General features: G+C 47.2%; 2 protein-coding genes across 3 annotated transcripts; one reads left to right on the top strand and one right to left on the bottom strand.

The window, feature by feature from the left end:
• Positions 1 to 30,357: 30,357 nt before the first annotated feature.
• LOC103647379 (uncharacterized) lies at positions 30,358 to 34,670 on the bottom strand. Of its 2 annotated transcripts, XR_004856385.1 has the most exons (7): positions 34,247 to 34,670; positions 34,066 to 34,135; positions 32,363 to 32,518; positions 31,915 to 32,120; positions 31,622 to 31,711; positions 30,590 to 31,061; positions 30,358 to 30,492 (listed from the first exon to the last, which is right to left on the bottom strand). XR_004856385.1 is itself a non-coding variant. In XM_020548495.2 (6 exons), the coding sequence occupies exons 1-5, from the start codon at positions 34,409 to 34,411 to the stop codon at positions 32,077 to 32,079; spliced, it is 369 nt and encodes a 122-aa protein (XP_020404084.1). In that variant the 5' UTR covers positions 34,412 to 34,655; the 3' UTR covers positions 30,709 to 31,061; positions 31,622 to 32,076. The 2 variants fall into 2 exon arrangements, 1 of the variants encoding a protein (XP_020404084.1); XM_020548495.2 differs by lacking the exon at positions 30,358 to 30,492 and having other exon boundaries at positions 30,709 to 31,061; positions 31,622 to 32,120; positions 34,247 to 34,326; positions 34,393 to 34,655.
• Positions 34,671 to 47,194: 12,524 nt separating this feature from the next.
• LOC100279395 (uncharacterized) lies at positions 47,195 to 54,485 on the top strand. Its single transcript, NM_001360969.1, has 5 exons — positions 47,195 to 47,857; positions 50,299 to 51,162; positions 51,501 to 51,944; positions 52,780 to 52,969; positions 53,058 to 54,485. The coding sequence occupies exons 1-5, from the start codon at positions 47,333 to 47,335 to the stop codon at positions 53,981 to 53,983; spliced, it is 2,949 nt and encodes a 982-aa protein (NP_001347898.1). The 5' UTR covers positions 47,195 to 47,332; the 3' UTR covers positions 53,984 to 54,485.
• The last annotated feature ends 16,995 nt before the right edge of the window (positions 54,486 to 71,480 follow it).

Genomic DNA, 71,480 nt, shown 5'->3' with positions numbered 1-71,480 from the left:
GGGTTTTGGGAGATAGGGTTTAAGAGAGGTCTAGGGTTCTTCTCCCCTCTTATCCATGGTAGTAAGTGAGCAAGGATTAGAGTAATGCTTCTTAGGTCATTGGCAACTTGATTAGCACATGACCTCCAAAGTTCTTATGTGTTGCCCTAAGCCTTTACCCCATATAATTCACAGTCCTTAGTGCCAAGATGTGCTCTAGCCATGGTAACACCTGGGGTGTTACAACCCTCCCCCCTTAAAGGAATCTCGTCCCGAGATTTTAGGTAGAGTCCTTTGGAGGGTGCTTGAAGGTGTGCTGGTGTTATTTTTCCTTTATACTTAAGTTTCCCTTATTAACTGCTCTTCGAATGTCATCCTCTTTGCAACTTCAGAAGGAAGCCCTTCTTAAGTTAAATTCTCAACTTAGACTATCCTTGTTATCTAAGTTTTTCTTATAATTGAATTCAAAGGGCAGGTGGGGGTGGGGTTTTGGGGTTACGTACCGACTCCTTTGGGCAGAAAGTCAGGGAAGCGAGAGCGTAGAAAATCCTCAGTCTCCCATGTAGCTTCTTCTGCTGAATGGTGACTCCACTGAACTTTATACATTCTGACCGACCTTGCCCGAGTTGATCTTTCCTTTTGATCTAATACCTTGACGGGGTGCTCTTGGTAGGACAAATCTGGTTCTAGCACAAGGTCTGGTTCCGGTAGCACTTCAGTGGGTAGACGAACACATTTCCGCAGCTGAGATACATGGAACACATTATGCACTGCTGACATGTGAGGTGGTAATTCCAATTGGTAGGCTACGGGTCCACAACTTGCCTTGATCTCATAGGGTCCAATGTAGTGAGGAGCTAACTTGCCCTTGATCCCGAATCTCTGGACACCCTTGGTGGGTGATACCTTAAGATAGACATGATCTCCCACCTCAAACTGTAGAGGCTTTCGCCTCTTATCATGATAGCTCCTTTGCCTGGCCTGAGCAGCTTCCAAGTTCTTGGTAATAACCCTGACCTTTGCCTCTGCCTCGAGTACCAAGTCTGGCCCAAAAATTTCCCTTTCTCCTGCTTGAGACCAATTTAGTGGGGTCCTACACCTTCTCCCATATAATGCCTCAAAAGGTGCCATCTTCAGACTGGACTGATAGCTGTTATTGTAAGAAAACTCTGCCAAAGATAGACACTTGTCCCATTCCTTTCCATAGTGTAGTACACATGCTCGCAACATGTCTTCCAAAATCTGATTTATCCTTTCTGTCTGGCCATCTGTTTGGGGGTGGTATGCTGAGCTTCGGATGATATGGGTCCCAAGTGATTCTTGCAATTGTTCCCAAAATCGTGCCACGAATGGTGCTCCTCTGTCCGAGACTATAGTCTTAGGTATCCCATGCATACGAATTATTTGATCAATGTAGATCTCTGCATATTTCTCTGTCCTGTGGTTGGTGTGCACTGGCAAGAAATGCGCAGTCTTTGTCAACCTGTCCACGATAACCCAAATAGAATCATGGTGTCTGGAGGTATTGGGTAATCCCACTATGAAGTCCATGCAAATGTCCTCCCATTTCCAAGAGGGTATGGGAAGGGGTTGCAAGGGGTCTGCTGCCTTCAAATGACTAGCTTTGATTTTCTGGCAGGTGTCGCACTCGGATATGTACTTGGCAATTTCCCTTTTCATTCTAGTCCACCAATATAAAGATCTGAGATCATGGTACATCTTGTTGCTTCCAGGGTGCATGGAGAATTTGGAGAGGTGAGCTTCATCTAGTATCTTCTTTCTGAGCTTAGGGTCCTTGGGAACAACCAATCGATCTCCAAACCATAGAATTCCCTTGCTGTCCTGTCGGAAACACTTGTATTTTTCTGCCTTTTGCTTGATCATATCTTTGATAACCTGAACACCCTTATCCTCAACCTGTGCCCTGACTATCTATTCTTGCAATGTGGGTTCTACCGAGATATAGCTTAAGTCACCCGAAGAAACAACTTCCAGGTTCAGCTTGCACAACTCATCGCACAGGGTGGTGACTCTTGCATCCATGCTCATACAATTGCACTGAGCCTTTCTGCTTAAGGCATCTGCCACAACATTTGCCTTGCCCGGATGGTAATGCACTTCCAAATCGTAGTCCTTGATTAGCTCCAACCATCTCCTTTGCCTCATGTTTAGATCTGCCTGAGTGAAGATGTATTTGAGACTCTTGTGATCAGTGTAGATGTTACAGTGAGCTCCCATCAAGTAGTGTCTCCATATCTTAAGAGCATGGACTACAACTGCCAATTCTAGATCATGTGTAGGGTAGTTCTGTTCATGGGGCCTGAGTGCTCGGGAAGCATAGGCAATGACTCTGCTCTCTTGCATCAAGACACACCCCAATCCTGTACCAGAAGCATCACAATAAACTTCAAATGGCTTGGTGTTATCTGGTTGAGCCAGCACTGGGGCCATTGTCAAATGCTGTCTCAAAGTGTGAAAGGCATCTTCACACTTTTGGCTCCACTCAAATTTGACTCCCTTCTTCAACAGTTCAGTCATTGGTTTGGCAATCCTGGAGAAATCCGGAATAAATCGTCGATAATACGCTGCCAAACCCAGAAAACTTCGAATCTGCCTCACTGTAGTCGGGGGTTTCCAATCCATTACCTCCTGCACTTTTTCAAGATCAACTGATATCCCATCCTGAGAAATTGTGTGACCCAAGAATTTGATTTCCATCAGCCAGAACTCACACTTAGACAACTTAGCATACAACTGATGGTCACGCAGTCTCTGAAGTACAGTATGCAAATGTTTAGTGTGCTCAGCTTCATTCTTGGAATAAAACAGAATGTCAGCAATGAAAACGACCACAAACTTGTCTAACTCTGGCATGAATACTGAGTTCATCAAGTACATGAAATAAGCCGGGGCATTGGTCAGCCCGAAAGACATCACCAAAAACTCATACAGCCCATATCTGGTAGAAAAGGCCGTCTTGGGAATATCACTGGCACAGATCTTGATTTGATGGTAACCTGAGCGAAGGTCTATCTTGGAGAATACCTTGGCTCCTACCAACTGATCAAACAGAACATCAATACGGGGCAGTGGATATTTGTTCTTGATAGTCACCGCATTGAGAGGGCGGTAGTCAACACACATCCTCAAACTCTCATCCTTTTTCTTTACAAATAAAGCTGGACATCCCCATGGTGAAGTACTTGGACGAATAAACCCCTTGTCCAACAACTCTTGCAATTGCTTCTTCAATTCTGCCAATTCCGCGGGAGGTATCCTATAGGGTCTTTTGGAGATAGGAGCAGTCCCGGGTTGCAACTCAATTGCGAACTCAATGTCTCGGTCAGGTGGCATCCCTGGCAATTCATCTGGGAAAACATCTGGGTAGTGACAGACCGCTGGGATCTTTTCCACTGGGGATTCTAACATAACAAAGGCACAAGATCGGGTACAACCCTGGTCAGGCAAATATAGTGTGGTTTCACCACAAGTTGGTGAGTGCACCTCAATGGCTCTAGCTGCAATATCCATCACAGCCTGATTTCTGGTCAACCAGTCAGTTCCCAATATAATATCCACACTCTCCAAACCCAAAATGAGGAGGTTGGTTTTAATTATCAGACTACCGAACTTTATAGGCACATTCTTGTTAATTTGATAAGTGGCAACCCTGCCTCCTGGTGTTGAAATTGTGATACCCCCATCGGTGTGGTGAAAAGGTAATTGGCACTTGGCACTAAATTTGGCACTGATAAAACTATGTGAAGCACCGGAATCAAAAAGAACAATAGCGGGATAATTTAAAACTGTAAAGATACCAGTCATGATGGGTGCTCCCTCTAGAATATCAGCCATGGTGGTGAAGTTCAGCCTGCCCTGCCTCACTTGCACCTTTTGCCTCTTCCCTTGGTTCTGATTATCATTCTGCCCCTGCCTCTGCTGGTTCCGGGGGCAATTCTTGGCATAGTGTCCGGTGTTGCCACATGTGAAGCACCTGTTGTCATTTGCCTGGCGGTACTGCTGCTGCTGCTGATTGCTCCTCTGGGCTGGAAACTGGGTGCGGTTGGGTGCCTGCTGCTGCTGCGGTCGGATCACCCATCTCCCCTGCTGCTGCTGAGGTCCCCTGTTCTGAGTGTCGGACACAATCCTGAAGCGCTGTGGCTGAGCTGAAGGTCCTGCCACAGGGGTCTTCCTCTTCTTCTCCGCCTGTCGAGCCGTAATGCAATCCTCTTGGGATATAGCCATGTTGACCAACTCATTGTAACTGTTGGCCCTGACGGTGTTGAGACGGTCACGGAGCTTAGTGCTGAGCCCCCTCCTGAACCTGTCTCTCTTCTTCTCATCTGTATCCGCATGATATCCCGCATACTGGCACAAGTCATTAAAAGCCTGGGCATACTGCAACACTGTCCTGTTGCCCTGAGTGAGTGCCAAAAACTCATTGAGCTTCCGGTCCATAATCCCGGCTGGTATATGGTGTCCCCTGAAAGCTGCCTTGAACTCCCTCCACTCCACCTCTCGGTCCTCTGGCTGCATAGCAAGAAAATGACCCCACCAAGTCCTTGCAGGTCCGCGAAGCTGCTGGGTGGCGAACCTGACTTTGGTGACCTCTGAGCAAGCTCCATGGAGTAGTGGGAATTTGGATTCCACCACTCGCAACCATACATCTGCATCAAGTGGGTCCTCTGCCCTTGTGAACAGTGGTGGCTGGGTGCTAAGGAATTCCTGATATGTAGCCGCCGCGGGGTGACGCTGATGGTCTCCACCACCATAGTGCTGAGGTGCTGGTTGACGTTGAGCAAGCTGCCTCAGGATCTCATTCTGCTGAGCCATTAGCTCCTGCAGAGTGGGAGGTGGTGGCGGCGGTGGAGGAACACGCTCATTCTGGCCACGACGCTGCCTCCCGGCCATCTGAAAAACCACATACATGCTTAACACCATATCTCCAAGTTCAATATTTTATCGCGGTGAAAAAGTTAAAATCAACATGATAGACTCCAACTTCAACATAAGGATTTTAAAAAGACATAAATTCCTCTTTCCAAATTTAAACTGATAATAGCATCCATCAAACAGGCTTCCAAGAGAGTTTAACACGATTACATCGATTTGTCCCAAAATGACTCAACTCTATCTAGCCTAGTACCCCAAGGGCGCAAAAGCTAAGCTAGCTGCGAGGAGTCCTACCATCACCAACGTCTAACTCTACTCTGGACATCTAGTGAGCGAATGAGGCCACACTCGACTCGGGGGAAGGTGGTCTTCTCGAGCCAGCAGTGTCCACACTGGAGGCAGGCTCATCTCCTCCCTCGATGTCGACGTCCTCGTTGGCCTCCAGGTCCTGGATCTCCTGGTGATGCATATCCAGGTGCTCGTTAGCCTCAGCAAGCTGCTGCTGAGTATTAATGAGCTGATCCTCAAGAACCTCAATGGTGTTCTCCCTGGTGCCCACTAGCTCCTCCAACTCTTGGATATCAGTGGATAGCTGCTCCACCTGCAAGTCTTTCTCCACCATCTCTTGGGACAAGTCAACCACGAGTTCCTCTCTGTTGTCCAAGGTGATCTTGGTAGCCTCCAATAATGCCATCAGGTGGGACATCGCCTCACTGCGCATTACTTGCAGACGGTACAGCGCATTCATGCACCGTACGGTCAAGTGCGCAGTCTGTCCTGGGTAGATGGCCCAGATATCCTTGGCATGCTCCACCCGATCCTTCCACATTGGGTCGTCCTCCCTCTCAGCGGGGAACAAACCAATGGGGTGGGTGGCCAACTCCAAAGGATGGAACCCGCAGAAAGTAGTCAATCCATGCAGGGCAATCGCCTCGAGTGTGTCCTCTGCTCGGTATCCGAAAGACTCGGAGTCCAAGGAGCGCCAGCCTGGCTGCAGGGGATGAGGCTCCAGGGTCATCCTCACCCTACAGCGGGGCACTCGGTGCTTCTCGAACTGCTGCACCGCGTACTGAGGAGGCGTCGTGTATCCGGCCCCCTGAAGTACCTCCCACAAAATGCGGGGAAAGCCCTCTCGTGCAAGTCTGTCAGTGTGGGTCAGTGCATTTCCGTCATCGAAGGATCCGTGGGAAGTCATCTGTGTACGGTTAAGCGTAAGTAAAAGAAAAAGAATTACAAAAAAGAACAAGGAAAATAAAACTCAGCCTGTCTCTAGTTAAAAGAAAATGGCACTGGGTTGTTATCTGGTTTTTAAGTCTTTACTTAGTTATCCATTTGCTTAATTAAGAATGCATGCATGCTCGTCCTGAACGACCTCACAACAAGATAAAAGGAATAGGGAAGAGCTCCCATCCTGTAAATGTGGCCTGTAGGGCCTAGTTACTTAGCCACCTAGCTACCCTCTATCATCCTAAGGCTTCACATCCTAGGTCTATCCTGCTCGTCCTACTATCTATCCAACATTGTTTCTATCAAGTTTTACTTTAGAAAAGGATGACATTCATGTTTTATCGATTCCTCTGTGGTGGTACAAGCTCCGATACCAGCTGTGGCGGAACTGCCCAAATTATTCCGACTTAAGTGCCTAAGCCCCGCCTTAGAGGCTAGACCACACTTAAATGGGAATAACCCGTCAATCCCTCGGATCTAGTCCGACACGGCCACTGACAGGATCAAGTACCACACTCTCACTCGATGGTGAGTCACAGAGCAAATATAATAAAGCATGAAACCATACATGTCAGAGTATTAAATTATTACATCACCATCATCATCATCGGAGTTTTTGCAAAAGTAACCATCATTGTTTGAAGTGCAGCGGAAATAAACTAACGGTAAATAAGTAGAGAGATGGGGAAGCCTGTCCCATCACTCCTCATGCTCCTCCTCAGCCGAGGCAGGGTCCCACTCGACAGTCTAACCCGGTGGCAAGATGGACGACCAAGTCACTCCAGCAACCATTTCCTCCAGAGAACCTGTAAAAATTATGCCACAAGCAAGGCTGAGTATACTAATAATCAGCTAGACTTACCCGGTGCGAGGAGTCTACTCCTCTACCTCTAGACATGCAGCTGTTTGGCTGTGGGGTTTGGTTGCCAAAAGCACTAGCTGAGTTTCTCAATCAAGATTTTAACTTTGTCAAAATTAAGTATGACTCTCTTAAGGCTAAAAGTGTATTATCTACTCATACATAGTAGCAAGCATTTTTAGCAATCAACATCTTGTATCATCTCAACACAGTTCCACTTGTTACTCAATGTAGCAGCATGGATCAAGCAGTCTCATTAGCTGCGAGAAGCAGACGATTCGAATCGAGTTTTAAACCTTGCAAGGTAAACCTAAACACACGACATGCAGGGGCACTCCGTCCCCACACACACCAACCGTCCCCATCGATTCCCTGGCAACAGATCAGGGCTCACCGCCTTGGCGTACAATGCCTCACTGACCCTGACTGGCCGTCGTGCAGTGACCGCACTTGTACCCACCATAACCGGAATGGGAGACCTCGTCTCAGGTCGCGTGAGGGGATATGTCTGCGGGCAGGTTCACTCAGGTACTAGGCTTACCGATTTACCATATTTCTCGGTATGTGTTTAGTACATTCAAACGCTTGACACACGGTACCACACCTTAATCCTTATTCCCATTTTTATTCCGTGAACAACCAATCCCCATGGATGGTTGCCCACACCCAACATCCGTACGATATGAAAGTGGGTACAATCAATGTCCTGACCTCGCGCGAGTGCTAGAAAAATCACTCGTCTTCTACCGAGATCCTACTTAATAAAGCAGCTACTTGACCTAGCATACTAGTATTCATCTCAACAGGGTTCCTGAGATCATGCAACTAAGGTTCCAAACAATTCCTACACCTATGTGCACAATCAATCCTACAATCATTAAGTGAAGTAAAATAGCATAATTAACAGGTTATGCATAAAACCGGGGCTTGCCTTCCAAAGCAGTGGCAGGCAGGTCCTCTGGTGCAGACTCTGGTGCTGGATCTGGGACTACCTCCTGAGCAGCTCCTTGCTCCGGCACGAGGATGTACTCTCCGTCAGCGAGGTTACAGTCTATCGAATGTAATGAACATGTATGCCATGATTATGCAGGATTTAATAACATTATGCTAAAAAGAAACTAAGTCAAGAAGTAACTTAAGGTTTATTGGTGAGGTGGGGCCTCTAATGGGTTAGACTTATCACCTTTAAGCTTAGGTTTTTGCTGAGAATAAACATAGGTAATTTGTATTGCCCTTGTATCCTTCAGTGGATAAGATATAAGGGATTTTAAGATGGCACATCTTTCTATTACTCATTTTTCCCTTTTCTCTTATTTCCTACTTATGGTTTCTAAGGTAGGGTTGAACTATGACAGGGGTTTAATATTTTCCAAAAATTCTATAAAAAGTACAGTGGGTTGTTAATTGCTATTCTAGCCTGTTTTAAGAATTTGAGGCTCAACATATAAAGACTATGCTTAAGACAAAAAGAATAAAAGTTGGGTAAATGAGCTACTTTGTACTGCAACTCTTAATTAGAGGTGGGTGCTGTCCTAAAGGTTATTTTTGCTGGCATCCATTAATAATAATAGGCTTCTGTGCTAACAATTACAGAAAACTAAGGGGTGGTTAATTAGTTATGATTTTCTTAAGTTTAGTGTCAAAAAGGCACTTTCTACTACATTACTATTTGAAAAATGTCAAACAGCAGATTTATATTTTTCCTAAGTTCTCATTAATAAAACATTAGTTATCCCAAGGGTGGGGGTGTTTTTACCTTGGGGTTATTTGTGGTAGGGTTTTTCTAAGTTATCCCTATTTTATTAATTTAAAAGGTATCCTACTTATTTTATACTAAACCAGGGTATGATATATTTTTCCACTGAACTACATTAAATAAGTATCCTAACAAAAATAGGGGTGCTCTCTGGTTCATGGTTTAAATTACATTTTCTAATTTTCTTATCTTTAAGCATATTATGGAATAAGGGGTAAAAACTAACTTAATAGAGTGGACAGAGAGGTTCAACATTTTTAAACAGGTCAGTAGGTAAATATAAGCTTCTCCAAATTTTCCTAACCCTAGTCAATTAGCACAACTATTTTTCTTTCTATTATTGAGCTTTTGGCCAAAACTAACATTAAATCAGAGCTTTAAAATCTTCCTTAGTACCAAGGGGTTTTATATTTTTCTTAAATAGGTTACATTAATTAGAGTCTGGCAAAATTGGTTTGACCAAATTTGGATGAACTAAACATAAGTTATGAATTTTTAAAGTCTCTGTTCAATTTTAAAATAGATTTTAAAAGAGTTTCCTGGAAAAACAGTTTACACCGGGGTCCCTGGGTTTAAACCAAATCAACCCTCGCAAATCTACCCTCGTGCCACTGTTCCCCTGTGTCTCTGACATTTCACAAAACCCCCCGACCTTCTCTCCCTCTCACCCGCAGTCCTTCCCCCAACTGAAACAGTAATCGCGGGAAAGAAAAGGGTGGCGCGGCTTACCGGCGGCGAGGGAGGTCCGGTGAAGGGTGGGGTTGGCTCGGGGAGACTCTAGCGGTCACGTCGAGGTACGGCTTGACGTCGGGGATGGCCGGAATCGCCCGGTCCACGAGCGCAGGCGGGTGTGCTCGTCGGCGGCGAGTGTACCGGCCAAACTACGGCGAACTGGTTCAATCCAAGGGCACGGTGAGCTTCACGGTGTAACGTAGCGACTGTGTGCACAAGGAATCGAAGGATGGTTGAGTGGTTTACCCGGTCCACGTACTCTGGCGGGGTTGAGAGCTCCGGCGAGCGTGGGCTGGCCTCTCCGGCGAAGCAAACTCCGATTCCTCGCTCGGGGAGCTTCACGGAGGGGCGCACAGTCTTCTCTGAGGGCTGGACGGGGTTGGGAATGGCTCTATTGGCCGGTCTACGGTGACAGAGGGATTGGGCGGCCGCGGACTCGCTGCGCACGGGCAAACGGCGGCGAGCTAGACTCCGGTGAGGTTTTGAGGGTGCGCGGAAGAGTGTAGCCGAAGCCTGGGAGGGCTTTATAAGCTCGGGCGCGGGCCACGGCGCTGGTTTGGCTCGGGCGCGGCGCTGGGCATGCGGGGGCGCGCGCGGGCGTGCTCTGGTGCGGGCAGAAGGCGTCGAACACGTGGAGGTGAGTTTCTTCCATTGTTCAAACGTCTCCAGAGATCGCAAACGTGCGAATCTTGCCATGAATCCGGCGCAGACCTCCTCCTGGCACCTAGGGCTATCTCACATGTGTGAGTTCCAAAGGAGGATACGCCCTAGATCAGGAGATAGACGGGCGCCAAATCTGGCTTGTCTTACTGCCCACACTGCGACAAAACTGATGTCAAGAGCTGTCAAACGTCAGGGTCTCGGTGTCCACTTTTTCCAGGGGGTGCCTTAAGTGGTATACCACATTTTTGGTATAGAACCCAAGTGGTTTTGGTGCCATCTTCAAGGTGAACACGGTTGATCCTTAAACTAGGGTTAAAATGGACTTAGAGAGAAATAGAGGGCTCTAGCTCTCTCTCCACTTGGAGATTTGAAATGGGGTTTCTCCAGGGGTCTTTTTGCAATATTCCCCCCCTAATTGATGGTTATATAGTTAGTTAAGGTTTGGGTAAAAATTACTCATGCTTTGCACACTTGTTCACTCTCTTTCCCCTCTTACCTAGGGTTTTGGGAGATAGGGTTTAAGAGAGGTCTAGGGTTCTTCTCCCCTCTTATCCATGGTAGTAAGTGAGCAAGGATTAGAGTAATGCTTCTTAGGTCATTGGCAACTTGATTAGCACATGATCTCCAAAGTTCTTATGTGTTGCCCTAAGCCTTTACCCCATATAATTCACAGTCCTTAGTGCCAAGATGTGCTCTAGCCATGGTAACACCTGGGGTGTTACACGTACCGACACGCGTACGAATGTGACGTGGAGTGCGTGGAGTACGCCGAGGCCCTCGCCGAATCCGAGGCCCTCATCGCCGACCTGGAGAGCCTCTCCAAGGAGGCGCCAGACGTGAAGCGCCATGCCGGCAACTTCGAGCCAGCGGAGACGGTTAAGTCCGTCCCTCTCGACCCCAGCAACGACACCTCCAAGCAGATCCGGATCGGCTCCGAGCTCGATCCCAAATAGGAAGCAGTGCTCGTCGACTTTCTCCGCGCAAACGCTGACGTTTTCGCGTGGAGTCCCTCGGACATGCCCGACATACCGAGGGATGTCGCCGAGCACTCGCTGGATATCCGAGTTGGGGCCCGACCCGTGAAGCAGCCTCTGCGCCGATTCGACGAAGAAAAGCGCAGAGCCATAGGCGAGGAGATCCACAAGCTAATGGCGGCAAGGTTCATCAAAGAGGTATTCCATCCCGAATGGCTTGCCAACCCTGTGCTTGTGAGAAAGAAAGGAGGGAAATGGCGGATGTGTGTAGACTACACTGGTCTAAACAAAGCATGTCCAAAAGTTCCCTACCCTCTGCCTCGCATCGATCAAATTGTGGATTCCACTGCTGGGTGCGAAACCCTGTCTTTCCTCGATGCCTACTCAGGGTATCACCAAATCAGGATGAAAGAGTCCGACCAGCTCGCGACTTCTTTCATCACACCTTTCGGCATGTACTGCTATGTTACCATGCCGTTTGGTTTGAGGAATGCGGGTGCGACATACCAAAGGTGCATGAACCACGTGTTCGGCGAACACATTGGTCGAACGGTCGAGGCCTACGTCGATGACATTGTAGTCAAGACGAGGAAAGCCTCCGACCTCCTTTCCGACCTTGAAACGACATTCCGGTGTCTCAAGGCGAAAGGCGTAAAGCTCAATCCCGAGAAGTGCGTCTTCGGGGTCCCCCGAGGCATGCTCTTGGGGTTCATCGTCTCCGAGCGGGGCATCGAGGCCAACCTAGAGAAAATCACGGTCATCACCAACATGGGGCCCATCAAGGACTTGAAAGGCGTACAGAGGGTCACGGGATGCCTTGCGGCTCTGAGCCGTTTCATCTCGCGCCTCGGCGAAAGAGGCCTGCCTCTGTACCGCCTCTTAAGAAAGGCCGAGTGCTTCACTTGGACCCCTGAGGCCGAGGAAGCCCTCGGGAACTTGAAGGCGCTCCTCACGAACGCGCCCATCTTGGTTCCCCCTGCTGCCGGAGAAGCCCTCTTGATCTACGTCGCCGCTACCACTCAGGTGGTCAGCGCCACGATCGTGGTTGAGAGATGAGAAGAAGGGCATGCATTGCCCGTCCAGAGGCCAGTCTACTTCATCAGTGAGGTACTATCCGAGACCAAGATCCGCTGCCCACAAATTCAGAAGCTGCTGTATGCGGTGATCCTAACGCGGCGGAAGTTGCGACACTACTTCGAGTCTCATCCGGTAACTGTGGTGTCATCCTTCCCCCTGGGGGAGATCATCCAGTGCCGAGAAGCCTCGGGTAGGATTGCAAAGTGGGCAGTGGAAATCATGGGCGAGACAATCTCGTTTGCCCCTCGGAAGGCCATCAAGTCCCAAGTCTTGGCGGACTTTGTGGCTGAATGGGTCGATACCCAGCTCCCAACAACTCCGATCCAACCGGAACTCTGGACCATGTTTTTCGATGGGTCGCTGATGAAGACAGGGACAGGCGCGGGCCTGCTCTTCATCTCGCCCCTCGGGAAGCACCTACGCTACGTGTTGCGCCTCCATTTCTCGGCGTCCAACAATGTGGCCGAGTACGAGGCTCTGGTCAACGGGTTGCGCATCGCCATCGAGCTAGGGGTCTGACGCCTCGATGCTCGCGGTGACTCGCAGCTCGTCATTGACCAAGTCATGAAGAACTCCCATTGCCGCGACCCGAAGATGGAAGCCTACTGCGATGAGGTTCGGCGCTTGGAGGACAAGTTCTACGGGCTCGAGCTCAACCACATCGCTCGACGGTACAACGAGACTGCGGACGAGCTGGCTAAGATAGCCTCGGGGCGGACAACGGTTCCCCCGGACGTCTTCTCCCGAGACCTGCATCAACCCTCCGTCAAGACCGACGACGCGCTCGAGCCCGAGAAGGCCTCGGCTCAGCCCGAGGCACCCTTAGCTCAGCCCGAGGCACCCTCGGCCCCCGAGGGTGAGGCACTGCGCGTCGAGGAGGAGCGGAGCGGGGTCATGCCTAATCGAAACTGGCAGACCCCGTACCTACAATATCTCCACCGAGGAGAGCTACCCCTCGACCGAGCCGAAGCTCGACGGTTGGCGCAGCGCGCCAAGTCGTTCGTCTTGCTGGGGGACGGGAAGGAGCTCTACCACCGCAGCCCCTCAGGCATCCTCCAGCGATGCATATCCATCGCCGAAGGCCAGGAGCTCTTACAAGAAATACACTTGGGGGCTTGCGGTCATCACGCAGCGCCTCGAGCCCTTGTTGGAAACGCCTTCCGACAAGGTTTCTACTGGCCAACCGCGGTGGCCGACGCCACTAGAATTGTCCGCACCTGCCAAGGGTGTCAGTTCTATGCGAGGCAGACACACTTGCCCGCTCAGGCCCTGCAGACGATACCCATCACCTGGCCGTTTGCTGTGTGGGGGCTGGACCTCGTTGGCCCCTTGCAGAAGGCACCCGGGGGCTACATGCACCTTCTGGTCGCCATCGACAAAATTCTCCAAGTGGATCAAGGTCCGACCCCTAAACAGCATCAGGTCCGAACAGGCGGTGGCGTTCTTCACCAACATCATCCATCGCTTTGGGGTCCCGAACTCCATCATCACCGACAACAGCACCCAGTTCACCGGCAGGAAGTTCCTGGACTTCTGCGAGGATCACCACATCCGGGTGGACTGGGCCGCCGTGGCTCACCCCATGACGAATGGGCAAGTAGAGCGTGCCAACGGCATGATTCTGCAAGGGCTCAAGCCGCGGATCTACGACGAGCTCAACAAGTTCGGCAAGCGATGGATGAAGGAGCTCCCCTCGGTGGTCTGGAGTCTGAGGACAACACCGAGCCGAGCCACGGGCTTCACACCGTTCTTTCTAGTCTATGGGGGCCGAGGCCATCTTGCCCACAGACTTAGAATACGGTTCCCCGAGGACGAGGGCCTACGATGACCAAAGCAATCGAGCTAACCGAGAAGACTCACTGGACCAGCTGGAAGAGGCTCGGGACATGGCCTTACTACACTCGGCGTGGTACCAGCAGTCCCTGCGATGCTACCATGCCCGAGGGGTTCGGTCCCGAGACCTCCAGGTGGGCGACTTGGTGCTTCAGCTGCGGCAAGACGCCCGAGGGCGACACAAGCTCACGCCTCCCTGGGAAGGGCCGTTCGTCATCGCCAAGGTTCTGAAGCCCGGGACGTACAAGCTGGCCAACAGTCAAGGCGAGGTCTACAGCAACGCCTTGAACATCCGACAGCTACGTCGCTTCTACCCTTAAGATGCTTTCAAGTCGTTCGTACACCTCGTTCACACACAAAGTCTAACCATCAAGGAAGGGTCAGCCTTGCCTCGGCAAAGCCCGACCCTCCCTCGGGGGCTAGAAGGGGGGAACCCCCTCCGCGTCTGTTGGGGACTTGTTCTCAAATGCTATGAATTAAGAACAAGGCAACATAAAATGTTAAATAATAATGTCCTTCGTCCGCTGAAGCATTATTTCCCCAAGGATTTAATGAACTTCGGACGAAGGTTATGATGACACAATTACGAAGGTTGTATTTTCGTAATTAAACTCTCAGAGATAAAACAGAACAAGACATAAAGTATTAAAGACAAGTAAGTTAGAAGTAAACAACATCATTTACATATTGTATAAACTTGATGTATTCAAATATAATGTTTAGATACATTTATACCTCTACCTTGACAGGGATTAATTTCCGAGTGATGTGATTGCAATTATAGGAATCCGTGAACAGTAAAGGAATACTGTTCACTATTTATAGGCACAGGACACAACCTGTGAGCAATTACAATCATACCCCTCATGAAAGTTTACAACAACGACTCAAACTCTTATGGACTAAAAGGTCATTCTATCTTTAAGTCGGTTTGTAATTCCGAAGCTTCATGAACGGCACCCTTCGGCATCACGTACAGACAGCTTCAGCCGAAGTTGTTTCTTCCTGCAGGACCTTCGGCGACGAAGCATGGTCCCAACAGTAGCCCCTTCGCGGTGCTAGATCGTTTTTCGTAACGAGCTTGATCCGTGAAAAAAGTCTCTTAGGCTTCAGGAAGCCGAAGGTCCGAAAAACACCTTCCCTGAGCTCGTTGTCGAGAAACGATACAGTTTCCGAGCGCGTAGCGGTCCCACCATGCAGGTTCACTATTTTGGTCTTTGTGGCCCACCACGCAGCGGGTGCGAGCAGCTGTTTGCCTGGTGTAAAAATCCTGACGATTCACCTTCTTACCTGCAGCACTATATAAACAGACAGGTAGGTGTGAAGTTACCACAGCATTCATTGCTATTGCACTGTTTTGCTGCCAAAAATTTTAACCATAGCCGAAGCTTGACTCTCGCATTCAGACGAAGCTGCAGTTTGGTGCCTACTTCGTCAGAAGAAAAACTTCGGGAGAAACGGTTATTTAATTCCCAAGAAATCTTTCAAGAAGTTCAAAATTAAATGGCCAGAGTGCGCTCTACTGCTAGAGTTGAGCGTGAGGGAGACGAAGCCGAAGGTGCGGAGACTGTTCCTATCTCCGAAGCAATGCAGCGATCCGGATTGGTGACCTCAGAAAGAATCCCCACTACCGAAACAGAACAAGTTGCTGCCGAAACGGAACAAGAAGATATTGAGGAAGCTGATTCTGACGGTGATTACCATATCGCAGTACCGAGCAAGCCTAGCCATTTGGACTTCGGAAAGTCGACTATCTCCAAGGCTGATTTTTCCAAAATGGTGAAGTCGGGCTATTTCAGTGAAGATGAGAAGAAGCTGATCCGCTTCGGGGGAGAGGAAACTACCCCGAAGCCAGAAAAGGATGAAATAGTTATTTTCAAGAGTTTTCTAAAAGTTGGGTTGAGATTTCCTTTAAATAGAATGATTTCTGATGTGCTGCAAAAGTTTGGGATTTATTTTCACCAGCTGACTCCTAACGCCATTGTCAGGCTTAGCGTTTATATCTGGGCTCTCCGAAGCCAGGCGGTTGAGCCGTTTGCCGACAGCTTCTGTCGAGTACATGAACTGCATTACCAGACTAAGGCCAGAAAGGATGGGTTGCATGAAAATTTTGGTTGTTATAATTTTGCCTATCGGAAAACCACAAAATTTCCTGTGATTAGCTACCGAAGCAAATGGCCGGCAGGCTGGAAGTCAGAATGGTTTTATGTCAAAGTTGACGATGACAAAGAGAAGCTGGTACAGAACCCTCTTGAACTGATCTTCGGAGAAACCAGACCCTGATGCAATATGAAAGCAGAAGGTCCAACTTGTACCGCACTGGCTGAATTCAAAATTATTGCAGAACACATTGGCACTAGAGATTTAGTGCAGGAATTTCTGGCCTTCAGAGTATTTCCAACTATGAAGGAGTGGACTATGCCGAAGCTTAAAGGAGAAAAGAAAGAGGGGGAACTTGTCCGACTGCCCTATTATTATAAGTTTAAGAAATATTTTAAAGCACCCTGCCAAGAATGGCTCGATACAATCGAAGTAATGAGTAATGAAATTCTTGGAAATTACTCTAAAAAAGAGGACCAGCTGATGACAGCAGCCTTCGGCACTCGGCCGAAGCGAAGGCTGAACAGGGTGCTTGATGCTATAGGATTTGAATATGCTGATTATGGTCGACTGAGCGGGGATGCTGGAGGCCCGAAGCGAAAAAGAATTGCCAGCGCTGCTGACGAAGAGGTCGTCAAGGTAGCCAAAAAGAAAAGGGAAGATTCTGAAAAACTTAGCCCTGAAAAATTGAACCCTGAGCCGAAGGTGGCCACTGCAAGAAAGAGGAAAACTGCAACTCCAGAACCAAAAACGTTGGTGCAAGAAGAAGATACTCCTGCAACGCCTTCTGCTGTTGAAGTAGAAGAGATCATGAAGGTAATGACTGAACCCTTGCATGTCAAGCTAAGTCCGCTGGCGCTGGAACTGACGAAGTTTTTTCAGAAGGACAAGGCAGCTTCGGCAGAAGAAGGTCCTGTACTGCCGAAAAAACGAAGGATCATTCAAATAGCAGATGTAATCCATGGGACACCGTCACCGACACCGGCATCAAGAATTGCTATTGACCAGACTGCCGAAATCGCCGAAGCTAAAGGCGCCGCAGCCGAAGCCACCAGAGCGGAAACCTTCAAAGCTGAAACTGGCGCAACCGAAGCTGCCGGGGCTGAAACCGGGGCCACAGAAGATCCGAACCTGGAAGAAACACTTGAAGTTATTGATAACATACTCCTAAAAATGACTGAGGAAGAATCTGTTGTGGCCGCGGCGAGCACAGCTACTGAAAAGGGGAAAAAGCAAGCTGAAGACATTTTGGAGGAAGAAAATTTTGAATTTCAAGATTTACTTGGGCAAGGACTGACAGACGCTGAAAAAGCAGAGCTTAAAAAATGTGTCATAGCCTGCGGATATAATCCAGGGGCTACACTATTCGGTGGGGTCAACGAAGGAAAGCTGAGGTGCCTTCGAAACCGCAGCGAAGCTAAAATTGTTAGAACTCTCTGCAAAAACATTGGCTTGCCGAAGCTAGAAACGGACCTCTGCCGTTGCCAACGACACCATATCGCCGGAAGCTTGCTTTATGCGAACTTCAAGGTAACAAATATTTTTGTTATTTTATTACTATTATTATTATCTTTTAGGTCGTTTTCTAACGAAGATCGTTTCGACAGAGCATATTATTAAGTAAGGTTCTAAAAATGCAACAAGATCTCGAAGAAGAGAAGAACAAAGCCGTCATCCAAGATTTGGCTGAAAAAGTTGAAAATTACGAAGCTAATCTGAAAAAGAAAGACTTCACCATCCAGGACCTTGAAATCATGGTTAAAGAGCACAAGGGTGCATTAGAAAAGAAAGAGTTTGTTATTCAGACTATGGAGGGTTCTTTGGCTGAAACCCAAACTGAGAACAACAGCTTAAAGAATGAATTGCTCCAACAATCAGAAAAATTTGAGCAAGAAAAGAAATATCTTGAAGCAAGCCTGAAAATTGAGGTGGATAAAAATTCAAATTTGCAGAAATCCTTTAAAGAACTTCAAGAGAAATGCCTAAGTTTCGGCAGCCGATGCGTGCAGCGGCTGAAGGATGTGTTTCATTCTGTCAGAGCCAGCTCTGCAAAATTTACACCTTCAGCTGAAAATCTGCCCAGCACATTAGAATATATTGAAGGCGAGGTTGATGCCCTTGACGAAGTTATTGGTGGGCACGCCGACTTCTGCGCCCTGGTAGCTTCTCGGGGCACAGCCACTGCTTTTCTGAAGGCTGGCTGCACGCATGGAAATATTGTGAACAGACCAAACTTCAGCTTGTCAGCATCAGATCTGATAGATATCCCAAGCCTAGCCCGAAGCATTGGAAATAGATTCATGACCCAGATCTGGGTAAGTGGCGGGCGAAAAATGGCAGGTGACGAAGCTCGAAGTCATCTTAAGCCGGTAAGAAACTTATGTTTGTTACTTTTACCTTCTCCTTGAAATTTGCACTTTTCTTATTCTGCTGCTTGATATGTGTAGGATGACGAAGCTAAAGAATGACGAAGCTAAAGTTTGACGAAGCCTGGCCTGAAGCTTGATAGTTGCTTACAATATACTTTCCTGCAAAAATTCTGGAGAAACTCTTGTAATATATTTATGGATCAACTCATGTAAATTTGTACATACCTTGTAATATATTTTGTTTCTGCTATCTGTGTACAATCTGCTTTGCTGTGGATGAAACTTCTCTTTTGAGCCGAAGGCGAAAAAACACCTTCCCTTCTTTTCGTACACAACGAACAATAAAAAATTTTACCTTCGAAGTTTTTCCTCATTGCCGAAGCATCTGTGTTTTTTGTGCGGTATAATGATGATTCTATGTATGTCTAAATGTATGTTTATGAATGCAAATGACATGATGAGATGTATTGTGCAAATGAATATCAAAACACATATTCAAAAAACCATAATCATAGCCCTTCAGCGTTGACTTTTCGCTGTAAGCCTCCCTTAGGAGCTTCTTCGCCTTTTACTTTCGGCGGAATCAGCGCTTATTTTTCGCTGTAAGCCTCCCTTAGGAGCTTCTTCGCCTTTTACTTTCGGCGGAATCAGCGCTTATTTTTCGCTGTAAGCCTCCCTTGGGAGCTTCTTCGCCTTTTACTTTCGACGGAACCAGCGCTTATTTTTCGCTGTAAGCTCTGCATTCCCTTAGGAACGACTTTTAAGCTTCTCCCTGTTTCCTTTTCTTTTTTCCTTTGCATTTACATTTACATTTTTTGGGGGATATCACTCTCATAGAATTGAAATAAGGAAAATTACATGTTGTGGCCCCATTAAAAACCTTTCTCCCCCTTTGGAAAGGAAAAAGGTGCCACAAAAAAGAATATATAAAAAATTACATCAAACTAAACATAATATCGCCGAAGCTCATCCGCATTCCATGATCTAGGAATGTCGTTGCCGTCCATATCCTTCAATCTGTAGGAACCGGGTCTTGACGAAGATACTACCAAAAAGGGACCTTCCCACTTCAGCTGTAATTTGCCTACTGTCTCAGGGTTGGCTACTCTTCGAAGTACCAAGTGTCCTGGTTCAATGTTCTTCAGCTTGACCTTTCTGTCACGCCATTTTATTGTTTCAGCTTGATATTTATTGATGTTTTACACAGCTTGAAGTCTGATCCCTTCAATAGCATCTTTTTCTACAGAGCAATCAGCTTCGTCTTCGCCTTCTGCCGAAGCTACTGTCCTTATTGATCCTGCTTTGGCCTCTTCTAGGGTTATTGCTTCGTCACCGAACAATAGTTTAAAGGGCGTAAAGCCTGTTGACCTTGACATGGTTGTGTTATGGCTCCACACCACTTTGATTAACTCGTCTGGCCACTTTCCCCTGGGCTGATTGAAGATTGACTTCATTATTCCTGTCATTATGATCCCATTAGCTCTTTCTACAAGTCCATTTGACTCTGGGTGTCGGACTGATGCAAAATGGATCTTCGTGCCAATTTGATCACAAAATTCTCTGAAGACTTCAGAATCAAACTGTGTCCCATTATCCACAGTAATAGCCTTCGGCACTCCGAAGCGACAAACAATGTTTTGCCAGAAAAACTTTTGAATAGTAAATGAAGTTATTGTGGCCAAGGGCTTTGCCTCAATCCACTTGGAAAAGTATTCCACTGCCACTACTACATATCTTAGGTTCCCCTGTGCTGGTGGTAATGGGCCTAGTAAATCGAGGCCTCACCTTTGCAACGGCCAAGTGGGTTGTATTAATTGGGTTAAAGACGAAGGTTGTTTTTGATCTTTTGCACATTTCTGACAACCTTCGCACTTTTGGACCAGATCTGCTGCATCCGAAGCTGCCTTTGGCCAATAAAATCCTTGGCGAAAAACTTTCCCAAGCAAGGGCCTAGATCCAATGTGAGATCCACACAGGCCTGCATGTATTTCCTTCATTAATTCTATACCTTCGGATCTGGATAAACACTTGAGCAATGGGGAACAGACCCCACGCTTGTATAACTCCCCTTCTATTATGACATATGGTCGAGCTCTTGCTTCTATTCTCCTGTTATAAGCTTCGTCGTCTGAAAGAAAATTACCCTGAAGGAAAGAGATGATCTCAATTCTCCAATCTTCGCTATAAACAGGGGATATGTTAAGGATTGCTCTTTCAAGAAGCTCGACCGAAGGTGCTTTTATTGTTTCGAAAAATACTTCTGAAGGTATAGGCAGCCCCTGGGCTGCTGACTTGGCCAACAGATCAGCATATTCATTTTCTCCACGAGGAATGTTTTTGACAGAGAAACCTTCGAAGTAAGCCTCAATCCTTCGGACTGTATCTAGATATTTTTCAAGCTTCGGGTCTCTTGCTTTATAGCTCTTGTCAACATGACCAGAAATAACTTGAGAATCAGTTTTAAGAATGGCCTTTCTGATTCCCATTGCCTTTAGCTTTCGAAGACCCAAGAGCAGAGCTTCATACTCAGCGATATTATTTGTGCAACTAAAATCAAGTCTTGCCGCATAACAAGTTTTAACTTTGGATGGTGAAACCAACACAGCAGTCGCTCCTGCTCCGAAGGTTCCCCAAGACCCATCACAAAACACTGTCCATGCTTCGGCATCTTTATTCGTTTCTTCCTCCTGAGCCCCTGGCGTCCAGTCAGCAATGAAGTCTGCCAACGCTTGGGAATGAATCGAAGACCTATGGACATAATCAATACAAATTTCATTGAGCTCTGCAGCCCATTTTCCAATCCTTCCAGTAGCTTCTCGGTTTCTCATAATGTCCTTCAGAGGTTGCGAAGAAGGAACAATTATGTTGTAAGCTTGAAAATAATGTCGAAGCTTCCTGGAGGCCATCAAAATAGCATACAGTACCTTCTCCAATTCTGTATAATTTTTCTTTGATAAACTAAGGACCTCGGATACGAAATATATTGGAGCCTGCCTCTTAACTTGGCCTTCAAGCTTCTCCTGAACAAGTGCTGCACTTACCGCTGAGTGCGAAGCTGCCACATATAATAACAAAGGAGCCCCTGGCGTTGGTGGAGTTAATGTTGTTAGATCTATCAAATATAGCTTCAGCTCTTCGAAGGCTTTCTGCTGGATTGGTCCCCATTGAAAGACTTCGGTTGACTTCAGCACTTCGAAGAATGGTAAGTTTCTCTCCGCTGAACTGGATATGAATCTGTTGAGAGATGACAGCCTTCCTGTCAATCTTTGAGCCCCCTTTTTTGTACTTGGTGGTTCCATTCGAAGTATAGCTTCGATTTTGCTTGGATTAGCCTCAATTCCCTTTGTTGAAACTAGGCAACCAAGAAATTTCCCCTTCTTTACTCCGAAGACACATTTTTCTGGATTCAGCTTTAGACCAGCCTGTCTAAAATTAGCGAAGGTCTCCTGTAAATCAGCAATGTGGTTATCTTGCTTCGTGCTTTTTACAATGATATCATCAACATAAGTTAGCACATTCCTGCCTATCTGAGAATGGAGGACCTTCGCTGTCATTCTGCTGAAACTTCCTCCGGCATTCTTAAGCCCCTCAGGCATCCGGAGGTAACAATATGTTCCACTAGGGGTTATGAAGCTGGTTTTCGGTTCATCCTCCTTCTTCATCCAGATTTGATTATAGCCTGAATAGCAATCCAGCAGACTCATAAGCTCTGATAAAGCTGCTGCATCGACTAAGGAATCTATCCTTGGCAATGGAAACTCGTCCTTCGGACAGGCCTTATTGAGATCAGTAAAATCGACACACATTCTCCATTTACCATTTTCCTTCTTCACCATAACAGTGTTAGCCAACCATTCTGGGTATTTTACCTCTCTAATAACTCTGGCACTGAGGAGTCTTTTCACTTCATTCCGAGCACCTTTGGCCTTGTCATCAGACATCTTCCGAAGCCTCTGCTTTCTGGGTCTGAAGGATGGATCAACATTGAGCGAGTGCTCAATAACATCCCTGTTAACTCCACAAAGATCATTAGCTGACCAAGCAAAAACATCTTTATTGTTGAACAAAAACCTTATCAAGGTTTTCTCCTGCTCTTCAGACAATTGAGATCCCAATAGCACCTTCTGCCCTGCTATATCTTCACATAAGAGCATGGGCTTCGGCTGATCAGCCGAAGCAGCCTTTTCCCTTCTGAACTTGTATTGCTCACAAGCTTCGGTTCCATCTATATTATGGATTGCTTTTGAGTCTGTCCAATTTCCTTCGGCCCTTCTGGCAGCTTCCTGACTTCCATGAATAGAAATGGGCCCTTGGTCCGAAGGTATCTTCATGCAAAGATAAGCTGGATGAAGAATTGCTTCGAAGGCATTGAGAGTACCACGACCAATGATTGCATTGTAAGGGTATTCCATGTCAACAATATCAAACACAACTTGTTCAGTCCTTGTGTTGTTGATAAATCCGAAGGTTATTGGCATTGAGATTTTGCCGAGTGCTACAATCTGCCTTCTTCCGAAGCCGCAAAGGGGATGTGTGGCATCAAAAATTTTATCTTCGGGCTCTTGCATCTGTCTGAAGGCCTTAGCAAATATGATATCAGCTGCACTGCCTGTATCAACCAAAACATTGTGGACCAGAAATCCTTTGATAACACAAGAGATAACCATAGCATCATTGTGTGGGTAATCCTTGAGTTGAAGATCCTCTTGGGAGAAGGTAATAGGAATGTGAGACCATCTTGACTTGATGAAGGGTCCTTGCACCCCGACGTGCTGTACCCTTCTCTGCGCCTCCTTCTTCTGCTTCTTGTTGGCTGGCTCTGAGCATGAACTGCCTGTTATCGGGAGTACCAGCTTCGGAGCCGAAGCAGCTCCAGCTTGAATGTTGAACGAAGCCATCAGCTCAGAAAAGTGGAAGTGAATTCACCGGCGGTGGGCGCCAATGTTGGGGACTTGTTCTCAAATGCTATGAATTAAGAACAAGGCAACATAAAATGTTAAATAATAATGTCCTTCGTCCGCTGAAGCATTATTTCCCCAACGATTTAATGAACTTCGGACGAAGGTTATGATGACACAATTACGAAGGTTGTATTTTCGTAATTAAACTCTCAGAGATAAAATAGAACAAGACATAAAGTATTAAAGACAAGTAAGTTAGAAGTAAACAACATCATTTACATATTATATAAACTTGATGTATTCAAATATAATGTTTGGATACATTTATACCTCTGTCTTGATAGGGATTAATTTCCGAGTGATGTGATTGCAATTATAGGAATCCGTGAACTGTAAAGGAATACTGTTCACTATTTATAGGCACAGGACACAGCCTGTGAGCAATTACAATCATACCCCTCATGAAAGTTTACAACAACGACTCAAACTCTTATGGACTAAAAGGTCATTCTATCTTTAAGTCGGTTTGTAATTCCGAAGCTTCATGAACGGCACCCTTCGGCATCACGTACAGACAGCTTCAGCCGAAGCTGTTTCTTCCTGCAGGACCTTCGGCGACGAAGCATGGTCCCAACAGCGTCAAAATTTTCCTCGGAAAAGATCTTTTCTGCCAGAACGTCTTTCGTGCTTTTTGACTACTTCGAAAGTGGGATCCTGAAAACGATGGAGTACACGTAAGCAGCCAAGGCTGACCGAGCCGAGGGACTCCTACGCCTCCGGGATACGGATACCTCACTCATCACCTTCTGCGATAAGTAACTCACGCTCGGATAAGTGATTCCGCGGACCGAACAAGTCTTCACGCTCGAAAACTCTTCTGCCGAAACGATTTTTCGGGCCTTCTCGACTATATCGATAGCAGAATCCTACGGACGAGTAAGAGTACACGTAAGCGGTCATGCCGATCGAGCCGAGGGACTCCTACGCCTCCGGGATACGGATACCTCACTCATCACCTTCCGTGAAAAGTAACTCTCGCTCGGACAAACAATTCTGTTACCGACAAATAAGTCCAGATACTCGAAACAAGAGGAAAAGAAACGCGGCTTTACAACACGACGACAGTATGTTTGGGCATCGGCGGCCGCAGGAAACATACGCACACTACAAGATAAACTGATCCTGCAGGCTTGGACCTCGACGGAGGGGGAGCAGCAGCACCCTCGGCGTCAACTACACCTTCGGCGAAGTCCGACCTAGCATCAGACGGCAACGCGGTCGGAGGATCTCCACTCCGAAGGACGACATCAGCACCGCGCCCGGGCCATCGCCGCTAGGGTCTTCTCCAGGAATCCAGCTCGAGCAGACAGCTCGGCCGGCCACCCCGAAGCCTCAGCCAGCTGTCCCCCGAGGACATCAGCCCGGCTCGTGGCCTCGGCAACTCGACTCCGGCATCGGTCCCGCCAGTGGACGACCCGGCCAGGCTCCGGCTGACGAAGTCTTCTTTTCGAGCCAACTCCGCCTCTGTCCGTGCTGACACCGCTGCCTCCGGCTTCGGCTCATCGAAGAGCGGCCGAGGGATCATTTAACCAACCAAGAGAAGCCTCGGGCGGCAAGGCCGACCGAGCCGAGGGACTCCTACGCCTCCGGGATACGGATACCTCACTCGTCACCTTCGCACGAGGCAACTCACACTTGGTTAAGCGGTTCAGTTAGCCGACAGGCGAGTCCTAGTGCTCGAAATGAGGAAAAAACACGGCTCCATGCCGAAAATACATACATGTTCAGGCCCCGACAGCCACAATGAACAAGACATCGGCACTCAAGGTGTCATTACAAACGGAACTCCGGTTCCACCTCCGCGGGTACGAAAAACCCCCCACATTGGAGGGCCCGCGGGGCGATAAGGCTCCAGGTCGCTCACCGCCGCCCGCTCCAGCAGCAGCGACAATGACCTCCGCTCCGGGTGGCCGAACTGCAGCAGCGATGGCCTCAGGGCAGACGCCGCTGCAACAATGCCCTCGCCCACGTCTCCGCTCGAGGGGCGAGGACAAGCTATCAAAGCCAAAGAGCCGGAGGCCCGGAGCACGGATGGTGGCGGTGATCCCGTCGGCGACGAGGACTTCTTCAGCCGCCACCACCTCAGCACCGACGACGGAAGCCATCTGCCCACCGGCAGATCCCCACTCGGATCCTCCCGAACGAGCGGAGCACCGACCTCCGCGCAGAGGCGCCGTACCGGGGCAAAGGCAGGACAGCCCCAGAACACGAACGCCGCCCTAGCAGCGCGCGACGTCTTGGGCGGTCCTCCGGTGCGCGCGGCGCGACAACCGCTCTTGCGGCGGGAGGGGGCACTGGGAGCCAAGCCAAAGCCAGCTGAGCCAGCGAGCCCAACGCGCTGAAGCTGACGACGCTCACCGCCGACCAGCCCCGCGTTGTCGAAGTCCAACCCTCCCGCTAGGCCGGTGAGCGCCCTCTCCCTTGAATGCTGAGGGAGAAGGTGACCCACGAACCCACGCGGGAGGTAGAGCTCCGGCTCAGCCCGGCCCCCACCCCAGCCAGGATGATGAAGATCCTTGAAGCTGAGGGCGGGACCAAGATCACAGCCCGGCTTGCTTCTCCCCACCATTGAACTGATGGTCACCGTCTTGGGTGACCACCGGCGAGGGGATGCGGCCAGGCTGCCTGATGAAAATCCTTGAAGCCGAACGATGGCTGAAAGGTACCAACTTCCGCGAAGTTGCGTTCCTCCAACGACAAGGCGAAAGAACTGCGAGTGTCCCCCATCCGGGGGCTCGGAAGGTGGAAAGACGCGATGCATAAGGGGAGTGCGAAGACATGGTTACCTTTAAAGGGTTAACCCCCCTTTTAAAGGCAACTCTCCCCACTTGCGTCCTCAGCCATCGCGGGCTGAGTCTTCTCCAACACGCTCCAAGGTCCTCCCCCCACGACACGGGGGTTGGGTCCCACGCGTCATGCAAGCTGGCCCAGGGCAGAAGAAGCCAAACCGCCGCGCGCGGTGCGCGCGACTGCCCAGCGGTTACGAGCATTTCTCCACTTTCGCCCAGACCAGCGGGTGAAAGGGCGGACCGCCATGCAGGCGGCATGCAACCGCACCAAGTGGGTGCACCCTTTCGACTCCAATGCGTCCAACATGGGGGCATAGGTCCACACGTCATGAAACTGGCGCGCCGGTTGCTACGTGCAAGAAACTGCGCCGCCACTCGCGCCACTACCGAGCCTCCTCGACTGCGGAACCAGTACCGCGACTCGAGGCAACCCTGCGTATGACCCAACAGTGCCAACCAGGCACGTCGGTCACGGGTCAGTCAGCCGCGGGAGAAGGTGCGACGGTCGATACGGCCAGAAATGGGCCGGCAGTAATGGCGGTAGCAGGCGGGCGGAAGCAGCAGTCAAGTCGTCAGCCAAGCTCACGTCCCCTCCAGGGACAGCGAGAGAACCCTCTCCCACGGCGTGAAGACGGCGCGCCCATGTTCTGTTCCTCGAACGGCTCGCGCACGCGCAACGGCCGCCCCGTGAATCACTCGTCCCGTCGCATTAACTCTGCGGCAGGACGGGCGGCACCTTTGGCGGGCGAAGCAAGCGACGCTTCGCTTCCGCCATAATGACCGCGTCAAAAAAGGTGCGCCACATCATTCAATTTCATATCCTTTTCCTCTTCCTCTTTCTCTCTCTTACAACAGGGACCGGGAAAGGGGATACCTCGAAAGGGATCCTTCTCCGCGAAGGAAACGGGCCCCGAGCCCCCTACTGATCAGAGGTTCGAAGGCTGGCCCCTCGGAGGGGTTCAACAGCCGCCTCAGAGCGCTCGGGCTCCGCGCCCACTACTGGTCAGAGGTTCGAAGGCCGGCCCCTCGGAAGGGTTCAACGGCCGCCTCAGGCCACTCGGGCTCCACGCCCACTACTGATCAGGGGTTCGTAGGCTGGCCCTCTAAAGGGTTCGACAGCCGCCTCAGACGCAGAGCGAGGGATGACCCTGGGTACGTTCGATACATAACCAAGGCTCGGGCTATGCTCCCGAGGTACCCTAGGACATTTCCGAGACCAGCGGGAACGATTTTTGTAACGGAATCCCATCAGAGGGAGGCATCGAGCCCTCGGACCCCGTCAAAAGGGGACCGGGTCCGGCAAATCACCTGCAGGTACTTTTGGAGCGCGCCTCCGGGCTACTAGCCGACCCCTAACAAATGGGGCACGGGCGTCCACTCGGATTACCCGTTAGCAGCTCACTGGAAACACCATGTTCGGTGCCCTCCGAGGGCAACATGGCGCTTCTCCCCCCCTCCTTGCGGAAAGGCGACGCAGGGGCGTATGTAAAAAAGTCGAGTCTGTCCTTGACCGTCCTCTCGCTCCGTGCGGAGGCTCGGGGGCTGCTCTCGCAAACTCGGCTCCGGCCAAACCATTGACAGCGTCAACATACCAGCCCGAGAACTTGAAACTCGATTGAGCACCCGGGCTACGGCCAGCTCGCATGAGGGAACAATCAGACCGGCCAAAGCATCACGAAACACATTAAGACCTCGAAGGAATCAAACCACTCCTCCGAGGCCTCGGGGGCTACACCCGGCGGGTGCGCTCGCGCGCACCCACCGTAACAAAACGCAACCGAGAAAGGCCGGTCCCCTTGCAAAAAAGTGCGACAAAAGCCTCCAAGCGAGTAATAACACTCCCTTCGAGGTTCGGGGGCTACTGTCGGGGACCATAATTAGGGGTACCCCCAAGACTCCTAATCTCAGCTGGTAACCCCCATCAGCACAAAGCTGCAAAGGCCTAATGGGTGCGATTAAGTCAAGGCTCGTCCACTCAAGGGACACGATCTCGCCTCGCCCGAGCCTAGCCTCGGGCAAGGGCAGCCGACCCCGGAGGATTTACGTCTCGCCCGAGGGCCCCCTCAAGCAACGGACACACCTTCGGCTCGCCCGAGGCCCGGTCTTCGCCAAGAAGCAACCTTGGCCAAATCGCCATGACGACCGACCATATCGCAGGAGCATTTAATGAAAAGATGGCCTGACACCTTATCCTGACGCGCGCCCTTCAGTCGACAGAGCCGAAGTGACCGCAGTCACTTCGCCGCTCCACTGACCGGCCTGACAAGAGGACAGCGCCACCTGCGCCGCTCCGACTGCTGTGCCACTCGACAGAGTGAGGCTGACAGCAGCCAAGTCCGGCCTCGGGCGCCATAGGGAGCTCCGCCTCGCCCGACCCTAGGGCTCGGACTCGGCCTCAGCCCCGGAAGACGACGAACTCCGCCTCGCCCGACCCCAGGGCTCAGACTCGGCCTCGGCCCCGGAAGACGACGAACTCCGCCTCGCCCGACCCCAGGGCTCGGACTCAGCCTTGGCATCAGCCGACGGTCTCCGCCTCGCCCGACCCAGGGGCTCGGACTCGACCTCGACCTCGGAAGACAGACTCGACCTCGACCTCGGAGGAGCCTCCGCTTCGCCCAACCCAGGGCTCGGACCGACCACGCCACAGGAGGGGCCATCATTACCCTACCCCTAGCTAGCTTTGGCTACGGGGGACAAGACCGGCGTCCTATCTGGCTCGCCCCGGTAAAACAAGTAATGATGGCGCCCCGCGTGCTCCATGACGACGGTGGCTCTCAGCCCCCTTACGGAAGCAAGGAGACGTCAGCAAGGACTCGACAGCCCCGACAGTTGTCCTTCCGCAAGGCTCCAGCGCTCCTCCGACGGCCACGACATTACACGAACAGGGTGCCAAAACCTCTCCGGCTGCCACGACGGCATGTACTTAGGGCACTAGCTCCTCTCTGCTAGACACGTTAGCACACTGCTACATCTCCCATTGTACACCTGGACCCTCTCCTTACGCCTATAAAAGAAAGGTCCAGGGCCCTCTTACAGAAGGTGGGCCACGCGGGGAGGACGGGACAGCGCGCGCGTAAGCCTCTCGCTCCCTCCCACGCGGACGCTTGTAACCCCCTACTGCAAGCGCACCCGGCCTGGGCGCGGGACAAACACGAAGGCCACGGGTTTCCCCTTTCACGCCTGTCTCCCTCTGGCTTTCCCCCCTTCGCGCTCCGTCTCGCGCCGACCCATCTGGGCTGGGGCACGCGGCGACAATTTACCCGTCGGTCCAGGGACCCCCCGGGGTCGAAACGGCGACAGGTAGGCACAAAGAAGATATGTCATGCCCAATATATTATTTCTGTAGTAATAAAAAATGAAACTCTACCAGCAAATGAAACTCAAGCTTTTGTTTCTTCCTTCCAAGTGAGATTACTGAAAGGATTCAATGTCTATATGCATTCCATATTCAACAACTTTCATATAACGGTTCCACAAGATTACACTGAATGTTAGCAGTGTGCACGGTTTGACATTTCACTTTTAATTGAGTGACTGGTCGTCTATGCATGGCTTCCTTGGTCATATTACTTTGTACTCTTCTTCTTTAATGAAATGAAATGGCACTAACTCTGAGTGCCTTTGAAATTCTGGTCGTCTATGCAGTACCATTTAGTAAATGAAATGGCACAAATTCTAGTCTTCTATGCAGTACCATTTAGTAAATGAAATTCTGGATGGATGACAACAAATAAGAAAATCAGTAGCCAGAATTTGTGTTCCTAGGATGAAGAAACATTGTGTGCCTTTGGCAAAGACCCTAGCTGCTTTTAAGCCAATAATACTAACATGTTTGACATCCCTACAAATATTTAATCAATAACAACTGATGAAATCGTTAAGTGAAGATATAATGGCGAATTGTATTGATAAAATATTTTTGTTCACTCTGAGTCAAAACTTATTGTTACCTTTCAAGCCTTCTAATTTCATTCATTGTTGCATGAGACAGTAATCAGATGTTACACTTTATAGAGTGATTTTTCAGGCATGAGACAGTAATCAGATGTGTTTTGTCGAGGTTATATTTATATATTGATATTGCTATCCTCATAACAATAAGAGGAAATAGAAAAAGGCAAAGTTGTGTCCATACCTCTTGGTGATGTGATGAAAAATTAGAATAAAATTATTTGCAATCGATGAGCAATATATTACTGCTGTCCACACCAACGCTGGGGCAGTTACAACATGCTCCTTATTATATTACTGCTGCTAAACTTGATAGTTCTGGTTTCTCCCTTCAATAAAGTTTAGCAAGCTATAAGAAGGCATGTACTGTTAATTGGTAAAGGCTATTACAGTCAAAAGTAATATTGACACCCTCAAAAGCAATACCTAGAGCAAAATGGCATGGAAGGTTCCTCACTAACTTTGGCTAGTCAGCTCTGCATTGGTAAGGGTCGAACGCATTCCAGTCGAAAGAACTCTGTATGGTATATTATAACCAAGGATTATTTGAGGCAGCAAGTCAACATCCATTGGTAAAATACCCGTTCCCACCAATCCACAAAATGAGGACCTAGCTCATCATTATCTAATTGAACTCCAACCCTTCCTCATTCATGTGCTTAATATTCTACACATTCAATAGGGACACAGTTGCATGTTTTGCAGACAAATATATCCCTTGAATATCATTCTCAACGGCATTCGAGGCATTTGGGATGAACAATGCACCAAATTCGCCTTTAACCGATGATGAGGCACCATTTAGAGCTTGAGATTTTAGAGGCCTTTTGTAAATGCTCCCTCGGTAAACCACCATTACACTTCCAGGCCTCCACATGATCAATTCGCCTGTGCGTCGCTGATCAATGCACACAAAATTTGTGTTAGGAATCCATTTCCAAAAGAATCAATGACGCCAAGACAGACTCAAATTCACCATATTTAATTGAGAAATACAATGCATGTTGAATTGACATCGGCAACAAAACTCTAAAGAAAAAGACCTGCTGCAAATCTAACTACACGACCAAAAGGGAGCATAAAAACCCGGGGAAACCTCCCGAAAAAGGTACTATAGAGAATAATCCATTCCTGGACAAGGCCAAGACAGCATATGTCTAACGAAAACAGTGTCAACACTCAATAAGGATACATAGAAACTTTTGCTGATTAGTTGATTTTTACAGGTAAGTAGCATCATTTGGAAGACTATAATAGCACTTATTTCTTCAGAATCCCTACTACAAGACTCATTGGCATATCTTCACATGCCTCAAAATTTGCTACTAAAGAGAAAGAAGAAATGGGAAAGAGGCAAATGAGGTGTACCCACCGGCGCTCGCACCAGTAAAAAATATTCCTACTGATCAAACAAGTTTGAAATATAATAGGAAGAGTAATAAATGAAACAAAACGAACCTTCAAATTATTTGTCCTCAGAAATTGCTGAGTGATATCAGGACCCCAAAGCAATCCAATGTCTTGATCTTTATTCGGAGAAAGACCCATCTGCAAGGAAGGGTCAGACCACATCACATCCCTAGGGATCAAATTTGAGCCTTCCCAAGGAGGGTCAAGAACAGTTATCATTGCTTTTAATAACTCATCCAATGATCCAAGTTTCATGGAAGTCAAATCATTAGTAAAATTCGCCTTGTATTTGTGACCCTTTCCCCCCTTTTTTGAATTATGTGATGGCATTACAATTGTACCATGGAACTAGTGAAGACACCTCCACGTGCAGTGTACACACATCCTGCTATTATTGCCGCTAGAGGAAGGTCCCCAAAACATCTTTAAAACTTTCGATAAAGTTAAGGGCCTTGATCTTTGTATTTAGTCATTATCTCCTTCTCGAAACCATATTAAAGGATTCATGGTTTCCCCGGAGAAGGAACACACAATTTGGGAGTAGCACCTGAAAGAAAGAAAGAACACCATTAATTAGCAACCATTTATGTTTCACACTGTTTGATGGTTGAATTAAAATTTCTATAGAATGTCAAAGGAGGATTCACATCTTGTGCGAGTTAACAATCAAATGTCTAAATATATATCACACATGACACTAAATAGCGATCGTAGCGACCTCCTACAGCTACAGCTTATTTGATCATATCAAAAGAAAAGAGGAGAAAGATAAATATAAGTTATATGTACCTCCAGATAGTAGAAAATCATAACCATAAAAGTTGATGCCAAGGAATATCATCCGTGAATGTGAATTGCTATGAGAGGAATCTTTTGCTGAAAGAACTGCTGCTAAAGAATGATGTATCCACTTTAGAGGTGCACTGGGACCAGGATCCTGAGGTCCTGAGAAGTCGTATGTCATAAGAGAAAACCCATCTACAGTGTCAGCCAGATGCATGAGATCTTTGGGTCCAAAGTCCTAATTATTGAGCTTTTGCATTCTTGGAGCCGGAATAACATAAATTAATTCCAAATTGTGGCTAGTTGATTTGGAATTGACTGAATGCAAAGCCTCTCCTAGCTGCTTAACAAATTCAAGTGCCTATCAAAAACCACAACATGATCATGAGGTGTAATCGCCAGAGATAGAAACAACTGATAATGTTTCAATGCTCTGAGCCTCCGAAAAATCTTTCTATTATTTTAACGATCGGTTTGATATCCTCTACTTTCAATGTACTGTTCTAAAATATTTGCAATGACAGTATCATTAACATGCAAAAAAACCATGATCATCGTGTGCTTTATGCCAAAATTAACTTGTTTGCTAAAAGATCTCCAACCAGGATTATGTTTTTGTCATTTTAATCTTTCTTTCTAAACATGCAAGAGTCTTGTACTAATAAAAAGTATGGTGTCTGTTCAGATCTGTCATGGATATCTAAACAAAGGTGTATATTTCATTTTCCACTTTCATTTGGAGTTCACGAATTGTCTGGCATGGATTGAAGAATACAACAACTGCTTGCCAAGTGTTATTTCTTTGTGGTGTATGATTCACAAAAAAATCATCTGCTTTGTTAGACTTCTCTATAGTTTGGAGGGGCTATTGGTGCAATCAACTACTAATTCAGAAAGGCAATATGATAATGAAAAGAATGCAAATCTTATATATGACAAAGACTACACAAGTGCACAAGTTGCCATATCTGGTACTGGTAGTTCAGACATGATCATGTAAATTCATTTGTTAAAATAAAAGTGGCAAGAAAGGTGAATTATTCCATTAGTATCGTTGGATATTAGGAATATTTCGTTCCATTCTTATCCTTTGTTCTTGTAGGTCTTTGTGTGAAGTTCTATAGCAACTCATGAATAAATTGGAAAGAAAAAATACTGACAACACTAATGTTTGGTGTTTAAGTAGTAACTGAAAGATCATATGGTAAATCCTCTAGAATGGTGATCAGAAGAAACATAAGAGAACAATACTTAATGCATATATTCCTAATTTATAGTAACATTTCTGTAAGCATCTTTAATATGAATAGTATTGTGCTACAGTAATCTATTGTGAGCACGTTCCTAAAGTAAGGTGATCGGCAATATAATATGATCTTTCAGTTATAACTTGGCTTGTCCAATTGCCTTACAGTAAACATCTCCATCACTATTTCTATAAACAAAGCTTCGTTAACTTCATCTGATCTGTCTGTGACCTGAAAATTTATTCAGAAATTTAACTATATAATGCATTTCAGGAAAACTAAGATCTGGTTAAATTGCTTAGTCGTGCTTGTGGCAAGTTATTAAATCTTAATTTGCAGTTCTAGGAATTCTTATATTTTGCGCTGATTTGAAGTTCTTAGCTGCGTAATACATGTTTCGGAATTAAAAATGCAATTCCAACTACCATCCTAATTCAAGTAGTCTGCTCAAGTTTAACATACCATATAAACATACGGATCCAGGGCACCACCATTGCCTGCATGCCGCAAGTCGCCCTCCTGCTTCAACAGCCTGCAAGTTTTGCATGAGCAGAAGCACACAGATACGCAGGTCATGCAGAAGTAATCAGGTAACCATTGCAAAACCTTTTCAAATGGAAGTTGGAGGCAGAGTCAAGCTCACTATCGTATCGCTTTGCTCATGCCGGAGTTGTCGCCGATGGCGGCACGAATGTCGTTCTCCGTCGCTGGCCCAGCTTGCATCTGCAAAAACCACAGAATTATCACCTCCGCCCACCTCGGCCCCTTACCACCAGCAGCACAACCCACCCACGGAGCCCAACAGCATCTCCTCGACGTGGCTGTGGAGCCCGCAGACGCGGCGGCCGTGACTGTGCTCCCCTCGCTGGCCACGGCGCTGCTCCTCTCGCTCTAGCCGTCGTCTCCACCGCTGTCAATCTCGATCCACACGCCCTTCCACTTATTCTCTGCGTCGGTATGGAACAACGCGCTTGTGGCCTCGGCTAGCACCTGGAGCCAAGGAGCAGAGCCATCAGTGTGTAATCGCAGAAGAGATATTCTCGCAACCGCGGTCGTGGGAATGAGCGGAGTGGAGGATGTCGACGGACTTCGTCGACACCTTCTACAACCTCGTGACCGACATCTACGAGTGGGGGTGGGCCCGTGCGTTGCGACGACATATAAAATATTCAGTAAAATATAATTGCACAACATATTCAGACAAAAATAATGTCACGATGACATTCAGTGATGAAACTAAGATTTACTCAAGCCAAGGCCAGATTGTGACATAGTTATGACAAAATTATGAAAAACTACAAGTAATCATTGCTCCCTCTATTTCCTTGCGAGTTGCAACTTGATGAAATTAGACCTAATTTATCAAGCTATAGGCAAGCAATGAAGAAGATATTCTCATTTAAAGTCGACTTAGCAAAAGTGCACTAAATAAACCTATTGCTCCGTTTCTTTTGAAAATACTTTGATGGGATGTTGAACAAAGGGTGTTACGTACCTCTCAATCTGCTTGCTAACACAGTGCGTTGCGTATTGGAACAATTGAAAGTTAATTCTCCCAATGTGCTCTGCAAGTGATACTTTTTGGACCTTCTCTACTCTGCTGGTGCCTAGCAACACCAGTGTACCACACCACACGCCAACACTGGCGCCGCAAACCATCGAGCCGTCGAGCAGCGGGCAAACAGCACCAGCGAGGGCCTAAGGCGAGCCCCTCGCTGCCCACGTCCACGAGCAGCGAGCACCACGTGCACCTGCTCGCGTACGCACCCGTCAGTGTGCATGGGTTGTGTCGCTGCCTCGCTGCCACTGCGCGAGAAGTACCCCATCGCTGCAGAGCCCCGTGAGTGCCCTGATCGCACAACCTCGATCGCTCACCTGCTTTGCCATCACGCACAGCCTTGGATGCTCGCTAGCTGTGAATATGAATGTGCCGAGAATAACAGAATAGGATATGACAATGTTGAGGAGTCAACTACACCAAATGAAAGGAAGGGATATAGATATACATAAATCGTCGTTGGAAATAAATACTTATTTGTTATGTTTTACGACCTGAATTTATTTACTATCTAGTAGAAGTTATGAAACCTAGTATATGTCCAATTTAATCAGATCATATTAGTATTGTTAATATATAAGGATAGCTTTACCATTTGTAGCACATACCTTCATAGTAGCACTTGCGGAGTAGGGCACTGACTAGATGACAAGTAGTCATCATTCTCCACCAGCAAGACTCTTAGGGTCTTCACGGGTAGGAACATCTCCCAGTGAATGCTTTGTCTTGTTGCTCATGCTCATCAACCTGTTGCACGCCATGTGGTGCACTGTGCCTATTGATCAAGTCCTCTTCCTTTTCCCTCCATTCATTTGCATTAGCTCCAGCCACATGGTGGTCATTCTCTAAGGTGGCATTCCCTATCCCTAACACATTCTTGCGAGAAAACTCGTTTGTGCCAGCTTGGCAAGTGCTACTCATTAACCTGATTCAAAGAGAGAGACAAAGAAAGCATTGTCATGGTTTGTGCTACTACAGGAAGCTCAAAGATGGTGGAGCACATCCTATGTCAGCATAAATAATGTATACGTTGAATACAACTACAAATCAGCAGGGAAAACATACAGGAATCAAACACCAATCTGTCATGAGCACAACAGATGCTCAGAAATAAGCTAGTTCATTCTTCAGTATTGGTCAGGGTTAGAGAACACTACTTGCAGCCTAGCACAGAAAACCAACACCAGAGATTTGAAGCAGTATGAAAATAAAGGATTTGGTATGAGTTGAGAACGGAAGTCAGAAACCACCGTCTCCCTTCAAATTCACATTAATTCGCAATCCGAACTAAATATAGAACAGATAGATAATTAAACCTTGTCGGAGCAAAAAAATTATAAGGAAAAATCTGTGAAACAAACAGCGCACCTCCAACTTGCCTTCCCTCAAGGTAACATCAACACCTCCGAAAGGGTCCACTCTTGGAACGGACTTCTCGAGATCCATTGGAGGAGAACTCTGCCACATGAAAAAACAAAAAATAGCTAAATGGTAGCATAGTCCTGACCCACATTGCCTAGAACATAATGCAGTGTCAAGGATTAGTGGGCCTGAGCATCAAACTTGTTCTGAATCAAAACTATTAATTAAAAGCATCAAGAGAAGCTCGAGATGCCACAAAGTTTTACAAATATATGTAACAATGTAGGGACAAAGAAGATAAGTCATGCCCAATATATTATTTCTGTAGTAATAAAAAATGAAACTCTACCAGCAAATGAAACTCAAGCTTTTCTTTCTTTCTTCCAGGTGAGATTACTGAAAGGATTCAATGTCTATATGCATTCCATATTCAGCAACTTTCATATAACGGTTCCACAAGATTACACTGAATGTTAGCAGTGTGCACGGTCTGACATTTCACTTTTAATTGAGTGACTGGTTGTCTATGCATGGCTTCCTTGGTCATATAACTTTGTACTCTTCTTCTTTAATGAAATGAAATGGCAATAACTCTCGTGCATCGTTCGAGAAGGAAAAAAGTGACTGGTTTTCCCAGCTGACTGCACATATACATTGGTTGAACTTGGGACAACAGAAAATGGATTGAGTACGTAAGCCTTTTGGCTTCCTGGAAACAGTTGAACTGAAAGAGAGATTGATCATGGCTATTGCATGACCTGGAGATTGACTACTTTGTATAATTATACCTCGAAGTATTCATGTCTCTAGATTAGCCCAGCAAAGGATGGTAAGCCAAAAGATAGATTTGTCTTGTCACCAGATTTGTCTTGTCGGCGGCGGGCGCGATCCCTGCATTGCTTGCACGGACGGAGAATGATGTCGTGCCGCCGCCAAGGCTGGGGCTCTAGGCCGGTGCCGCCATGGCCGGGTCTCCCGCACCCGCGCCGTGGCCGGGGCCGGGGACGCCGCGCCGGCCGTGCCTACGCGCCCGCGCGCTAGGGCCACCACGGATGCGCCCGCGCCGTCGTGGGGGTTGGCCGGAGCTGGCCGCCTTGGCCTGGGCAGACGCGAAACAGGGCGGGGGCAGCCAGGATGGATCTCCATCGAGATCTCGAGGGGCAGCCGCGGTTGGTGTAGAGAAGTGGGTGGGGCGATGGTGGTCGCGTGACTGGTAAGGCGAGGCGAGGTTGTCCGCCAAGGGGGAGGCCACCGGCGGGTGAGGAGCGACCGATGGGGCGGTGGAGGCTTACCGGCGGAGGGGAGTGGAGGCTCGCCGACGGGGATGAGGCCACCGCGCGGTGAAAACTGCCTGCGGGTATGAGGCCGCCGCGCGGTGAAGACTGCATGTGTGAAGTCTCTAGGGTTTTTCATAGATGGGCCTTATAGAATTTAATTGATAGATGGGCCTCATACGGTAACCAAATAACTCAGCCCACGCAGGCTACCGCGACGCAAATATAATGTACCATATTGGCCAGCCAAAGGTTGCGGTAGCAACTTATAAACTTTCCTGCTACAGAGGAAACAGTCAGATTGTGTAATCAGCTCTTGATATTGTCAACTTGTGTCGATTTTTTGCGCGAAGCGAGCACGTGGACCCAGCACGCGGATGGGGCGGGGTGAGGGCGCGGCTAGCAGATTAATGTGGCGATGGACGATCCAGATTGAATAACAGGGATGGACGATCCAGATTGAACAAAGGCAGAACGGCAGGCTACCCTTATAGCCTTAATAAGTAGCAGAGATTCATTCAATAATTGATGTATATGTTTTGTATATGTGTCTAGATTCATTCTTATTTGTTTGAATATAGATATAAAGATGAAAACTAAAATGACTACTAATTTAGTACATAGAGAGTATCATTTAATTTGACACCTGAGGGCACTGAGCTTAGGGATGGCAATGGGTTGGGTTCGGATCGGGTAGAGTAAATACCCGCCCGCGACTATGCCCGCGGGGATTATCCATATCCGTCCATGACTATACCCACGGGTAAAATTTTGTACCCGTGCCCGTACCCATCGGGTATCGGGCGGATATCGGGTATCCGTCGGGTATAGCAGCTTGGTGCATTCTCCCTAAATGAAGTCTAGTGCAGTTCTGAGCGTCGCACATCGCCTGATCACCGGAGGCACATAATGTTGTTGCACAGTGCAGTCGTGTAGATGTAGCCCTGAACATGTGTTGCTAATGTTTTTTTGTTAATAAACTTCCAACTCGTCAAAATCGGAGAGTAGCTAGCATAGATGTCTGCTGTATTAACACTCTCTTAGCTCAAGTACTTGTACTAGATAGCACTGGTACTACGTACTGGCACTTTATCAAACGTACTGTCACTAGTACTAGAACTAGATCAGAAGCATCAGCAGACATGGATGGCAGTAGGATGAGCTGTCGAGGATGGACGGCTAGCTAGTGTACTAGTAGGTTGAAAATATAAAATCACTATTTTCGGATATCCGTCGGGTACCCACGGGTAAGAAATCAAATCCGTACCCGACCCATAATAAAATCGGGCCGGGTACGGGTAAGACCCACGGGTCAAAATTTGTGCCCGAACCCGTACCCGACGGATCGGATATCCGACGGATATCCGAACCCGCGGGTAAAATTGTCATCCCTAACTGAGCTCATCACCCACATACCGAGACACGTGGGCCTGGATCACCACGCTGGTTTGACATCTCGTCGACTTGTTTCCCTTTGATTTTTTTTCTTAATAAATGGACGACAACTCAGTCCAACACATGCGCATATACTGTATGAGAATCGCGAATGCATCAGTATACTCCGTTATACACAGTGCAGAGTGCACGTACCTATCTGCCTGCTTGATCAACTCCATTATACACAGTGCACGCTGCGGCAAGCCTACCTCATACCTGTGTGAAAGCGATGGCTCTCGCTCCCCCAATAATCACCGGTATGTGTGTCCTACTTAAACTCTCAGCTTTTGCTCGTTCTTTTTTAAGTATCATGTTTTAGTTTAAAAATGAACAAACCAGCGACAAATATTTGAGAACTGAAGTAATACTTGTTTAGCATTTCCTTTTTCTTTTCTCCCCGTCACTTCCAACCGTGTGAGTGAGGGAGGGACATCAACTTCCAATTCTCCGCTACGACAAGCATCCACCCACCACCCACCGTTTCTGCAACTATAGACGGCCGAAGGACACCGATCGACGAGCACAACCTATGGTGTGATAATTTGGCGATACAGCCTGGCCTAAAGACCACTCTCTTGGTATGGGTTTTGCTAGAGGTCCACCCCTATCTATATCCGTAGCATACGCGACACTATTATTAGACTCTCCAACTATTCCCCCTCACAAAACCTTATTCGAGCTTTCTAATATATTTTACTATATATATGCAAAAACATTTCCCCTACATATAGTTTGTCTTCAACTTATATAATTGGCACCTATTTATCGCTTTTTAAAATTTAAAAACATACAATATTTGTAGTGTCATAATACACATTATTAGCATGTTATAAGGCTTAATTAGAGCTAAAAAGATATAATTAACCTGTATGGGGAGTATAGTGCTCTCCCTATATATACAAGGAGATTCCTTCTTTCAATACATACATGTAACATTTACCGTGAACCGTTGGGGGATACAGTCCCCTTACATCCGGTTAGGGGACCTATAGTCTATATCGGGTGTTGGTCACTTGTTTTTTTCCTGTAAGATATTAAAAATAAGATAACACAAGAGTATCGATTTTTAAGCTCTATCCTTTAATTAACTCCTTATTTAGAGATTAATTAAAGGAAGAAGATGAGAGCCCAAAATATGTTTTACATAAACGAATTGTGAAAAGTGAAAAACGATGTAGATTACTCAAATAATTATGTGATAACATTGTTTCGTTTATTACATTATACTGAATGATTATAAATATACATTCGTCTTTACAAACGATTAAATGAAATGAAAGGAAAAATACTACTTTGTAGGTAGAGCGTAGCAGATCTCTCTGATCTCAAGAAGTCGTCCCTATATATGACATTGTACTCCTATTTATAGTCGTAAGGTGAAACTTCGGCTAAAATTACAAGATTAATCAGGGGTATTTTTGTCTCTTCTCGTCGTTGTCTTGCTGAACAAGTCTCGAGGGTTTACACCGTGCTCTGGAAGGCTTTGGGATTGCATGTGCATACCATCCAGACGAAGGTCGTGGCTTTGTTTTACGTCGTCCTGTCTGAAGGCGATCTTTGTCACTTCGCTCTGTTAAACTGGATAGGTTTATGAGTGATTGATGGGAAAATGCTTTTTGAGGACCTTCCACTAATAAGGATCCTAACACCAGGAATCGTTGGAGCCAACCTTAACTCATTCTCTTTCATGCAAGATCCAATGCAAGTGGTCTTTCAACTATCGACCACACTAACACTAACGACTACGCTATCTACTATCGTCAGCCTTTATCTACCATAACGTTTCAATGTATAACCTTTATCATCAGCCTATAGTGATCCCAACGCCACATCAAGTTTTTATTTACATATTTGTATTGCAAATAAAACACGACATTTTATTAGAAACATCAGACACATAAATAAACCAATAAAAAGTACATGTTTCATAAAAAAATTTAAAAACATTACTTAAAATAAAGATTACATAATTTATAAAACAAATTTAAATACATTACTTGAAAAAAATAAAATCACATAATTCCTAAAAATAAAATATAATTCATGTGGTACAGATCTCAAATATGCTCTATTTGATTATTTTGGAGTTGACCATGCAACCACACTAGTACGGATTGTGGCTCATGTTGAAGGTTGGTTGCAAAGTACATCATTGCTTCGGAGGTGATAGTTGGTGCTGCGATGGCATAAGATCCTCCACGCTCAGCCTCAATAATCATGTTTTGTGCGAAATGATACATATATGCATGATCATACTCTTGGTGAGAAAAGGAACAATTAAGTTGTTCGGCTGCACAAGCTGTTCGGCCGACTACAAACCGCATCAAGGTTTAGCTGCTTCCATATAATATAGCTTGGTCTGGAAATGCCACAGCTACAGTAGCTTTCAGCTAAGCAAACATCATGAATATGACCTAGTGAGAAAATAGAAGCGAGCCTTGAGGACCCTAAATGCTCTCTCTACGTCATTCCATACACCCTTCTAGCATGCAACAAATATCCACTGCTTCAGAGTATATGAGAGGGGAATGATCTTCACAAACATTGGACACCAAAGGTAGATGCCATCAGCAAGATAGTATCCTTTGTACTCGTGACCATTCACCGTGAAGTTCATATTTGGTGCTTCTCATTGAGCACATCAGTGAACAACAACTGGTTAAGTACACTAATGTCATTGTTTGCCCCGCTACCTTAAAAAGCATGCTAAATCCACATGTCAAACAAAACAACCACCTTGCAAACTACCCTCACCATTCAATGGGGGCAGTTCCTGCACTTCTAATGCATGCAATTTATGTTAGAAATATGACCTAAAGATGATCATAGAGATGGCTATATTTCTTTGTATCCATGATAAATTGCTTAATTGAATATCTATGAAAGGCACCTTGTATTGATTATCAATTATGTGAATTGTTTGTGAGATTCTTTACTTGTATGGTTATTCTAAAAGATGTCCCTAGTTAGAGTCGATGATTAGCACATGTATTAGTTGATGACTATGTTTCACAAGTCATGGACATAGAGATATCAAACTAATAATGTGAGCACATGTATGACATGAGGCTGAACCTACCCAATGTGAGATTTCGTAACATAGTTCTCTTTTTTGCAACATGTACACCGTGTCCTTAGACCTAAGATTGTCGCATGTTCTTAAGATGTGAATTTACCTACTTAGGGACTATCAAATGTTACTCCATAATGTGCTAGTTATAAAGTTAATTTTGGATTTGTTAGGAAGCATGTTTTGAAGCATGGTCAGTCAAGATAGAATTTGTCCCTCTCCACTTGAGAGGGATATCTCTTGGCCCTCGAGTGATTGGATTAAGAAATGCATGACCGTGCTTGGGTTAAGTGTTGGATTCCAAATCAAAGTATTGAGAAAAAAGAGGTCTGCTTAAAACTAGACCAAATATCGTGAGACAAGAGGAACAACATGTACATAATGTTGTGATGGTTCATCTGATACGATCTTTACGTGTGCATAGAAGTTGACTTGTCTTGCTAGAGGTCCCTGTCAATTATTGGGATAAGTAAGAGTATTTAGACCATGTCTATATATGTGTGAACCTATAGGATCACACACTAGAGGGGAAGGAAGCCTAATTCAGATAGGATCTGAATTAGACTGGGCTTAGGGTTGTTGATGGGACTTAGAGTCAGAAGCCCACCAAAACGCATATGTAATGAAGGATTGGGGCGGTTAGGGTTAACCCAATTCGCCCACCAGCAAACCAACAGTCGTGTCCCTCTTGCCTTCGCCAAGCTACCACCGCGAATCTAGCAGTTCGGTACGTGACGCTTCCTTCATGTACGTGTGGATACCACGGAGGTGCTGCATCTGTAGCACTAGGACGAACCGCGCGAGGATGTGGAGGACATCGGCGATTGCATGACATTGCTTGACACGTTCGTTTACATCGAGACGGTTTTCACTGCCCTAGCGTCTAGTGGTAATCTCGTGACCTATAACAACAGTATATCTTGGTTTATGGGTCGAAAATTTTGTTTTGCGCTAGTGTAGCCTCCCCATAATCTTACAGTGGTATCAAAACCGTAGACATTAAGTTTTAGGTTCGGGACGTGTGCATACGGGGATATGCAATATTTCTGGATGATCTGTGAACGGGTTTTGATGTTCTTGCTGCAATGGTCATGTAACGATCTACTCCTACCGGTTGGTATTCTGCCATCGGAGTTAAATGATACACGTAATACTAGTTGCAGCGAGATTAGATCAATATGATTGGTCAGATCGAAACCCGGTTTCATACGCCTTTCGCATCTGATGCGCGATAGTAGATTGGATCTGTTACCAAATCAGGTTTATCATTGTTATGACGTCTTTACCGTAAAATAGTCATAACTTTTCGCACGTAACTCAGATTGAGATAGATTCTATACGAAAATCAATCTACTAGAAAATTTACACGTGAATTTTTGTAGGTTTGCCGCATCTGGCGAAATTAGATTTCCCAAATTCGGCTTGCAAAATTGAGTTATAGAAGGTTTAAGTTTAGACGTCAGGAACACCTAACTTATTTTTGTAGGATATCTATTTGTTATCGGTATGGATGTTATATGTATCTGATGCATGTATATGAATTATTCATGACCTGCTTGTTATGACCAGGGTAATACGATGTAGTCACATGTATTTTTAAAATTTAATGTAATGACTTGTGTGTCAACATGTGATGACCCAAATCTTATATGTAATTTGTTTACTAGCATACGTTAGATAGGTCTTGAAGGACTCATCACTTAAAGGATGGCATATTTACATAATGGAGATGGAGATCAACATGATGGACACATTATTGGAAGTAGAGATCATCATGCGACGGCGAGCCATACCAAATCACAACTGTTGTGTGAATGTCTTTCTTAATGTTCTACTTATTCATGTTGCATATATTGTCCTTACATGCGATGATATAAGTAGAACAATCCCTCATAAATCTTTAAGCTTAGATGCCTCTCCAAACCTTGCACTATCACAAGTCTTGTACAATTGATGGTGGATCTATGAAATTAGGGTGCCACCAGTTTTCCTTGACTAGATAGGTTTGTATCAGATACTTACTATAGAAAGGGTTGGTTAACTTAAACAAAGTCAGGTTAATGGTTAAAGGCTTTGGGGCATAAGGTTGGGAGCCAAGACATAGAGATGTCACCCAACAACAGAAGTCATATATAATATGATTAGCAAGGAGTTGCTTACCGATCTACCTTATCTTCTAGCGGTGATGCTAAAGCTCACTAGTAGACTTATTAGCTGTGGGTTCTGAATCACTAAGTATCAATCAAGGGATGTTAATTTTAGTGGGAGTATGACCCTATTTGGGACTGCTCTAGCTCCAGAAAATTCGGTGGAGCAAGTCATTAGGCGCTTTAGAAAATCGTGGAGCTAGAGTTGTGAACCTTTAAAAGACATTTAGTTAAGTCATTTTGTTCATTATTTAGATTAATAATAGTTTTTAAACTATTTAAATTTATATTATGAACTACAAATCCACGCTGAGGCTGGAACCTAGAGCAGTCCTAAACACCCCCTATATTCTATTAAATGTTTAGTATGATTTACTCTGACATGGAATTTTTGTCTTAATATTTTGTATTTTTTGCTATAGATAAATGACACCTAGCACCCTATCATTAACTTTGCGATCAATTCTTGAAAAAGATAAGTTAAATGGAAGAAACTATACAGATTGGATCTGTAACCTGAGAATTGATCTCAGGACAAAAATCTCTTGTTGTCTCTGGTCTGGCTACTGAGAGCTTGGCTCCCTGTATACATGCTAGGTTGGGCCACGCTCCCACGATACACCAAACATGTCCAGGGTAAATGTGAGCGCGCGAAGGAGAGGGCACATTCCCACGGATGAGAGGTAAATCATGGGTTTGGGGGAGTGGGGAGGCTGAGCGCATGCACAGGGTGAATGTGAGCGTGCGAAGGAGAGGGTACTTCCACACGGAGGAGAGGTAAATCGTGGATTTAGGGTGTGGGAAGGCTGAGCACTCAATTTGCACATCCTCATTCGTGCTTCGCTGGAAGTGTGAATAGTTGAATACGAACACGAAAAAAATACACATGGACATTCAATTATAAGGTCGACTGAAGATAGCCTAACTAACTACTAGTTAAACATTTGGCTAATAAAGTAGTCCACCTATTAGCTCTTATACCATAATACACTAGAATTATTTTAGCTAAGCTAGCAATTAGCTCTGGTATCAAAACACGTTAAAAAGTAATGATATTTTCTCTATCCTCATAGGTCATCAATGAGACGCAAAAGCGGAAATAGAGTTTCCTCATAAATAATGGCATGTTTAAACATAAAGTTGAATTCAATCTATTAACAATGTATTTTATGTAAATTACTCTTTTTTACTCAACTATAAAACCATTAGACAAAAAAATATAACTGCATTACAATAACGTGTGGTGCTTGCAAAACCCCCATCGAAAATTCAAACCAGCATACGAGATATTTCCAACTTCAATATGACATCTAATGTTTATGGACAGAGATGAAAACGAACACTTATTTGAATATTATTTTTTGTCTTTTTTAATTACGAATAAATAGGATATAAATACGTTATTCAGATTTTATTCTAGTTTTTTGTATTAATCTTGTAAAGATTTATAAAAGGCAAATATCAAATTTATCACATATCTTCTTGGATGATAACTATAAAATTCACACATAGAATTGGATACAGATCATATTTTTTTACATTTTTCATTATAGGGAACAAAGAATGCATAAAACAATTTATGCAATTTTTTTTGCGATAATGTGTGATGACATAAGAATAGATTAACACCAAATTTAATGCATATCTATTTTAGAATATTAAATTTATTGAATATCCACTCTTCTTTCTATTTATGAGTTCTAAATCAACAAACCAAGTTAGCTTCAATTTTCCGTATGAAATTTACACCGACATTGTTTACCCATGTTTTTTGTTGCCGTCAAAAGGAAAACACGGTAAGAGCTAACCCCAGAAGTTTAGCTAAAAATACTAGCCAAATTTTCTGATTTAGCTATTTTTATAATAAATTTTATATAAAATAAGGAGATTATTCCAATAGACTTGTAAATCTAGAACTCCTGTATAGCGAGTGAAAAAAGATATCTAAGAACAACTCAGTAGTTCTCTAAAATACCTCCTAAATCAATAATTTAGGTAGTTAAACTAAAAAATCCTCTCCAACAGTTCTCTAATTAAACTTCTAAATTTAGCTACTTCTCATCAAACCTCATTTACTCCCTATATCTAGCAACCTTTTACCAAGTCCCGAAACAACGAAGACTGACGAAAACCAATCATATGTCGACATGATGTACCCTTTCAGGAGCAAATTGATCGTCCCACGTGAATGGATTCAGCGTGATCCGTATGCTAGGTCTTCTACCGTCACTGTTCTGTCGATAAGTACTGCTAGTAATAGCAACCAACTGCCAACATATTTCTGAAACAGATGACAACGATCTGTCACCGTATGGGTGAATCAAATGTTTTGTTACAGATGCAATCAAAATATAAGTAGAAAATATGCACACTTATTTTTTTTATGTAGATTCAAAACCAAACTACAACATATATTTAAAGAGCTATTGGACAAGTCATAATTTTTAACTCCCAAAATTATTTAATAACTTCCTAAATCTATGATTTAGAAAACTAAAATATATATAACTATTAGATCTGCTCTAAAAAAAGAAAGTGAAGTTATAGGGATATAAAGCTACTAAAATTTAAAGGGTCATTTATAAAATCTGTTGGAGATGTTTTTTAATAATAATCAAAATTTACCAAGCGTCTCTTAAAGTTGCAGTAAAAAGAAAAGGGTCGCACTCGTTAAACCTAGCTGCGAGTACTCTTTGCAATTTAACCCGCGACATGCCATCTCCCTCTCTATCCCACGCTGCCTCGCTGGAGTTGGGAGGGGGTTTCCCTCTCTCTCTCCTCCTCATCCCCCTCTTTCTCCACTAGAGAGCCGGGACCTAGCACGAGAGGGAGGGAGGGAGAGAGTCACGCCGGGAGGTCACCGTCGCCGCCGACGGCCGCGATGGCTCGCCTGTTCCGCGAGTCCCGCCGCGACTCGTCCCCCTTCTCCTCCTCCTCCAATGGCTTCCTCCCGCCGGCGTCCGCTTCCAGCCCCTCGGTCTCCGCGCTCCCCTCGCCGTTCCCGGACCTCGGGGTCGCCCTCTCCACCGCGGACCTCCGGGAGGCCGCCTACGAGGTGCTGGTCGCGGCCTCCCGCACCACGGGCGGGAAGCCCCTCACCTATATCCCCCAGTCCTCGTCGGTGGCCGCGGGGGCCACGGCGTCCCCGGCCTCCTCCGCGTCCTCGGCATCCTCCGCCTCGCTCCAGCGCTCCCTCACCTCTGCCGCCGCCAGCAAGATGAAGAAGGCGCTCGGGCTCCGCTCGTCCGCCTCCTCCAAGGGTGTCGGCAGCCCCGGGAGTGGCGGGAAGGCGGCGCCCCCGCGTAGGCCCGCCACGTTTGGGGAGCTCATGCGGGTGCAGATGCGCATCTCCGAGCCCACCGACGCCAGGATCCGCAGGGGCCTCCTCCGCATCGCTGCCAGCCAGGTAGGATCTCGTGTTTAGCTGCTGAGATTCCCGCTGAGATTTCCTTCCAATGCTGGCGTTGGTGGATTGCGTTACTAGATCTGGAGTCGGTCAAGAGTGCCATGATGTTCTCGGAGTTTGTTGAAGGGTCCGTCGAAAATTCAAATTTAGCTAAATTTACACCTATTTTCTTATTTGATTTAAAAGTATACTATGTCTTAGATATTTTTAGTTTAGGATTGGAATGCCGTTGCTAAACATGCGGCATTTTATAGGGACGAGAGTGAAATGACTTATCTATTTTTTTGGCGGATCTTGTAATTTGGGTGTCGGCTTCAGCAGCTGTTATTAATATTTGTTGCCTTCAGATACCTAATTAAGATTTTCCCTTGCTTCATTGAATATAAAATTGCATCTCTCAACTTTGTAGTCACGGATAACCTTTGTTTGTTAATTCTTACCTTGGTCTAGGGTTCTCGTGATAAAGTGCGAAGATGAATTAGGAATGCACATACTCCCTCTGTTTGAATCTGAAACTCAGTTTTAGTTTTGTTCCAGGTCAAACTTGTCTAACTTTGACCAATTTTATATAATATATTACATTTACAATATCAAATAAGGCCCTGTTTGGTTTGAGGGACTAAAGATTAGTCCCTCAAGGGGTGACTAAAAGGGACTAAACCATATTAATTCCACTTTTTCCCCTCAGTTATTTCAGTTGCACTAATGACGTTATTTCAGTTGCACTAATGACGGGAGAAGGTTAAGGGGCATTTTAGTCTTCTTATGAGTCATTTAATGCGTTCTCAACACTTTTAGTCCTTGCAACCAAACAGTGTAGAGACTAAACTTTAGTCACTCGACTAAACTTTAGTCCCTGGACTAAAGGAACCAAACAGGCTCTAAGAGGGTGTTTGGCTTCTAGGGACTAATTTTTAGTCCCGCCATTTTATTTCATTTTAGTTTCTAAATTGCCAAATACGGATATTAAAACTCTATTTTAGTTTCCGTATTTGACAATTTAGGGACTAAAATGGTATAAAATGAAGGGACTAAAAATTAGTCCCTAGAAACCAAACACCCCCTAAGAGCACTATCAAAATATATTTCATGGTCTATCTAATAAGTGTTGTTTGATCATGTAGATGATTGTGCATAAAACTATAAACTCAGTCAGTCAATCAAAGCTAGAGAAGTTTGACTTAGGACAAAGCTAAAATAACCTACAATTCCGAACGGAGGAAGTAAGTTTTTAGGATAAGGCACATAATTCACTCGTCTTGATTTCGGGCAGTGTTTTCTTTCTGTTTTTACTACTTTATTTTGCAAGGGTAAAATTGGCAACTAATGTGCTGGTACACATTTACATTGCACAACCAAAATGACTTTCTACATTGTCCTGATTTTAGTAGTAGGTGTAGTAGGTCTTTACTCTATAATGTTGTTTAGAGTGTAACTAGTGACCCAGTTTGTTTTCATGATTGAAAAGATGATCACCAGAGTTTGTATGGGCATGCCATAGTTAACACTAGATGTTTAACGGTTAAGAGTGTCAATTGTGAAAAGTTTCCAAAAATTCTATTGCGTCATTGTTTGCTTGGTTCATAGTAACTCAGGAGTGAACATGAATGTGGACAATTTGTAAAAGATGCAGTGATGCAGGTTCAATCAAATTTAGATAAACTGTAGTTATAGCATGTTTATGTTGAATCCTCAATTTGGTGGGCCTTTATGGGGTTGTGCATATACTGAAGTTTTTTAACAGTTTTTTGTTAGGAGAATGAAACCCTACCCTAACACTAATGTGGGTTGAGAATATATTAATATAGCTGAGTATGTGGGCCAAGGCCCATTACAGGAGAGAAATACACAGTTACGCTAACACCCCCCAGTCACAACTCTATCATGTACAGATGTTGAGACTGGACCAAAACTCGGTAAAAATTGTCGAAGGAAGCCCCTTGATGAAGATGTCGGCGAAGGACGCGGAGAACGCGAACATCGTTGATAGCGACATGCTCACGGACAAAATGGAGGCCGATCTCCACGTGGTTTGTGCTGATGCTGCACGGGATTGGTAGAGAGGCAGACCGTGCTAACGTTGTCGCAGTAGACAGGAGTGGTGCACGCGAGGGGCTGTGGAGCTCATGAAGAAGTTGACGGAGCCAGGAAGTCTCGGCCACACCATTGGCCACAGCGCGATACTCGGCCTCAGCGCTAGAGCGGGAGACGACGGGCTGCCGCTTCGAGGGAGGGGAGGGGCCTGGTGGTGACAGCAGCAGGGGAGGAGGGGGTGGCGGCTGCTGTGGGAGGGAGAGGAAAACCTAGCTAGATACCATGTTAGGAGAATGAAACCTTAACCCTAATATGGGTTGGGAATATATTAATATAGTTGAGTATGTGGGCCAAGGCCCATTACAGAAGAGAAATACACAGGTACGCTAACATTTTTCATCAAACAGCTTGGCAGGCGTGCAGAATCTATGGTGTTGCCCTTGGAATTCTTGCAGCAATTCAAGGCATCAGATTTCTCTGATCCTCAAGAGTATGAGGCATGGCGGAGTAGGAATCTGAAGCTTCTTGAGGCTGGTCTACTTGTTCATCCACTCGTTCCATTGAACAAATCAGACAGTTCTGTGCAACGGTTGCGGCAAATTATACGGGGTGCATATGATAGGCCACTTGAAACTGGGAAAAACTCTGAGTCAATGCAGGGTCTACGTACTTGTGTCATGTCCCTTGCTGGAAGATCTCATGATGGTACTTCTGATGGATGCCACTGGGCAGATGGCTTCCCATTGAATCTCCATCTGTACCAAACGTTGGTAGAAGCTTGCTTTGATAATGATGAGGGCACTGTGGTTGATGAGATCGATGAGGTGATGGAGCTCTTGAAGAAAACCTGGGTTATTCTTGGAATTAATGAGTTGCTCCACAATCTTTGCTTTACTTGGGCATTGTTCAACCATTTTGTTATGTCTGGTCAAGTAGATATCGAGCTACTTTCTGCAGCAGAGAACCAGTTAGCTGAAGTGGCTAAGGATGCGAAAACCACAAAAGATCCAAATTACTGTAAAGTATTGAGCTCAACATTAAGCTCAATAATGGGCTGGACAGAGAAAAGACTTCTGGCATATCATGAAACCTTCAATACAAGTAATATTGAGTCTATGCAAGGCATTGTCTCCATTGGAGTGTCAGCTGCAAGGGTTCTTGTTGAAGATATATCCCATGAATACCGCCGTAGAAGAAAAGAAGAGACTGATGTAGCTCGAAGCAGGGTAGAGACATACATAAGGTCTTCACTACGGACAGCTTTTGCTCAAGTAAGTCTTGTTAGTCGTAAATATCATCCTCAATCTTTGGTTTAACATATATGAATAATGTTGTTTCTGTACCTCAAAAGTCAAAATACCCATGTGCATTTGTTGTTTTTGTTTTGCCACATCAATTTATTGCTCACAACCCATGCCATGTTTGGTAAAGGAATGACTAGAAAGTTTTAACCTAGAAACTGTAGAAAATCATTTTCCATGATCTCAACTTATATTTGTACTTAGCTGTTCTCTTTTATGCATGGATTGAGATGCTAGGTTTCATAAAATTGATATTTTGGTATTGTGCACAAGCTCTTCTGTTATTGATGTTACTTCGACCTGTGTAGAGAATGGAAGAAGCAGATTCAAAACGATCATCAAGAAACCCTACTCCAGTTCTTTCTATCCTTGCGAAGGACATTAGTGACCTAGCTACGAAGGAGAAAAAATTGTACAGTCCAATACTGAAGACATGGCATCCTCTTGCTTCTGGTGTTGCTGTTGCAACCCTTCATTCTTGTTATGGAAATGAGCTGAAGCAGTTTGTAGCTGGGCTTACAGAGCTGACCCCTGATACAGTTGAAGTACTTAAATCAGCAGACAAATTAGAGAAGGACCTTGTTAATATAGCTGTAGAAGATTCTGTGGATAGTGATGATGGAGGCAAGTCACTAATCAGAGAGATGCCGCCATATGAAGCTGAAAATGCAATTGCTAATCTGGTGAAAGTGTGGATAAAAGAAAGAGTAGACAGACTAAAGGGATGGGTTGACCGGAATTTGAAGCAAGAGGTGCTCATTTTTGCCCCTTTCACCATCAGACCTTTATTTCTTTATGTAAATAAATAGTCATAATTCAGTAACCAATGCCGTGTGCTGTTATAGTTTATTTCTTCAATCCATTTTCTGTATATATATGATCTATCTTCTACGCGCTGTAGTAGCAATGTATTATATACTTGCTAAAGCGGACCCTTTTTTCATCTGCAATATACATAATCATTAATGTTATTTAATATTTGCTAAGTACACGGCTTTGATGCATAATGTGTTTGCCTATTTTGTTCATGCTACTATTCTTCCATGTCCATCATCCATTTGCCACTCATCAATGGTTACAAACCTCTGAAGTGAGCCCCTGTGCATGCTTAAGTATCCAATCGTGTCACATTGTCACTGATATTGTCAGCCATAATCTAGTATTGCACTAAAAAGGATAGACCCAATGCTGGCGGCTCCGACGTGAGTGGTGTCTGGGGAAGGAATAATTGAGGCAAGCCTTACCCCTGCAGAGAGGCTATGTTGAACCCAGGACCTTTGGCACGGTGGAAAGACTTTTTTCACCACTGCGCCCGGCCTATCTTTCTAGTCCTAATGTCCGATATCACTCTTGCTAATTGTTTTTGAGGTCTTGAAACCACAACCACAAGTCTATGTGCAGACTGAAATATATGTTGACTGAGCAACTTGAGCGAATCATTCTGAACAACCTTCTGTGAATTAAATAAAATTTGATACTTGATATGCAGTACATGATACATAGTTCTGTTATGCCTACCTTGAAACTTGTTTCTATGGGCTTTGCATGATTTCTGAGCCACTAAACCTGGTAGCATCTTTTATGCAGACCTGGAATCCAGGTGCCAACAGGGATAATTTTGCTCCCTCTTCCGTGGAGATGCTTCGAGTTATTGGTGAAACGTTGGATGCATTTTTCCAATTGCCTATACCAATGCATCCGGCTCTTCTTCCTGATCTGACAGTTGGGCTCGACAGAAGCCTACAGCTTTATGTTGCTAAAGCAAAATCTGGCTGCGGTAAGTACTAGACAAAGGTTAAGTAATTTGTGTGAACCTCATTTCTGCTTTTGATGAAGCTCATTTCTGCTTTTGTATCAATGAACAGGAGCACGAAATTCTTTTATGCCCCAACTACCCCCACTAACGCGATGCGAGGTTGGCTCCAAGTTATTATTCAAGAAAAAGGAGAAGCCACAAAATCTGCAGGTTCGTGTATCACAAAATGGAGCATCAAACGGAAATGATCCCTTGGGCCTTCCTCAACTCTGTGTGCGCCTGAATACTCTTCAGTACATCCGTGGTGAGTTTGAGAATCTAGAGAAGAAAATTAAAACGAGCTTACGAAATGTTGAGTCAGCTCAGGCAGATATCACTGATGGATTGAACATCAAGTTTGAGCTTTGCCAGGCAGCCTGTCAAGAAGGCATTCAGCAGATTTGTGAGACGACTGCATATAAGGTGATGTTTTATGACTTGGGACATGTCCTCTGGGACACCCTTTATGTTGGTGATACTGCATCAAACAGGGTTGAGGTACTGTTGAGGGAACTTGACCCTGTCCTTGAGACGGTATCTAGTATGGTGCACAACAAAGTGCGGAACCGTGCTATTACTGCACTGATGAAAGCAACTTTTGATGGTTTCTTGCTGGTGCTTCTTGCTGGTGGGCCTTTGCGTACTTTCACCCGTCAAGACTCTCAGATAATAGAAGATGACTTCAGGGCCCTCAGAGATCTGTACTTAGCAGATGGGGATGGTTTGCCAGAGGAATTAGTTGACAAGGCATCCTCCCAGGTCAAGAATGTCCTGCCCCTCTTTCGAGCAGACTCTGAAAGTCTCATTGAGCGATTCAAACGCATGATGGTTGAATCGAATCGGCCTGCGTCCAAGAACAGGTTACCATTGCCTCCAACAACAGGGCATTGGAGTCCAAATGAGCCTAACACAGTCCTGCGAGTTCTGTGCTACCGGAATGATGAGACAGCTACAAAGTTCCTCAAGAAAACTTACAACCTACCGAAGAAGATTTGACTTGTGGGATAGATCACAAACCATATGTACATGTTCCTGTCACTACAAAAAGGTTTCTCTATGCCTGTCACATTCTCTGGCTGAGGACCCCGAGGAAATACCCCCTGTAAAGTTTCCACATCAAAGGTTTCAAGTGATCATCAGCAAGAAGGTTTATTCTGTGGTGCTGTAGAGATGTGACTGGGTGTTTTCGGTGGTTCGTGTCATTGATAGGTTTTGCGGTGAAGGGTGGATTTACTTACAGCTCGATTTGTTCATTATATTATATGTTTGCCTAATCCAGTTCTTTTGCTGACCTTGCGCTCGTGTAATTTGGTTCATTCTAGTCTGCAACAGCTAAATCCAGCGTGTGAATAAGTTGTGTACTCGCGTGACACTGTCCGGTGCTTTTGCTGTGACAATATGCGGGGAGCATTTGTATATTTTACTGCATCGTGCACTCCATCTCTCTCCATATCCTCGTTGGATCCGTTCTTCAGTCAATCGATCCTGTTCAAAGTGAGAATAATACGTGGTCGAGATGATGAAATGAGTGATTGTTAACACATGGTTGAGATTAGGGATGAAAGTGGTAATCTGAACTGTTAGGACAAATTTAATATTTTAAAATAGATATGTACATTATTTGATGGTGATCATGTGTTATGTTCTCAAGCATATTATTAAAAAAAGAATAAAATATTACATAAATTGTTTTATTTATTATTTGCTCCCTAAAACAAAAAAAATGAAAAAATTATCGAATTTGTTTTCGAATCCATACCGAATTTTATATCTATCATTTAAGAAAATATATGATGAATTTAAGGATTAACTTTTATGAATCTTTACAAGCTCAATGTTATAAACAAGAATACAAATTTATATATTGCAATATATATCCTATTTATTCGCAATCAAAGAAAAACGATAAAAAACTAATTACCGAATAAATACCGTTTTCGATCGTTTTTATCCCTAGTTGAGATACGTCTATGGTGTTGAAGGGATGATAGACTTAGGTTTAGTGTTAACTAATTTAACGTAAGTTGTGGCATATGTAATGTGTCTCTTAACTTGTGTATATATGTAGGGCATAGGTGAACTTGTGTATAGATGTGGGAGCATAGGTGATAGAACTTAGATGGTGAACTTGTGTATAGATGTGAAGCATATGTGATAGAGCTTAGATGGTTGGACAGAGTTTGTGTATAGATGTGGAGCATAGGTGATAGGACTTAGATAATTAGATAGAGTGAATAGCCTATAAAAAATATCATATAAACACACAATTCTTATTGAATCTAAATTGGTTACTATAAAAGGTGACATGGAAATGTATACATGCAAAGAAAGCTTCCTGAACAATTCTATTAGCCTGGCCTCTGGTATACATCTAGCTTCCTGAACAATTCTATTAGCCTGGCCTCTAGTATACATCTACTAGCAACACGTACAAACTATAACTCTCTATCCCAAATTTAAATTTATTTTAGAATTTTAATAGATTCGTACAGATTCATTACCATCCATTTGAAATATAGATATAAAAATCAAAGGCTAAAATGAATACTAATTTAGAACGGGGGAGTATAGATGTGGAGCATATGTAAACTTAGATGGTTAGATAGAGTTTGTGTATAGATGTCGAGCATAGGTGATAAAACTTAGATGGTTAGAGCACCTGTGCAGGTACCCAAAAATACATGCTATATTTTCGTTTAGAAGAATATTAACAAAAAAAAGTTGCTCTAAAAAGTTCCTTAAAATCTACTTTCTAAATTTACAAAGTTCTTGTCTGGATGTCGGCGTTTCGACCCCGGGGGGTCCCTGGATCGACGAGTAAATTGTCGCCGCGTGCCCCAGCCCAGATGGGTCGACGCGAGACGGAGCGCGAAGGGGGGAAACCGGAGGGAGACAGGCGTAAAGGGGAAACCCGCGGCCTTCGTGTTGTCCCGCGCCCAGGTCGGGTGCGCTTGCAGTAGGGGGTTACAAGCGTCCTCGTGGGAGGGAGCGAGAGGCCTGCACGCGCCGTCCCGTCCTCCCCGCGCGGCCAACCTTCTCGTAAGGGAGCCCTGGACCTTCCTTTTATAGGCGTAAGGAGAGGGTCCAGGTGTACAATGGGGAGTGTAGCAATGTGCTAACATGTCTAGCAGAGAGGAGCTAGCGCCCTAAGTACATGCCGTCATGGCAGCCGGAGAGGTTTTGGCACCCTGTTCATGAGATGTCGTGGCCGTCGGAGGAGCGCTAGAGCCTTGCGGAAGGACAGCTGTCGGGGCTGTCGAGTCCTTGCTGACGTCTCCTTGCTTCCGTAAGGGGCTGAGAGCCGCCGTCGTCATGGAGCACGCGGGGCGCCATCATTACTTGTTTACCGGGGCGAGCCAGATGGGTCGCCGGTCTTGTTCCCCGTAGCCTGAGCTAGCTAGGGGTAGGGTAATGATGGCCCCCCCTGTGACATGGTCGGTCCGAGCCCTGGGTCGGGCGAGGCGGAGGCTCCTCCGAGGTCGAGGTCGAGTCTGTCTTCCTGAGGTCGAGGTCGAGTCCGAGCCCCGGGTCGGGCGAGGCGGAGACCGTCGGCTGAGGCCAGGGCTGAGTCCGAGCCCTGGGGTCGGGCGAGGCGGAGTTCGTCGTCTTCTGGGCGAGGCGGAGTTCGTCGTCTTCCGGGACCGAGGCCGAGTCCGAGCCCTGGGGTCAGGCGAGGCGGAGTTCATCGTCTTCCGGAGCCGAGGCCGAGTCCGAGCCCTGGGGTCGGGCGAGGCGGAGTTCGTCGTCTTCCGGGACCGAGGCCGAGTCCGAGCCCTGGGGTCAGGCGAGGCGGAGTTCGTCGTCTTCCGGGGCCGAGGCCGAGTTTGAGCCCTGGGGTCGAGCGAGGCGGAGTTCGTCGTCTTCCGGAGCCGAGGCTGAGTCCGAGCCCTGGGTCGGACGAGGCGGAGTTCGTCGTCCGAGGCCGAGACGGGGGCCGAGCCCTGGGGTCGGGCGAGGCGGAGCTTCCTATGGCGCCCGAAGCCGGACATGGCTGCTGTCAGCCTCACTATGTCGAGTGGCACAACAGTCGGAGCGGCGCAGGCGGCGCTGTCCTCTCGTCAGGCCGGTCAGTGGAGCGGCGAAGTGACTGCGGTCACTTCGGCTCTGCCGACTGGAGGGCGCGCGTCAGGATAAGGTATTAGGCCATCCTTGCATTAAATGCTTCTGCGACGCGGTCGGTCGGTGTGGCGATCTGGCCAAGGTTGCTTCTTGGCGAAGACTGGGCCTCGGGTGAGTCCGAAGGTGTGTCCTCTCTAGCCACTTGGCTTTATTGCTCTAACACCTAATCAAGTTTGTGGCTTTAAGTTTCAAGTTTTTACAGGATCACCTATTCACCCCCCTCTAGGTGCTCTCAGTGGTCCTTGCGGGAACTTCGTGTTCCGTTTGATTGAGAAGAGAAGCTCACTCGGTCTAAGTGATCGTTTGAGGGAGGGAAAGGGTTGAAAGACACCCGCTCTTCGTGACCACATCAACGGGGAGTAGGTTTGCAAGAACCGAACCTCCGTAAAATAAATCATCGTGTCTCGCTCTTTATTTGCTCACGATTTGTTTTTCGCCCTCTCTCTCAGACTCGATTATATTTCTAACGCTAACCCGGCTTGTAGTTGTGCTTAAGTTTATAAATTTTAGATTCACCTTATTCACCCCCCCTCTAGGCGACTTTCACTTTTACCCTACGTTAGACCACATTAGGGGGGTCTGGCACTTTCGTCCATACAATGCTTCGAACGGTGACATCTTGATACTGGCCTGATGGCTGTTGTTATACGAGAACTCTGTATAAGGCAAACTGGACTCCCAGTTTCTATCGAGCGTTAACACACATGCTCTTAATAAATCTTCGAGGACCTTGTTGACCCTTTCTGTCTGACCATCTGACTGGGGGTGATAGGCGGTGCTGAAGTCTAGCTTGATGCCCATAGCTTGCTGAAGGCTCATCCAAAATTTGGAGGTGAACTGGGTTCCCCTATGTGACACTATCTTCCTTGGAATGCCATGGAGTCTGACTATCTCTTTAAGATATATCCGGGCAAGGGTGGCTCCTCCAAAGTTAGTTTTCACTGGGATGAAGTGGGCTACCTTGGTAAGACGGTCTATTATCACCCACATAGAGTCGTTCCCTTTTTGCGTCCGGGGCAGTCCGGTTACAAAATCCATGCCTATTTCCTCCCACTTCCATTTGGGCACTGGAAGGGGTTGCAATAGGCCTGCAGGCTTCTGGTGCTCGGCTTTAGTTCGTTGGCAAGTGTCACACCGAGCCACATACTATGCCATCTCTTTCTTCATCCCTCTCCACCAGTATCTGGTTTAGAGGTCTAGGTACATCTTGGTGGTTCCTGGGTAAATGGAGTAGGATGAGTTGTGAGCTTCATCGAGCAGGACTTCTCGTGCCTCTCCTTTTGGTACACACAGACGGTTTTTGAACCAAAGGACTCCTTTATCTGTCCTGAGATCCGGAAGTTGTTATTTGCAAGCTTTCTCCATAAAACTTGCTGTCTCCATGTCCAGGCGTTGAGCCTTGCATATGAGGTCTTCTAGCGTTGGCTTGACTTCTGGCTGCCGTTGTTTCCCAGACATGCATTCAGCTGAGCTGATTCCTTCTTCCAATCTTCTAAAAAGTTGGTCCCCTTTATCCCGAAAGGTTTTTGGCTGAGGGCGTCTGCTACCACGTTGGCCTTTCCGGGGTGGTAATGGATCTCAAGGTCATAATCTTTGATCAGTTCCAGCCATCTTCTCTGACGGAGGTTGAGGTCTGGCTGAGTGAAGATATACTTCAGACTCTTGTGATCGGTGAAGATGTAACATTTGTTTCCAATTAGGTAGTGCCTCCATATTTTCAGGGCATGCACTATGGATGCCAATTCCAAATCGTGGGTAGGATAATTCTGCTCATGCGGCTTGAGTAAGCGTGATGCATAAGCAATGACTTTCTCATTCTGCATCAGAACACACCCTAAGCCTTGCCTTGAAGCATCACAGAAGACGACGAAATCCTGATGTATATCTGGTAGTTTCAAAACGGGCGCGGTTGTGAGCTTCTTCTTTATGATCTGGAAACTTTCCTCACACTTCGGAGTCCACACAAACTTATTGTCTTTCTTGAGGAGCTCGATCATAGGTCTTGCTATGCTGGAGAATCCCTTGATAAAGCGGCGGTAATATCCTGCCATTCCCAGAAAGCTTCGAACTTCACTGACGTTGGATGGCTGCTTCCATTTTGATACTGCTTCTACCATGGACGGGTCTACTTCTATTCCTTCTGCAGTCAAGATATGCCCAAGGAAGGCTATCTTTTCTAACCAGAATTCACATTTGCTGAGCTTAGCATAGAGTTGATGTGCCCTAAGTCTTCCGAGGACGATCTGGAGGTGACGCTCATGATCTTCGCGATTCTTGGAGTAGATAAGGATGTCGTCAATGAAGACTACGACAAACTTATCCAGTTCTTCCATAAATACCTTATTCATGAGGTTCATGAAAAAGGCGGGTGCGTTCATTAGTCCGAAAGGCATTACTGTGAACTCATACTGTCCATACCGGGTAAATGCAGTCTTCTGAATATCTACTTCCTTGGTTCTCAGCTGGTGATAACCAGACCTCAGGTCTATCTTGGAGAAATATTTGACCCCTTGAAGCTGGTCGAATAAGTCATCGATCCGAGGGAGTGGATACTTGTTTTTTATTGTAACTTCATTTAAAGATCGGTAATCAATACACATCCTCATACTTCCATCCTTTTTTATGACGAAAAGGACTAGTGCTCCCCAAGGGAATGAGCTGGGACGAATGTACCTATTTTGTTGAAGTTCTGCAATCTGGAGCTTTAATTCTGCTAACTCGGTAAGAGCCATGCGGTATGGTCTCTTTGCGATGGGTGTCGTGCCAGGGATCAGATCTATGTAGAACTCTACTTCTCTTTCTGGCGGCATTCCTGGCAACTCTTCTGGGAATACATACATGAATTCTTCTACCACTGATATGCTTTCTGATGCTAGATTAAACACCATTGGATCATTGGCGGGTGGCTGAGCCTGACAAGAAACTGACTTTCCTTGGTGGTCCGTGAGAAGGACGGTCTTGTTTGCACAACTTATGATGCATTTGTGCTTGTTTAACCAATCCATTCCTAAGATCACATCATTCCCTTGGGATGACAAGACTGTTAAGTCTGCCAAGAACACTACCCCACTTAAAGGAATTCTGACTAGGGAGCATTTGAGCTGGCATAGAAGGTCTCACCCTGGGGTTCGGATGACCAAGGAAATTTCTAGGTGGGTAGAGGGGATGCCATGCTTTTCCACAAAACTAGTGGCTATAAAAGAATGGGATGCTCCTGAATCAAAAAGTACAGTAGCGAGAGTAAATTCAATAAGGAACTCACCGAGCACTACTCCCGGAGCTTGCTGAGCCTCCTGAGCATCGACGTGGTTTACTCGTGCCCTTCCCTGATACTGGGTCTTGCTCTGCTGGTTGATTGAGGAGGGTGCCTTGGGGGCGGGTGCTGGGGTATTCTTGGGGCCATTCACCGAGTTGGAGTAAGCAGGTCCTGATGCCTTCAACTGGGGGCAGTTGTTCTTGAACTGACAGGGGGTCTCCGCAGTGCCAATAGGCATTTGCTGACGGTTGGTTGCTTGCAACTGAGGGGGCCTGAAAGGAGCTCTGACTCTGCTGACTAAAACGCGATGGAGTGGGTCCAGCTGGTCTATTGAAGCTTGGTCCCTTGGGTGGAAACCTAAAGGATCGAGTTCTCTGGTGCCGGTCTTGCTGCTAAGCTCGGAGGACTTGGAATTTCCTCTTGAGGTGACCTTTTTCTTCTTCCCTTGCCCTTTCCACTTGTATGGCTTTGTTTGAGAGGTGCGAGAAGCTGAGGAAATCTTGGTTGGCTAGGATGGTCTTGAGTTCTGGTCTGAGCCCTTTCAAAAAGCGGGCCATCTTCTTGGCTTCTGTGCTGACGTCATCAGGCGCGTAGCGAGCCAATTATGTGAATTTGTGCACGTACTCATTGACAGATCTTCCACCTTGAGTTAGTTCCCGAAATTCATCTTCCTTGAGCTGAACGATCCCTTGGGGCACATGGTGCTCTCAGAATGCAGTTTCAAACTCTATTCAGGTAGCATCTCTGACGGCAGCGCTGAAGGTATCCCACCAGGATAGGGCCATTCCGGAAAGTTGATGAGAATCCAACTGAACACGCTGATTCTCAGGGAATCCGATGGCTTCTAACTTCCTTTTTATCGTGCGCATCCAATCATCAGCATCGAGAGGATTGCTGGATCCAGCGAAGGTGGGAGGCTTGAGCCTCAGAAAATCTCCCATCCTGTCCTGTGGTCTTCCACCATTCGGGCACTGATTCTCCAGACTTCTAGTGAGGACCTCAATGAGTCGGGTTTGGTTGGCTAGAACTTGGGCTAAATCTAATGGCAGCTCCGGAGGTGCGGGGAGGTGGGTCTCACTCCATTCTCCACTGGCTTCTCCTTCAGCTCCTAGGGAAAACCCTGCTCCAATCCCGTAGGCGGTAGGCGTGGTTTTATCCGAAGCCATCTGCCAGGGGGAGAGAGTTACTACTATGCATATGCCAAAAAAAATTTCAACCAAGTTATTTTATTCATTACACAAGTTCATTACAAGCATACAGTTACCACAAGTCGCACTACACGCGAGCGCTTTCTAAGGTACTTCCGAACTCCCTTTCTAAAGTGTCCCCAAATTCCTTGAGAAGGTCATCAAGGCTAGCTAGGGACATATCCTCGACGTCGGGCAAATTCTCTATCCTGGAGGGAGGTAGTGCTGGAGGGGCTTTCTTCTTCCGCTCAGTCTAGCATCCTTGGCTCTTGGTCTTGTTTCGAATTTTCTTCGTGGGGGTGAGCTTCTTTAGCTTCTTATCGTAATCCATCTTCAGGGTTCAGTAGGCTTCATGAGTGTTGGCCTCTTCGCCTTCTGCTATATCGAGACTCTCTTGGAGGGACGCCTTCTCCTTTTTAAGTTCCTTGATCTGCTGCTCTAAGCTTTCGACTCAGGAGTTTAGGTGGGTGCAGTGGGAGGAAAGGTCATCATAGTGGTTATCGAGAGTGTGAAGATATCCGTCCATGTAGACGATGGTGGGGTCATCCTCAGTAGGATCTCTTCCTGACAGGGCCTGAAGTCTTTTCCTCCAGGTAGGGGTATTTTTGTTGCTAGGTGGGAAGTAACGAAGGGGGGTTTCAAAAACCTCTCTGCTGTAGTTTTGGCATAGCTGTCGGAGAGCTTTTCGGGCAACATTTTGGCAAGTGTCTGGGAAGTGGTGTCCATTGAAGGTGACTTGGAAAGGAGGGTGGTTTGGGTAACTTCGGCTTTCTCCCAGGTAGACTGTCATAGAGCACTTCTCAATTCCATTCTCGCGGTATTCTTTCCAGACATACTCCGGCTTCTTACGGATCCCCATGCGAAGCGCGCAACTCCGCAAGAGATGAGGGAATCCTTCCTCCTCTGAGCAGTAGGATGTCCTAATGACCCAAGAGCCTTCCATCTGGTAGAAGAAAAGAAGGGTCTGTTAATATCGGGGGAAAGGAGAGAAGATTTTTCTTAGGGATAAGAGGTGTTTTCTTGTTAAGGCAAACTTTTAAGGTCAGGGCTGCGATCTACGGCCAGTCCTATGGCTCTGATACCACCTGAAGCGTCCCGATCCTTTGGGACTCAAATGTGATACAATTACTAGTCTCAAGAGGCTAGTAACCACATTCCTTACTTCAAATAGTACAGAGTTCGAATAAAAGTTATTACTATACCAGAGTACAAGCTCGAGAGAGAGCCAGAAATACAAAGCGCAGTAGAAGATAAACTAGCCCAAGCCCAGGCAGAACTGGGTGCAGACACAGCCCCCCTCAATCAAGCATAGCAGAAAAGAAGTCTTCAGCTGCTGAAAAACATAAATAAATCTGGGTGAACACACTAGATATTCCGCAAGCCCATCCCGCTCCCGTAAAGAGAAAGGGACCTATATCGTACATGCTTTATACGGTGGAGTTGAAGTCACTCTTCTTTTCCTCAAAGTACTGCCTTTCTCTGAGAAAAAGAAGAGTGACTTCAACTCCACCATATAAAGCATGTACGATATAGGTCCCTTTCTCTTTACGGGAGCGGGATGGGCTTGCAGAATACCTAGTGTATTCACCCAGATTTATTTATGATTTTCAGTAGCTGAAGACTTCTTTTCTGCTATGCTTGATTGAGGGGGGTTGTGTCTGCATCCAGTTCTGCCTATGGCTTTGGCTAGTTTATCTTCTACCGCGCTTTGTATTTCTGGCTCTCTCTCGAGCTTGTACTCTGGTTTGTAATAACTTTTATTCGAACTATGTACTATTTGAAGTAAGGAATGTGGTTACTAGCCTCCTGAGACTAGTAATTGTATCACATTTGAGTCCCAAAGGGATCGGGATGCTTCAGATGGTATCAGAGCCATAGGACTGGTCGTAGATCGCATCCCTGACCTTAAAAGTTTGCCTTAACAAGAAAACACCTCTTACCCCTAAGAAAAATCTTCTCTCCTTTCCCCCGATATTAACAAACCCTTCTTTTCTTCTACTAGATGGAAGGCTCTTGGGTCATTAGGACATCCTACTGCTTAGAGGAGGAAGGATTCCCTCATCTCTTGCGGAGTTGCGCGCTTCGCATGGGGATCCGCAAGAAGCCGGAGTATGTCTGGAAAGAATACCGCGAGAACGGAATTGAGAAGTGCTCTATGGCAGTCTACCTGGGAGAAAGCCGAAGTTACCCAAACCACCCTCCTTTCCAAGTCACCTTCACTGGACACCACTTCCCAGACACTTGCCAAAATGTTGCCCGAAAAGCTCTCCGACAGCTATGCCAAAACTACAGCAGAGAGGTTTTTGAAACCCCCCTTCGTTACTTCCCACCTAGCAACAAAAATACCCCTACCTGGAGGAAAAGACTTCAGGCCCTGTCAGGAAGAGATCCTACTGAGGATGACCCCGCCATCGTCTACATGGACGGATATCTTCACACTCTCGATAACCACTATGATGACCTTTCCTCCCACTGCACCCACCTAAACTCCCGGGTGGAAAGCTTAGAGCAGCAGGTCAAGGAACTTAAAAAGGAGAAGGCGTCCCTCCAAGAGAGTCTCGATATAGCAGAAGGCGAAGAGGCCAACACTCATGAAGCCTACCGAACCCTGAAGATGGATTACAATAAGAAGCTAAAGAAGCTCGCCCCCACGAAGAAAATCCAAAAGAAGACCAAGAGCCAAGGATGCCAAATTGAGCGGAAGAAGAAAGCCCCTCCAGCACTACCTCCCTCCAGGTTAGAGAATTTGCCCGACGTCGAGGATGTCCCTAGCTAGCCTTGATGACCTTCTCAAGGAATTTGGGGACACTTTAGAAAGGGAGTTCGGAAGTACCTTAGAAAGCGCTCGCGTGTAGTGCGACTTGTGGTAATTGTATGCTTGTAATGAACTTGTGTAATGAATAAAATAACTTGGTTGAATTTTTTTGGCATATGCATAGTAGTAACTCTCTCCCCCTGGCAGATGGCTTCGGATAAAATCACGCCTACCGTCTCCGGGATTGGAGCAGGGTTTCCCCTAGGAGCTGAAGGAGAAGCCAGTGGAGAAGGGAGTGAGACCCACCTCCCCGCGCCTCCGGAGCTGCCATTAGATTTAGCCCAAGTCCTAGCCAACCAAACCCGACTCATTGAGGTCCTCACTAGAAGTCTGGAGAATCAGCGCCCGAATGGTGGAAGACCACAGGACAGGATGGGAGATTTTCTGAGGCTCAAGCCTCCCACATTCGCTGGATCCAGCAATCTTCTCGATGCTGATGACTGGCTGCGCACGATAAAAAGGAAGTTAGAAGCCATCGGATGCCCTAAGAATCACCTTGTTCAGTTGGCTGCTCATCAACTTTCCGGAATGGCCCTATCCTAGTGGGATACCTTCAGCGCTGCCGTCAGAGATGCTACCTGGACAGAGTTTGAAACTGCTTTCCAAGAGCACCATGTACCCCAAGGGATCGTTCAGCTCAAGGAAGATGAATTTCGGGAACTAACTCAAGGTGGAAGAGCTGTCAGTGAGTACGTGCACAAATTCATAGAATTGGCTCGCTACACGCCTGATGACGTCAGCACAGAAGCCAAGAAGATGGCCCGCTTTTTGAAAGGGCTCAGACCAGAACTCAAGACCATCCTAGCCAGCCAAGATTTCCTCAGCTTCTCGCACCTCTCAAACAAAGCCATACAAGTGGAAAGGGCAAGGGAAGAAGAAAAAGGTCACCTCAAGAGGAAATTCCAAGTCATCCGAGCTCAGCAGCAAGACTGGCACTAGATAACTCGATCCTTTGGGTTTCCACCCAAGGGACCAAGCTTCAATAGACCAGCTGGACCCACTCCGTCGCGTTTCAGTCAGCAGAGTCAGAGCTCCTTTCAGGCCCCCTCGGTTGCAAGCAACCAACCGCCAGCAAATGCATGTTGGCACTGCGGAGACCGCAGTCACTTTAAGAACAATTTCCCCTAGTTGAAGGCATCAGGACCTGCTTACTCCAACTCGGTGAATGGCCCCAAGAATACCCGAGCACCCACCCCCAAGGCACCCTCCTCCATCAACCAGCAGAGCAAGACCCAGTATCAGGGAAGGGTGCGAGTAAACCACGTCGATGCTCAGGAGGCTCAGCAAGCTCCGGGAGTAGTGCTCGGTGAGTTCCTTATTGAATTTACTCCCGCTACTGTACTTTTTGATTCAGGAGCATCCCATTCTTTTATAGCCACTAGTTTTGTGGAAAAGCATGGCATCCCCTCTACCCACCTAGAATTTCCCTTAGTCACCCGAACCCTAGGGTCAGACCTTCTATGCCAGCTCAAATGCTCCCAAGTCAGAATTCTTTTAAGTGGGGTAGTGTTCTTGGCAGACTTAACCGTCTTGCCATCCCAAGGGATTGATGTGATCTTAGGAATGGATTGGTTAACCAAGCACAAAGGCATCATAAGTTGTGCAAACAAGACCGTCCTTCTCACGGACCACCATGGAAAGTCAGTTTCTTGTCAGGCTCAGCCACCCGCCAATGATCCAATGGTGTTTAATCTAGCATTAGAAAACATATCAGTGGTAGAAGAATTTATGGATGTATTCCCAGAAGAGTTGTCAGGAATGCCGCCAGAAAGAGAAGCAGAGTTCTACATAGATCTGATCCCTGGCACGGCACCCATCGCAAAGAGACCATACCGCATGGCTCCTACCGAGTTAGCAGAATTAAAGCTCCAGATCGCAGAACTTCAACAAAAAGGGTACATCCGTCCCAGCTCATCCCCTTGGATGGAAGTATGAGGATGTGTATTGATTACCGATCTTTAAATGAAGTTACAACTAAAAACAAGTATCCACTCCCTCGGATCGACGACCTCTTCGACCAGCTTCAAGGGGCCAAATATTTCTCCAAGATAGACTTGAGGTCTGGTTATCACCGGCTGAGAATCAAGGAAGCAGATATTCAGAAGACTGCATTTGTCACCCGGTACGGACAATATGAGTTCACAGTAATGCCTTTCAGACTAACGAACGCACCCACCTTTTTCATGAACCTCATGAATAAGGTATTTATGGAAGAACTGGACAAGTTTGTCATAGTCTTTAATGACGACATCCTTATTTACTCCAAGAATCGCGAAGATCATGAGCGTCACCTCCGGATCGTCCTCGAAAGACTCAGGGCAAATCAACTCTATGCTAAGCTCAGCAAATGTGAATTCTGGTTAGATAAGATAGCCTTCCTTGGGCATATATTGACTACAGAAGGAATAGAAGTAGACCCGTCCAAGGTAGAAGCAGTATCAAAATGGAAGCAACCATCCAACGTCAGTGAAGTTCGAAGCTTTCTCGGAATGGCAGGATACTACCGCCGCTTTATCAAGGATTCTCCAGCATAGCAAGACCTATGACCGAGCTCCTCAAGAAAGACAATAAGTTTGTGTGGACCCCGAAGTGTGAGGAAAGTTTCCAGATCATAAAGAAGAAGCTCACAACCGCGCCCGTTTTGACACTACCAGATATACATCAGGATTTCGTCGTCTTCTATGATGCTTCAAGGCAAGGCTTAGGGTGTGTTCTGATGCAGAATGAGAAAGTCATTGCTTATGCATCACGCTTACTCAAGCCGCATGAGCAGAATTATCCCACCCACGATTTGGAATTGGCAGTCATAGTGCATGCCCTAAAAATATGGAGGCACTACCTAATTGGGAACAAATGTCACATCTTCACCGATCACGAGAGTCTAAAGTATATCTTCACTCAGCCAGACCTCAACCTCTGTTAGAGAAGATGGCTGGAACTAATCAAAGATTATGACCTTGAGATCCATTACCACCCTAGAAAGGCCAACGTGGTAGCAGACGCCCTCAGCCGAAAACCTTTCGGGATAAAGGGGACCAACTTTTTAGAAGATTGGAAGAAGGAATCAGCTCAGCTGAATGCATGTCTGGGAAACAACGGCAGCCTAGAAGTCAAGCCAACGCTAGAAGAACTCATATGCAAGGCTCAACGCCTGGACACGGAGACAACAAGTTTTATGGAGAAAGCTTGCAAAGAACAACTTCCAGATCTCAGGACAGATGAAGAAAGAGTCCTTTGGTTCAAAAACCGTCTGTGTGTACCAAAAAGAGAGGCACGAGAAGTCCTGCTCGATGAAGCTCACAACTCAGCCTACTCCATCCACCCAGGAACCACCAAGATGTACCTAGACCACTGTCGGCGTTTCGAGACCGGGGGGTCCCTCGGCCGACGAGTGAATGTCGCCGCGTGCCCCAGCCCAGATGGGTCGAGCGCGAGGGCGAGCGCGAAGGGGGAGAGCGAGGCGGCCGAAGACCGGCGTGAGAGAGGTGGGAATCCCGCGGCCTTCGTGTTCGTCCCGCGCCCAGGTCGGGTGCGCTTGCAGTAGGGGGTTACAAGCGTCCACGCGGGAGAGGGAGCGAGCGGCCACAAGCGAGCGCCTGTCTCGTCCTCGTCCCCGCGCGGCCAACCCTCTCTAAGAGGGCCCTGGTCCTTCCTTTTATAGGCGCAAGGAGAGGATCCAGGTGTACAATGGGGGGTGTAGCAGAGTGCTACGTGTCTAGCGGAGGAGAGCTAGCGCCCTAAGTACATGCCGTTGTGGCAGCCAGGGAGATTTTGGCACCCAGCTGGTGTGATGTCGTGGCCGTCGGAGGAGCGATGGAGCCTGGCGGAGGGACAACTGTCGGAGCGGTTGAGTCCTTGCTGACGTCCTCTTGCTTCCGTAATGGGGCTGAGAGCCGCCGCCGTCACAGGGTACGCGGGGCGCCATCATTGCCTATCCGGCGGAGCTAGCCAGATGGGACGCCGGTCTCGTTCCCTGCGGCCCGAGTTAGCTCAGGGTAGGGTGATGATGGCGCCTCCTGTTGACGTGGCTGGTCTACGCCCTAGGTTGGGCGATGTGGAAGCTCCTCCGAGGCCGAGGTCGAGTCTGTCTTCCGTGGTCGAGGTCGAGTCCGAGCCCCTGGGTCGGGCGAGGCGGAGTTCGTCGTCTTCTAGGGCTGAGCCCAAGTCCGAGCCCTGGGTCGGGCGGAGCGGAGTTCATCTTCTTCCGGGGCTGAGCCCGAGTCCGAGCCCTGGGTCGGGCGGAGCGGAGTTCATCGTCTTCCGGGACTTAGCCCGAGTCCGAGCCCTGGGTCGGGCGGAGCGGAGTTCGCCGTCTTCCGGGACTTAGCCCGAGTCCGAGCCCTGGTTTGGGCAGAGCGGAGTTCGTCGTCTTCCGGGACTTAGCCCGTGTCCGAGCCCTGGGTCGGGCGGAGCGGAGTTCGCCGTCTTCCGGGACTTAGCCCGAGTTCGAGCCCTGGTTTGGGCGGAGCGGAGTTCGTCGTCTTCCGGGACTTAGCCCGTGTCCGAGCCCTGGGTCGGGCGGAGCGGAGTTCACCGTCTTCCAGGACTTAGCCCGAGTCCGAGCCCTGGGTCGGGCGGAGCGGAGTTTCCTATGATGCCTTCGGCAGGGCCTGACTGCCTGTCAGTCTCACTCTGTCAAGTGGCACCGCAGTCGGAGCGGCGCAGGCGGCGCTGTCCTCCTGCCAGATCGGTCAGTGGAGCGGCGAAGTGACGGCAGTCACTTCGGCTCTGCCGGCTGGGGGGCGCGCGTCAGGATAAAGGTGTCAGGCCACCTTTGCATTAAATGCTCGATTTGGTCGGTTGGTGCGGCGATTTGGTCAGGGTTGCTTCTTAGCGAAGGCAGGGCCTCGGGCGAGCCGGAAATATGTTCGCCGTTGGAGGGGGCCTCGGGCGAGACAGAAATCCTCCGGGGTCGGCTGCCCTTGTCCAAGGCTAGGCTCGGGCGAGGCGTGATCGAGTCGCTCGAATGGACTGATCCCTGACTTAATCGCACCCATCAAGCCTTTGCAGCTTTATGCTGATGGGGGTTACCAGCTGAGAATTAGGAGCCTTGAGGGTACCCCTAATTATGGTCCCCGACAGTAGCCCCCGAGCCTCGAAGGGAGTGTTAGCACTCGCTTGGAGGCTGTCGTCGCACTTTTTTGCAAGGGGACCAGCCTCTCTCGGTTGCGTTTTGTTCCGGTGGGTGCGCGCGAGCGCACCCGCCGGGTGTAGCCCCCGAGGCCTCGGAGGAGTGGTTTCACTCCTTCAAGGTCTTAATGCCTTGCGTAATGCTTCGGCTGGTCTGGTTGTTCCCTCATGCGAGCTGGCCGTAGCCCGGGTGTACGGTCGGGTCCCAAGTTCTCGGGCTGGTATGTTGACGCTGTCAACGGTTTGGCCGGAGCCAGGTTTGCGAGAGCAGCCCCCGAGCCTCTGCACAGGGCGAGAGGGCGATCAGGGACAGACTCGACTTTTTTACATACGCCCCTGCGTCGCCTTTCCGCAAGGAGGAGGGGGGAAAGCGCCATGTTGCCCTCGATGGGCGCCGAACATGGTGTCTCCAGTGAGCTGCAAGCGGGTAATCCGAGTGGACGTCCGTGCCCCGTTCGTTAGGGGTCGGCTAGGGGCCCAGAGGCACGCCCAAAAGTACCTGCGGGTGATCTGCCGGACCCGGTCCCCTGGCGACGGGGTCCGAGGGCTCGATGCCTCCCTCTGATGGGATTCCGTTACAAGATCGTTCCCGCTGGTCTCGGAAATGTCCTAGGGTACCTCGGGAGCGCAGCCCGAGCCTTGGTTATGTATCGAACGTACCCATGGTCATCCCTCGCTCGGCGTCTGAGGCGGCTGTGAACCCTTCGGGGGCCAACCTTCGAACCCCTGATCAGTAATGGGCGCGGAGCCCGAATAGCCTGAGGCGGCCGTGGAACCCTTCCGAGGGGCCGGCCTTCGAACCTCTGACCAGTAGTGGGGGTAGGGCCCACGCGATCTGAGGCGGCTGTCGAACCCTTCCGGGGGGCCAGCCTTCGAACCTCTGATCAGTAGGGAGGCTCGGAGCCTGGTTCCTTCACGGGGAAGGATCCTTTTCGGGGTATCCCCCTTTCCCGGTCCCTGTTGCAAGAGAGAGAAAGAGGAAAAAGGAAAAGGATACGAAATCAAACGACGCGGCGTACCTTTTTTGAGGCGGTTATTATGGCGAAGGCGAAGCGTCGCCTGCTTCTCCTGCCAGAGGCGCCGCCTGTCCCATCGCGGAGTTAATGCGACGGGGCGAGTGGTTGGCGGGGCGGCCGTTGCGCATGCGCGAGCCGTTCGAGGACGGAACACGGGCGCGTTGTCTTCACGCCGTGAGAGAGGGTTCTCTCGCTGCCCCCGGATGGGACGTGAGCTTAGCTGACGACGTGACTGCTGCTCCTGCCCGCCTGCCACCGTCATTGCTGCCAGCCCATTTTTGGCCGCGCTGACCGCCGCGCTAGGCTGGCGCTGCTGGGTCGTGCGCTGGGTCGCCTCGAGTCGCGGTATTGGTTCCGCAGTCGAGGAGACGCGGTGGTGGCGCAAGTGGCGGTGCAGTTGCATGCACGAAGCATCCGGCGCGCCGGTTGCATGACGCGTGGGCCTGGGCCTCCATGCTGGGCGTGTTGGGAGTCGGAGAAGCGCGCCCACTTGGCGCGGTTGCATGCCGCCTGCATGGCTGCCCGCCCCTTTCGCCCGTTGGTCTAGGCAAAAGTGGAGGGTCACTTGTAACCGCTGGGCGGTCGTGCGCACCGCGCACGGCGGTTTGGCTTCTTCTGCTCTGAGCCGGTTTGCATGACGTGTGGGACACAGCCCCCGCGCCGCAGGGGAGGACCTTGGAGTGTGTTGGAGAAGACTCAGCCCATGACGGTTGCGGGCACAAGTAGGGAGAGTCGCCTTTAAAAGGAGGGTGACCCCCTTTGGAAGGCGACCGTGTCTTCGCGCTCCCTTATGCATCGTGTCTTTCCACCTTCCAAGCCCCCGGATGGGGGATACCCGCCGTCTTTCCGCCTCATCGTTGGAGGAACGCAACTCCGTGGGAGTTGGTACCTTTCAGCCATCGTTCGGCTCAAGGATTTTCATCATGCAGCCCGGCTGCATCCCTCCGCCGGCGGTCACCCAAGATGGTGA

Source organism: Zea mays, chromosome 2, assembly GCF_902167145.1.
Source record: "Zea mays cultivar B73 chromosome 2, Zm-B73-REFERENCE-NAM-5.0, whole genome shotgun sequence".
Taxonomy (NCBI): Eukaryota; Viridiplantae; Streptophyta; class Magnoliopsida; order Poales; family Poaceae; genus Zea; species Zea mays.
The sequence above is the reverse complement of the archived record's forward strand: the minus strand, read 5'-3'. Positions and strand labels throughout refer to the sequence as shown.

Bases quoted from the DNA above. Each gene is read 5' to 3' on its own strand.
- LOC103647379 (XM_020548495.2), bottom strand. The intron at 34,136-34,246 runs GTGAGCTTGACT...CAAAACTTGCAG, and splicing joins ATGAGCAAAGCGATACGATA to GCTGTTGAAGCAGGAGGGCG. The intron at 32,519-34,065 runs GTATGTTAAACT...ACGACTTCTCAG, and splicing joins TGGATCCGTATGTTTATATG to GACCTCAGGATCCTGGTCCC.
- LOC100279395 (NM_001360969.1), top strand. From the start codon at position 47,333: ATGGCTCGCCTGTTCCGCGAGTCCCGCCGCGACTCGTCCCCCTTCTCC. The intron at 47,858-50,298 runs GTAGGATCTCGT...TTCATCAAACAG, and splicing joins TCCGCATCGCTGCCAGCCAG to CTTGGCAGGCGTGCAGAATC. The intron at 51,163-51,500 runs GTAAGTCTTGTT...CGACCTGTGTAG, and splicing joins TACGGACAGCTTTTGCTCAA to AGAATGGAAGAAGCAGATTC.